This window comes from Hyperolius riggenbachi, chromosome 4 (assembly GCF_040937935.1).
Source record: "Hyperolius riggenbachi isolate aHypRig1 chromosome 4, aHypRig1.pri, whole genome shotgun sequence".
Taxonomy (NCBI): Eukaryota; Metazoa; Chordata; class Amphibia; order Anura; family Hyperoliidae; genus Hyperolius; species Hyperolius riggenbachi.
Window position 1 is genome coordinate 127906435 of NC_090649.1, and position 64492 is coordinate 127970926.

The 64492-nt window shown below is 42.9% G+C and overlaps 2 protein-coding genes across 3 annotated transcripts in view; one reads left to right on the plus strand and one right to left on the minus strand.

Annotated features, from left to right (window-relative positions):
- IWS1 (interacts with SUPT6H, CTD assembly factor 1) overlaps window positions 1-21850 on the plus strand; it is a 41786-nt gene extending 19936 nt beyond the window's left edge. Inside the window, exons 5-15 of one of the 2 annotated variants that reach the window (XM_068280591.1) lie at window positions 1174-1231; window positions 3188-3285; window positions 6117-6267; window positions 8771-8853; window positions 10466-10595; window positions 10713-10830; window positions 11922-12033; window positions 12241-12297; window positions 14841-14952; window positions 15162-15327; window positions 21414-21500. In XM_068280591.1, the coding sequence (XP_068136692.1) occupies window positions 1174-1231; window positions 3188-3285; window positions 6117-6267; window positions 8771-8853; window positions 10466-10595; window positions 10713-10830; window positions 11922-12033; window positions 12241-12297; window positions 14841-14952; window positions 15162-15290 (1048 nt within the window). In that variant the 3' untranslated portion in view covers window positions 15291-15327; window positions 21414-21500. Of the gene's footprint in view, window positions 1-1173; window positions 1232-3187; window positions 3286-6116; window positions 6268-8770; window positions 8854-10465; window positions 10596-10712; window positions 10831-11921; window positions 12034-12240; window positions 12298-14840; window positions 14953-15161; window positions 15328-21413 lie in introns of both variants that reach the window. The other variant, XM_068280592.1, reaches the window with a different exon arrangement.
- Window positions 21851-28797: 6947 nt separating this feature from the next.
- Window positions 28798-60728, minus strand: LOC137571459 (coagulation factor X-like). Its single transcript, XM_068280594.1, has 9 exons — window positions 60622-60728; window positions 54024-54100; window positions 53479-53633; window positions 47851-47875; window positions 42466-42579; window positions 38297-38431; window positions 36406-36905; window positions 35245-35362; window positions 28798-34348 (listed from the first exon to the last, which is right to left on the minus strand). Exons 2-9 carry the CDS (start codon window positions 54088-54090, stop codon window positions 33771-33773), a joined length of 1692 nt encoding a protein of 563 aa, XP_068136695.1. The 5' UTR covers window positions 54091-54100; window positions 60622-60728; the 3' UTR covers window positions 28798-33770.
- Between the last annotated feature and the right edge of the window lie 3764 nt (window positions 60729-64492).

Consider the following 64492-nt stretch of genomic DNA (forward strand, 5'->3'; position numbering starts at 1 on the left):
ATAGTTCAACAGAAAAGCTTTGTGACTCAGCCCCTTTGTTGTCTACAGTATTGCTACATATGCCTAATGTGCATGGAGCTATACTTACTATGTATAGCTTATGAAAGAGGAAAATATTAGCCCCAAAGAGAAAGGGTCAGATTCATAATAGTTCACTGGAATTAAAGTTGCCAGAAGCAGTCTGCTTCCATCTGCTGAATGAGAAGCCAGGATTCGTATTGGTTGCTGTGGGCAATTGCTCTGGTTTTTTTTCTTTGTTTCTTTCCACATAAATCCAACTCCCAGAGTCTTTTATTTTGCACAATTCATTGTTTTGTTTTGTTTTTTTGTTTTTGTTTGCCTTTTAACCATGCATTGCTAGATCTTAAAGTACATCGGAAGTGAGAGGGATATGGAGGCTGTCATATGTATTTCCTTTTAAATAATACCAGTTGCCTGGCAGTCCTGCTGATCTTTGGCTGCAGTAGTGTCTGATTCACCCACCTGAAGAAAAAAAAAAGCATGGAGCTAATCCAGTCAGACTTTAGCCAGAAACATCTGATCTGCATACTTGTTCAGGGTCTATAGCTAAAGTATTTGGGGCAGAGGATCAGCAGGACAGCCAGGCAATTTGCATTGTTTAAAAGGAAATAAAAATGTCAGCTTCCATATCCCTTTCAATGTAAGTGTGCTTTAAAAGCAGTCCTACCATTGTCATTTCATTTTAGGAATTGTGTATTATATGTAAAAATGAAAAATAGTTGAATTTTTTTTTTAAATGGAAGTTTTGAGACTAGATTGTCCCAAATACTCTGTATTTTACAATACAATACAATCCGTATAATCTTCAATAGCGACTGCACCAGTGGAGTTTGACGTGCAATGATCAACTCTGGAGTGCACATGGTACCTTGTCAGATAAGATATCAGGATCTGCACCGTCTAAAATCAATTTTATTTTAAAGCTCTTTAAAATCCATAACAAGCATCAGTAAGTATGAGCCGGCTCACACTTACTGATGCTTGTTATGGATTTTAAAGACCTTTAAAATAAAATAGATTTTAGACAGTGCAGATCCTGATATCTTATAATACAATACAATAACATTTCTATAGCGCTTTTCTCCTATAGCATTCAAAGCGTTTATATTTTCATACCTTGGGTAATTACAATTGTTCTTATTTTCTCTGTAGAAACCTAATTGCAGATATTTTTGGAGAATCTGGAGATGAAGAGGAGGAGGAGTTTACAGTAAGCCATCCTTGCTTGGGCCCTTATCAGTCAAAGTGCTGGGTGCTATCCTGTCCTTTTTTTTATTTTTTGTTTCTGTCTGATATAAACGCCTATATAACTCGCAACTAACACTATGCAGTAATTGTCCTGTGAGCAGCGTTTAGGGTTTTCGGGATAGAACTCCAAACCGATGGCGTAATTTAAATTTTTTGCAAACAAAAGTAATAGGCTTCAGGACAGTGCTCTCCACGTTAGGGCTATATGTCATTGTAAGCCAACTAACATCATAGTTGGATTACAATGTTTTATTAATGGTTTAAGTACTAGGTGATTAGCAGAAGAGCATCTTTGTTATACACCGTATCTATAACAACCGTACTGGTAAGAGAAGAAGCAGAAAAGAGAAAAACACTTAAAAGGAAAAAGCGGAAAAGAGAGAAGGAAAAATAACCAGTGCTAAATCTCTATCCTCTTTTATCCTCTCCTAACTTACAAAAAGAGTGTTTTAAGTTTGGTCATATAATTTCTTACTTTTTTTGTTTTTGTTTTCCTGTTTGCAGAGTAGTGCTTCTTTATAGTCTTCTTCAAAAAAAGCAAATTGCAAGGTAAATGTATACAGCTAGGGCCTCATTGCTAGTCCAGGTGCTTGGACATGCCTATATTGGGTATATAGCTATGCAGCAGTGTGGTTTTTAAAACCCATCTAAACCCAAAATTAAATAATGCAAATTCTAACAGCAATTGGTTGTATAGTGAATATAAACTAAGTATAGATGCAAACTGGTGTTCAAAATACCTGTTACGAGTTAAATGTTCTTGCCAATGCATCTATATATCTAGCTTTCTGTAGCTTTCAGGAGTGACCATGTGACTCAGAGGGGAATAGAGGTGAGATTACATTTCCTAGCATTACAGTAGAGAAAAAGTGATTAAAGTGTACTGGAGGCGGCATGATAGAAAAAAAAATTATACGTACCTGGGGCTTCCTCCAGCCCTCTTCGGCCTGATCGCTCCCTTGCCGCCATCTTCTATAAGAACTTCCATAAGTTGGGACGGTGGGCGCACGTGCAGTGCTCAGGCACAGAAAGCTCCCAGCCACGGGTGAGTGTGGCAGAACCACTCATGTACAGTAAGCCCCGACTGGCCGAACTTACAGGACTCCTTATGGAGGATCCAGAAGGTGGAGGACGGCGGCGAGGGATGGATCAGGTTGAAGGGGGCTGGAGGAAGCACCATGTATAATTTTTTTTTTCCCTCTATCGTGCCATCTCAGGTCCCCTTTAAGGATGGTAGTAAAGGGTAGAGACAAGGGTGGGCCATGGAAATAGTTTCTATATTTGTTTCTCTAGCTACACAGTTTAACCTCCCAAGCGTTCTGGACGAGCTGTGCTTGTCCAGAGACGCTAGAGGGCACCGCTCAGGCCCCCCTGGCCGATTTTGATAATTTTTTTTTTCAAACACGCAGCTAGCACTCTGCTAGCCGCGTGTTTGCCCCGATCGTCGCCGCCGATCCGCCGCTACCCGACGCGAAAGAGGGCCCTTCTTCCCCCCCCCGCAGACCCCGTGCACAGCCTGGCGGCGCTTTGGGGTTTATCGGGAGTCCCAGTGACGTCACGTCGATGATCGTTCGTCGCCATGGCGACGGGATTTCCTTATGGGTGTGATCGCCGGCGGCAATCAGAAGGGTGGGAGGGAGAGAGGAGGAAGGGGAGAATCCTGTAGCTAGCGCTAGGCTAGCTACATGATAGGAAAAAAAAATCGGGTGAAAAAAAAAAAACCCTCATGCGGCCGCGGGAATTGAAACGCCCAGCAGGTCAATGCTCACCTCGTTCATGTAATGTAGGGGGTCTGTATGGATAGATATACAGCTACAGGAAAGCATGTGTTCTTTCAGAATTAAGTACTTCAGTTTGGGTTTAGTAAGGCTTTAAATAGGGTACACATTGAACAAATTGTCATATCTTTCGTTTCCAGGGTTTTAACCAAGAAGATCTGGAAGGGGAGAAGGTAGTTGCAAAACAACAAGTAGAAGCGGATTCAGACTCTGATGTTGACATGAAATCTAGTAAAATGTAAGGAATGAATATAGACTGGTACAGAATGCTAAATATATTATTGGAAAGCTTGCTGGTGAAGTAAAATATATTAACCACTTGAGGACCACGTTGTTAAACCCCCAACCCCCCAGTGACCAGGACATTTTTACAGAAATAGGCCACTGCAGCTTTAAGGCCTCGCTGCAGGGCCGTACAACTCGGCACACAAGTGATTCCCCCCCCCTCCCCCTTTTCTCCCCACCCACAGAGCTTTCTGTTGGTGGGGTCAGATCACTCCCAGGTGTGTTTATTTTTTATAAATATTTTTATTAAATTTCACTTTTTTAAATTTATTTTAATACTCCTCCCTCCGTCTGCCTATCACAGCGATCGGCTTCAGCCTATCACTGCAGATCGCTTCTGTGTCCCCCAGGGGGACAGCCGTGTCACATGGCTGTCCCCAGTACAGTGCTGCCTTAGATCGCAGAGCTGTACTGACTTATTAGACAGAGGTTTTTCCGTCTTACAGTCTGTGAGCAGCGATTGGCGCTGGGAGGGTGAAGGCGGAGCAGAGCTCCATCATCAGAGCGGGGATGCGCGCTCCCCTGCAATCCCCATTCCAGGCCATTCCGCCAATCGGTGTGGAGTGGCCCTGGAGCTGCCGCTGCATTCACACTAATTGGCGTGGAGTGGTCGGTAAGTAGTTAAAGTATGGGGTATTTTTTTTTTTTTTAAATGTTTCAGTTTAAGCTTTCCATAGAAATTTTCTGTTCAAGGCTCAGAAGAAATCTTATAACAAATAGCTAAGTTTATTCACCAGTCACCTGATAAGCAGAAGCCCTAAACTTATAAAGTCACCTTAGTGACCATCTAAATGGCAGGTGACCATCTCACCTTTTCTGACTGATTTGGTGGTATCTGGCACTTCTTCCATTTTCCATGACTGTTTCTGTTAATCTGCACAGTCAATACTATTAATGCTGTATACAACCCTCTGTTTCTTTTCTCTAAGCCATACTTGTCAAACAATGGTCTGCTGACCAGGGAAGCTGTATTGGAGGTGAAGACCTTGATCACCAGGGAAGCCATATGGGGGGAGAGTAACACACTAGACACCGGGGAACTTTATAGGGGAGAAAGGGGGAAACTAGCCATTAGGGAATTTTATAAGGGAGGTGACCACTAGACATTGAGGTTGGCCCGCGACTTGGTCCCAGTGTTCAGTTTCGGCCCACTTTGTATTGAAGTTTCTCACCCCTGCTCTAAGCAAATCCTACAAAAGCTAAAATCAGTCTAAATTGAAATTCTAGGCATATACTATACAATGTGTATACAATCTTACTAACCTTTGTAGACCATAAGGGCCTTTTTTTCCCCTGCACGTGCCATTGCGAACTGCGTTTGCCAATCGCAAAACACAGTGAATCGTGGTTTCTACTAGTATGATGTAATTCCATTGCGGCGCTTGCTGGATTCTTTGAGCAATTGTGATTCTGTCTCATACAGTACAATTGAATGGGGCATGGCAAATGCACCCAAAAAAAATTGCTTATGCCCTGTAACAACGATTACATTATTACTGTGTTTTGTGATTATGTATTTAGTGGAAAAAGGCCCTGATACTAGTAGACTGCATGTAACTTGGATATTTTGTTGAGGTAGGCCCTTCCATTACATAAGTGTGCTAAGGTTGAAGATTGATTGCACCTTCAGATTGTATAGCCTACAGTCTGCATTATATATGGTAAGCGATCAGTATCTGATATTGATAATTTTACTACCTTGCCACATTGACTCACTTGATATTAGATCAGATCTCTCAGCAGAAGTCTTGATACAACATAACTGCTTTCTGCTGTACACACCTGTGGAGCATCGTTCTGGTGCAGCTCCAGTCCATAGTCCTCTCCAGTTCGCTCAGTCAATGTTCAATTGAAAGGACTTTTTGTTTGTTTGTTTTTTTAATACATTTTTGTTTAATTTGATGTGGTGTTTGAATCTACTAACTATTCTATGTAAAAAGTCTTTATTATCTGGACACTGATACTGGTCTGTGGAAATGGCCAGTATTGCTGTAAGATAAAATATATATATATATATATATATACATACATACATACATACATACATACATACATACATACATACATACATACATACATACATACATACATACATACATACATACATACATACATACTATATATTTTGTATTCTACAAGCTTCTTGAATGCCAGGTCCTTCTCTCAGATCTGTGGGCATAACAACCCATGTATAAAACTGAACGGAGAAACTACATTTACTGTTTCATTGCAGCATCTTTGAAACCAGGTTTACCAAGTACAGACTGTGTTCCAGCAGACAGATGGCCATAGACATGATACTGTAGTCTGTATTTGGAGGGCCAGCAAGCTCCTACAGCTAGTGTAGTATTTGCAGACTGTGGTATAAGGTGTATAACCAAAGTGAATATAGAACTGTGGGGAAGATCGGTGGGTGGGGTCATAAGTAGACATCTGGAAGCCCAAAGCTGTGCACACCACCGATTCATACAACTGCTCTTTCTATAGTTTTGGGCAGGACTCAAGATTCTGCACATCAGTGGGCACAAAAGGTATTTTCTTTTTTCTTAGTGAATCTTTCCTATCTTCAGTGTAGTGAATTTGAAATCCTTTGGTGTTTAAATCTTATTAATAAACTGAAATGTGGCTATAAACGTAGTTGCCTTATGGAATTGGCTCTATATTGACTAAGAAGTATTCCGTGACAATTTAGGGCGATGTAAGTAATGCTTTATACTGTGAGAGAGCCTATACTGCCTTGTAAGAGCCTTGTCATCTATAGAGAAGTATTTTTTATTTCCTAAGGTCTGACTTCAAGTCTGACTTTGAGCTGATGTTGGAGAGGAAGAAGAACATGAGCGGTAAACGGCGGAGGAACCGGGACGGAGGCACGTTTATAAGCGACGCAGACGATGTTGTGAATGCCATGATCATAAAAATGAATGAGGCTGCAGAGGTGGGTCAACTTTTCAAACTCATTTTGCTCACTTCAGGGAGTCTTGAAAGGAAGTCTAGGAGTTTCTGATCTTTAGAAAACACAGCAATTGCAATTATCATCTATAACCCGACCCACTAACCATGTGTTAGGCTAAAAGGTTATACAGGAAGGAAACACTTATGGCCATGACATCACACTGTGGGAGGAGTTTGATACCAATATTATCCTGGGTTAAAGTTCCTCTTTAAAGAGACACTGAAGCGAAAAAAAAATATGATATAATTAATTGGTTGTGTACTATGAATAATTATAAATATTCTCATACTTTTATTTTCAGGTATATAGTGTTTTTTCTAACATTGCATTATTCTATAATATGTGCAGATTACACAACACTCAGCATTCAAAATGAGTCTTTCAGAGCAGTCTGTGAAGTAATGACCTCTCCTCTAGCAGAGAAAAAGTAAACAGTTCACTTACAGTTGAGATAATAAAAGTCAGATAACAGCCCTCTCCACGACTAACTTAGTTGGAGAGCTTAATGGCTTGTTTGCATAGAGATAACTGGAGTTTCTCAACTCTTCCTGTACTGGAAACAATTAGACTGATGTGTGTGATCTTAATGTTTTATTTCTTAAGGCCCATACACACGTCGGATTTCCGCAAACGATGGGTCGTTTGAACGTTCCGTCGTTCGCCCGCTAAATCGGGCGTGTGTACAGACTATCGTTCGTTTGATAAGAGTGAGTTTGAGCGATCCGCCGGGCGGATTGCTCAAACTCACTCTTATCAAACGAACGATAGTCTGTACAAGCGCCCGATTTAGCGGATGAACGACGGGACGTTCAAACGACCCGTCGTTCGTGGAAATCCGACGTGTGTATGGGCCTTTAGCTGTACTACACATACAAATCATATCATAATTTTTTTTTCGCTTCAGTGTCTCTTTAAGTGGAATATCAGCTACCTTCAATTGGTGCCTAGCTCTGGCAACTTTTGAGACCAAATGACAACTTGTGATTTAGTCACATGAGGGGGATTAGACAGGCTAAACTCTCTTAGGGCTCATTCACACTAGTCAGTGAGTTGAAATGCATGAATAAAAAAACTCATAAATGGGTGTGAATGGGTTTGTGAGTTGCTGTGCATTTCCATGAGTTTTAACTTTTGACGAGGTGAAATGCGCTGCCCAGCAACTCATTTTTGTAGTGTGAATGATAAAAGGAGTCTATGGACTTTCATGTTCCCATGTAAAACGCACACTGTGCAGTGATTTAAACTCACTGCAACTCGCATAGTGTGAATGAGCCCTAAATATATACAGCAGGGGTCTCGAACTCAATTTACCTGGGGGCCGCAGGAGGCAAAGTCAGGATGAGGCTGGGCCGCATAAGGAATTTCACAATCGCGGCGCATCGCCGCCTGTGCCCGCCCCTCTCACTCTTCCTTCACAGAAAGGGGCGGGGAGAGGCGGCGATCCGTGCGGCGATTGACGTCAGGAGGGGCAGAGCTGAAGCTGAAAGCTCTGCCCCTTCCAGGAAATGCCGGCGGATTGCCCCCCGGGCGATTTGGGGGCTCTGCAGCCCTTGTTTAGCAGCAGGGATGCGGCAGATTACTTGGGAGCACTGAAGTGAACTATAAGGAAGCTTTTGCCGGCGAGGGCCACAAAATATTGTATCGAGGGCCGCAAATGGCCCGCGGGCCGCAAGTTTGAGACCCCTGATATACAGGGTGCATGTCTCTACGCTTTTCTTCTGTCCTATGCAAGAGTTCAGGTCCACTTGAATTGAGATTGATATTCTCCACAGTTGGTTCACCTATTTTATATCGGGTCCACCAGTGTACACACCACTACTAGATTCAGAGACAGTTATTTATTTTGTGTGCTAGCAGACTAGGCTTTTATTCTGAATATATTGATAGCACTGGTGGAAGGTGTTTATCTTGCAAGTCTGTCTAGCAGAGAGAGACTGAATTCAGAAGTGACCAGAAAAAGCTCAGAGACGTGTGAATGCTGTTCTCTGGAATTAAGAATGCTACTTATATTTTTATTTGGTGACACAAGCCGCGTACACACACTAGATAGACTGTTCCCATCAGCATGATCTTTGTGTCTAGCAGGTCTTCTGTGGCACGATGCGTCAACCAGAGATCCAGAGGTCTATGTCATCTTAGCTGAGCCACCTTACCCCTTTTCACTCAGAGCCGCTCCCATCATCCCTCCTCCACTCTCTATTGCAACAAAACCAACCACTAGTCTGTAGGACCATTTGTACAGCACTTTATCCCAAACTGTCACCCAAGGGACCAAGTCCAGATCCCTGCTGGAGTCAGTAATTGTGCACATACACACCTTTAGAAAGCTTGTGGGGTCACTGCTGTTTTGTCCTCATTAGACATCCTGACTAGTTAGAGTTTCCTAATGCCCATAAAATGCCAGTTCAAGTCAGGGACCTATTGTAATATGTTTTTTATATACACAAGTTTAATACAAGATGTGTTTCACTGATTGTATTTTTAGGAGGACAGAAACCTTAACACCAACAAGAAGCCTGCACTGAAGAAACTAACCCTACTTCCCACTGTAGTCATGCACCTGAAAAAGTAAGGGCTAAGTCAGATTTCACAATTGATTTTAAACTGTACAATAGCTTTTCCTATCATTTTTTTCTAGCAATTTATAAAACATACACAAATGTTGATGTTTACAAATATGGATTGGCTTTAACAAAGATGCCAGAAAGGTACAATTATTCCTTACATAGACATTGGGCATGATTCACAGAGCTTTTTCGCCTGTTTTCCTCTTTTCTATGTTACTTTTTTAGGCTTCTTTCACAGTAGGAAGTTGCGTTTTGATGTGAAATTTAAAGTCACAACGCAAATTACAATGCAATGCCCCCAAAAAAGTCACAACGCAACTTTATGCCCCGTTATCGTCGCATACAGTAGAACATACAGGCAATGAAACGTATGCTTCTAAGTAATTACTGAGCATGTGCAAACAGTCCAACGCAGCTAATAACGTGTATAACGCACAGCATGCAGTACTTTCACTTAAAGAGACACTGAAGCGAAAAAAAAAAATGATATAGTGAATTGGTTGTGTACTATGAATAATTACTAGAAGATTAGCAGCAAAGAAAATATTGTCATATTTTTATTTTCAGGTACATAGTGTTTTTTCTAACATTGCATCATTCTATAATATGTGCAGATTACACAACACTCAGCATTCAAAATGAGTCTTTCAGAGCAGTCTGTGAAGTAATGACCTCTCCTCTAGCAGAGAAAAAGTAAACAGTTCACTTACAGTTGAGATAATAAAAGTCAGATAACAGCCTTCTCCACGACTAACTTAGTCGGAGAGCTTAATGGCTTGTTTGCATAGAGATAACAACTGGAGTTTCTCAACTCTTCCTGTACTGGAAACAATTAGACTGATGTATCTGATCTTAATGTTTTATTTCTTAGCTGTACTACACATACAAATCATAATATCATCATTTTTTTTTCGCTTCAGTGTCTCTTTAACGTGCAGCCTTGGTCACCAATGCAACGAGTGCACTGTGAATGGGGCATTGATTTTTCATTGCAGGGAGTTATTCTGCGTTAAATGTTGTTTTAACGCGCGACTTTAACGTCACACTGTGAAAGAGGCCTTAAGCTCCTAAAGAGCAAAAATATAATATAATTAAGGTGAGAAAAAAAATATTGAAGTGAAGATGATCAGGAACAACTTACTTTGAGTCATGATTTTGCTTGTAAATGTGCTGAAAGGTTATTTTTATCAATTAGGTGATAAATAAGCAATTTATGAGAAGTTTTGTGAATAGAGCCCATTCTCACATTGTTTAACTTCTTGTTCACCAGAATTAAGCATTGGAAATAGAAATAGTAAAACGGGACATAAACGCCATGTAACATCCGTACCCACACTTCCAAAATAAGGCACAGTATGTACAACTCATCCAAATCCATGGAGATTCGGATGCGTACTCTTATTGGAACAGGTGCCGGCATCTGTTTTGGAGACCGATGCCAGCACAAGTGAAAAGTGGGCCCTCACTAAATATGGGCACTTCCTGTTAAGATATCAAATAGTTTTTACCTGTGTATGCTTATTGTGGAGGTATTGGTTTTATAAAGTAGTCCAACTGTATAATATGCTATTTTCGCCCATTATTCTAATGGCCTGTATATCTCCATCCTTAAGGCAAGATCTGAAAGAGACCTTCATTGACAGTGGTGTTATGTCTGCTATAAAGGAGTGGCTCACACCCCTTCCTGACCGCAGCTTGCCAGCACTGAAGATCAGAGAGGAGCTGCTGAAGATCCTCCAAGAGGTGGGTTTGCTGAATATCGCTTATGTGCTGTATTATTCATGCCTGCTTTTTTTCTATATTGCTAAACCTGCAGTTCTCATTTCTATACTTGATTATGCATTTATTCTGTTCCTGCAGCTGCCCAGTGTAAGCCAGGAAACCTTAAAACACAGTGGCATTGGCAGAGCTGTTATGTATCTTTACAAACATCCCAAAGAGTCAAGACCAAACAAAGACGTTGCTGGAAAACTCATAAGTATGTATGTTATGTTGGATGTAAAATAATACTGTATATTACAGTTCAAGTCTATCTTCTTGAAAAAACTATTAGCTAGAGAATCAGACCTTTTAGGTCTCCTGCTATCACCCCCATAAGGTAAATAAAGCATATATTGTGTGTGGTGGTCATTAAAACTAGACAGATCTAAATGCCACAATTACTGTGATCAGGAGCTGCGCATAGCTTTGCGCTGCGGAGGGGAGTAATAATCTTGCAGCACATGGTGTCCTATCAGGTGGGGCAGTATGGCAAACTGTAAGTTTGACTTTATACTGAGGATTTATCAGGCACAGTTCTGACGTTTATCAAAAAGGGGCCTCAAGAAATAAGGTCCAGGGAGTAGAGGATTATTCTATAGTAATTTGTTCATCAGAATTTTGGGATATAATGGAAACCTTTTGAATAAACTATTACCAGTAAATTGCAATCTGGCAATACTGTCCTGTCTGTCACTGGAAATGCTTTAAATCTTTTTCGTATCACAAAAATCTGTATAGAAATAAAATAAGATAATGCAATTAATAGTCTGCGGCTTCTACCTGTGACTAATTGTAATCATTTCAATTTGTTCAACATTAAAACATTTTATTCCTGGACCATGTCAGTGCTTGGTAGAGCAACTGAAATCAAGCAGTCAGCTATGGGTGGCAAGTTTCTGTCAAAGGATCTTGGGGATAAGGTTGTGGACAGGCGAAAGTTAAGAAATGCATACAAAGAAAATTAAATGCTTTAATAGGAGCACAGTAATATCTATCATTAAGATGTGGAAAATGTTTGGTGTCTGTGCCATCAGTTATCTGATCCACAGTAGTATTAGTATAATGACCTCCAAGCTCTGCAACCTCTAGCAGCTTGGTGGCATGGAGCTTGACCAAGGTGCGGTGGCCAGAGAGGGGTGAAATCCTTTGATTCTGTTTTATAAATTATGTAAATTGGGGAAGATGGTCAAATTTCCATTTTAGTTTCCTGGAGATAACAGATCTGTGGCTATTTGGAGAACTCCTGGGAATATTTTGACATTCACATTCTGGAAAATCGTTGGTAACTAAATGACTTTATCCCTCCAGATGAATGGTCACGGCCTATCTTTGGGTTGACCTCCAATTATAAAGGGATGACCAGAGAGGAGAGAGAACAGAGAGATCTGGAGCAAATGCCCCAGCGCAGAAGAATGAGTAGGTAAATCGTCTCCTTTTTTCTGCTCTATACATACTATAGTTGTTTAGTTTACACTGACTGCTTTTTACAGCTACCCCCTGGAAACCTGCATACTGCAACTGCTTATTGGGGTGTTTTTTTTTTTTTTTTTTTGAGAAACAGAATATTTTTAAGGACCAACACTTATTTAGAGATATTTTCTTTATTTATATATTCATTTATTTGCAGTTCGGGTGGGCAGACGCCACGTAGAGACCTGGAAAAGGTGTTGACAGGAGAAGAGAAGTAAGTGCATGCTTTCCACAGAATGTTTTTCTATGCAATGCAATATCAGCCACTGACTGAGACGTGGATGGGTTGATAGTAATTTACTGTATTTATATAGCTCCAACATCTTCCGCAGAGCTTAACTGAAAATAAATAATTTTTTAGCGAGAAGCCAGTTAACTTTTCTATATGTTTTTGGGATGTGGGGGGAAACCGAGCGTGCCCTGAGGAAACCCACACAAACATGGGGAGAGCATATAAACTCCTTGCAGATAATGCCCTGTGATGCAGCGCTGCAAGGCGCGAGTGCTATCCTCTACGCCACCATGCTGCCATTTTAAGGTTATCACATATGAAAAATGTACTCTGATTAATCAATCCTGTGCAGTGATCTGCAGCAATCTCTTGCTACAGACTGACTGCACTGGATCTGTAAAGCAAACTCGTAAAGGGTAGAGTTGTGCAGCGGACCTGTGTTACCTTCTGAGTTTAGGACAATCCTGACATTTAAAATGATATATGGCTTTGTTGTTCGTTTGCAATAATGAATTAATCTCACCGATTAAAGTAAAGTGGGTAAAAACATTCAACTGAACACGGGGAGAATCGAAGAAATATGGACAGTTTAAACACATTACCTGTATATCACACCCACAGTCAGTTAGGAGAGTAAGGCTGGAGTCAGTGGTCAGTTGCAGAACGCATGCGCTGAGTGTGAACTGCACTGGAGAGTGGGCATAGACTTTAATACAAAGCCTGCATGCAGCGAGTTAGAATAACACGATCCATTAGCAAAGGGGTATAATCAGGCCCATAGAACTGTACGGGTGGTGAGTTTCCATGCAGAAATATTCTGCAAGGCAACGGATGCACTGTGATCTAGCCCTTATGGTGGAAATTGTCAAGCAGAACAAAAATGACAACTATGCCATTGCTTCTTGCCTACAGCTAATTGCTGCCAGCTTTACTCTTCAACAAAATTATTATTAATTTATAAAGCGCCAACAAATGCCGTGGTGCTGTACAAAGTAAGAAACAAACATGGGGTACATAGTATAGACAATGGTATACATCAATATACAGAATTAGTACAAAATACAGAATTGGTAATTACAGTGACAAAAGTAATACTATGAATAAAATGTTCTTCGTAAGTTTTGTAGTGTCCTTATTTTAGTCAAGTTTGGATGCAGAAAGATTTCAAAGCAGTTATAAACCAGAAGAGGGTGTATCAAAGAGGATACATTTGGCTTATTTTTTTATTTTTTTTTATTTTTTTTTTTTTAGAATAAAACAGTTACATGTTTAACTTCATAAATGACAAAAAAAAAAAGTCAAGAAATCATTTTAAAGAACACCTGTAACAGCAAAAAGTCCCCTGGGGGGTACTCGCCTCGGGAGGGGAAAGCCTCAGGGTCCCAATGAGGCTTCCCACGCTGTCCTCTTTCCCTCGGGGGTCTCACTGCAGCCCTCCAAACAGCGACGGTGTAAATATTTACCTTCCCGGCTCCTTCGCAGGTGCTGTGGCAGCTGTCGGCTCCGAAGTAGGCAGAAATACCCAATCACCATCGGGTCTGCTCTACTGCGCAGGCGCAAGTCTCCGGCGCCTGCACAGTAGAGCGGACCCGACTGATATCGTTATTTCCGCCTACTTCGGAGCCGAAAGCCGCAACAGCGCCCCCGCTGGAGCCTGCAAAGGTAAATATTGAACAGGCTATCGGGCGGCTGTTCGGAGGGCTGCAGCGAGACCCCCGTGGGACAGAGGACAGCGTGGGAAGCCTCATTGGGACCCTAAGGCTTACCCCTCCCGAGGTGAGTACCCCCCAGGGGAACTGTTTGATCTTACAGAGTCTCTTTTTACAGATTGAACCCTATATTTTCCAAGCTCTCTTGTGTCTAGGATTCTTTGTTTGTTAGTACTACTTGATTGTAAAAGAAAGGAAGAGGTGTGGGGGGGAGGGGGGGGGAGGCCTGCTGCTGCTGCTGCTGCTGCTGCTGCTGATGTAAATCTCCCAGCATGCACTCTGCTACGAAAATCTGGTGGTGGAATAGTAATTAACACGAGTAATGAACACGGCCCGGACTTGTGCAGCAGCACGATCAGCCATATACCGGCTGTATCTTGTGCCCAAGTCTGCCAGCGCCGATTCATCTCATACGCCTTTATAGTGGTTGAGTGAAATAACCAACTAGTGTCTGGGTAAAACCAACTTCTGCTGCCTGTTAATAAGTGTGAAATGTTAAAGCGGACCTAAACTCTTGTACAGCAGACAAGGAAAACCTATCGTTGCTGAGAAATCCACTCTGTTTGTCTTGAGAGAGATTACCCTGCTTAATTAGTCCTTATCAGCAAGTGTAAATCAGGGCTATCAGCTGTGTCGAGTAAATGCTGGAGGGTTTTTGTAGATTTCTGTAAGTTGTAATGAAGAAATGTTTGTTCTTAAAAGGTTATTATGCTGTATCTACAGTAGATAGGAAGTACCGTGTTTAGGTCTGCTTTAAGATCAATTTTGATGGGATTGAGTTTAGATCAGTTGTAACTACTCTCTTCTTTTTCTCAGGGCATTAAGGCCTGGTGACCCAGGTTTCTGTGCTCGGGCTCGTGTTCCGATGCCTTCAAACAAGGATTATGTGGTCCGACCCAAATGGAATGTGGACATGGAATCTTCTCGGGTAGGTTGATATAGGGACTGTTTTATGACTTTACACCTTTTTATGTCCTATAAAGATTCTAAACCCTCCTTTATTCTGTTCTCTGCTTTGGAATTGAATATCACTTGTGTATCTCTGAGGAAATCTCTTGCTACTGAACATTCTTTGCTCCTTTCCACCGCTCTTGCTTTCTCTGTTCTGTCTCTTGCTATGGTGGCATCCTGAGTCAGTTTGGAGGGGCGCGGAAAGGAATTACTCGTCTGGAGAAGCACAAAAGACGCTTTGCTGAACAGAAAAGGCTCACTAAAGCCATTCGTGCCGTAAAATTCAGCATAGAGGGGAACAGAATGCCCCTGTGATATCGGAGCTGAGAACCCCTTTGGGTCTCCATGAGAGGTATCCCCACTGAAACCCTCTGCTGGAGCGACAAGGCAGCGGGTGTGCTCTGCATGCACAATTAATTGGCTGCTCAAACCACTCCCACTAACATCACTGAATTGGGAGAACTAAAGCATTTGAACATTAGGGCTTACTGCACATGGCAACCAATCAGCTGTCACTTTTTGTTAGTTGAAAATTGGTAGTTTGATTCTGGTTCCTGTTGAAGCCGCTTAATTTAATTGACCACTATCCCAAAAAAATTGTAAAATTTTAAAATACATGTAAACACATACAAATAAGAAGTATGTTTCTTCCAGAGTAAAATTAGCTATACATTAATTTTTCTTCTATTTTGCTGTCATTTACAGTAGTTTGTAGAAATCTGACAGGTTTTTGACTAGTCCATCTCTTCATGGGGGATTCTTAGTAATTTTATTCTTTACAAGACCACTCCCTGGAAAGGATCTATACCAGGGGTCTCAAACTCAATTTACCTGGGGGGCCGCAGGAGGCAAATTCAGGATGAGGCTGGGCCGCATAAGGGATTTCACAAAAAAGTCAATCAGCAGATAACGCCCCCCCCCTGCACTGATTTTTATATCAAATTCACAAGGAAACAAACTATTTTGCCTATTTTACTGTTTAGTTCGCTTCAGTGCTCCCATTACAAGTAATCCGCCGTGTCACCGCCGCAAAACGAGGGCTGCAGAGCCCCCAAATCGTCCGGGGGGCAATCCGCCGGCATTTCCTGGAAGGAGGGGCAGAGCTACAGCTGGAAGCTCTGCCCCTCCTGACGTCAATCGCTGCACGGATCGCCGCCTCTCCCCGCCGCTCTCTGTGAAGGAAGAGGGAGGGGCGGGCAGAGCCGGCGATGCGCCGCGATTGACGTCAGGAGGGGCAGAGCTGAAGCTGAAAGCACTGCCCCTTCCAGAAAATGCTGGCGGATTGCCCCCCGGGCGATTTGGGGGCTCTGCCGCCCTCGTTTAGTGGCGGGGATGCGGCGGATTACTTGGGAGCACTGAAGTGAACTATAAGGAAGCTTTTGCCGGCGCAGGCCACAAAATATTGTATCGAGGGCCGCAAATGGGCCGCGAGTTTGAGACCCCTGATCTATACAAAGATGCAGACTGCCCTCCCTACCGGTTTGCACACTGTTCTACTGTTCTGACAATTGGACTGAGTAACTGCTGTTCACTAAGTTCTTTTGAACATAAAGAAAACCCTGAGAATCCCCCATGAGAGGATGGGCTAGTCCAAAACCTACTACTTACGTAAGTTACAGCAACATAGAAGAAAAATTATTTATAGCAAAAATTACTCTGGGAGAAATGGGTTTTCATGTATTTTCAATTTTTCAAACTAGTGGTCCTTTCACCTTTCCTTGCTGTAGTTCTCTGGTTAGTTTAAATGAAGCCATCAGCATTGGATTCATTTACTTTACTTTATCAGGTCTTGGCTTGTGTGTGTTGTCATTGAGCTGGTTTGTGGCTCAGTTTATGAATTTCTTGTGTCGGGGAAAAATAGTTCAACCTATCAAGCTTACAAAGCAGCTAGTAGTGTGCAGCCATTTCACTACTCTGGGTGATCTTGAAACTCGGGCTGTAGTCATTTTAATGCTTGATAGATATAGAGTCCTCCTCAAGAATTTACTTGGTGTGTCTCCGGACTGGGAGAATTGTTCACACTGCTATATTGACAGGGACAATGTGCCAAATGATCAATATTAGATTAAATCTCAGCAGAGACTTTCTCTAATCTCTCTCTCTCTCTCTCTCTCTCTCTCTCTCTCTCTCTCTCTCTCTCTCTCTCACTGCAGAGTTTTGCACTACTCATTGCAATACAAAGCTATGGAGCTTTGCTCTCATGCTGCTACTGCCCCTTACTGTCCCTCTGCCCACTTGATCTCCCGCAGAAAAGCATTTATTGAGGAGTGTTAAGCATTAGACAGAACTGGGTCAGAACCAAAATGCCTTAAGAAGAAAAAGTTTAGAAAGCTTGCAATTTACCATGCACAGCTAGTCGCTAAAGGTATTACCGGAACCCCAACCGACAGTCCTCATGACTGTCAGTTGGGGTTGGGGTTCTGGTAATACCTTTAACGACTAGCTGTGCATGGTAAATTTCAAGCTTTCTAAACTTTTTTCTTCTTAAGGCATTTTGGTTCTGACCCAGGTCTGTCTAATGCCTGAAGAAGAAAGTCGTTTAGAAAGCTTGCAATAAACCATGTACAGTTAGTCATTACAGGTATTACCGGAATCAGCGCTTGTTGGTTTGATGTTTACATTTCAGCCCTTGGCCAAGTGAATCCACCAGGCGCATTGCTCTTTGATGAGGATCGGGAGCAGTTGTCCATGCGCTGGATTCTTTATCAGACGTCCCGGCCAAGTTTAGTCTGGCATGTGTTAGTAGCTTTATGCCAGGTACACACCATACAATTTTTCTGGCAGATTTACCTGCCAGATCGATTATTTCCAACATGTCTGATCTGAATTTTGATCGATTTTTCCAGTCGATTTTCCTCTTCACTTCTATGAAACTCTATCGGAAAATCGATCGAAATTCAGATCGGACATGTTGGAAATAATGGATCTGGCAGGTAAATCTGCCAGAAAATTGTATGGTGTGTACTTTGCATTAGACTCTTAACCACTTGCTGACCGCACACTCATACCGTGCGGCGGCAAAGTGGTAGCTGGAGGACCAGCGACGCACATCTGCGTCGCCAGGTGCCTCCCTAATTAATCAGGAAAGGCTGCTCGCGCGAGCGGCCGTTTCCTGTTAGATCACGGAGCGGGTCTCAGACTAAATGTAAACGCAGGAGACATTTGTCTCTTTTGTTTACATTGAACGGCGCTGTTGCTACAGCAGCGCCGTAAGGCAGATCGGTGATCCCCGGCCAATCAGCGGCCAGGGATCACCTCCATGTGACAGAGGACAGCCTGTCACTGGCTGCACAGGACGGATAACGTCCTATGCAGCCCAGATCACCAGGGGGGACAGGGATGGGGGAATTTCGCCGCGGAGGGGGGCTTTGAGGTGCCGCCCCCCCCCCCCCCCCGCAACACCCAGGCAGGCAGGAGAGATCAGACCCCCCTGCACATCATCCCCATAGGGGGGAAAAGGGGGGGGGTGATCTGATCGCTCTGCCTGCAACCTGATCTGTGCTGGGGGCTGCAGAGCCCACCCAGCACAGATCATAAAAAACGGCGCTGGTCCTTAAAGGGGGGGGGGGGGGGCGGCGGGTAAAGGCTGGGTCCTCAAGTGGTTAAAACAAGCATAGATCTTAGGGTGGGGAAGCTCCTTTTATTTTATAGGTGTATAATCTGTTGAAAATATTACATGTGCCTTGCTTAACCACCTCCTGCACCTTTGGTGCAAATAGGGCATATATAAAAGTCCTGCTTTTCCACTAAAGTGCAGGTGAGCCATGGATTTTCAAACCGCGGCATAAAGTGACTTATGAGCCCGAGACCGCGATAACAATCTCTTTTGGGAAGAGTTGGTAAAATAACATGATAGGTTTTAAATTTTTCCCTCGCCTCCTGTTAGGTTGACTTTAGAAATGAAGGTCCTGGTAATCACTGGATCAGGAAGCTTTGCGTTGGTGTGGGGTTGTTATTCTTCCAACCTCACTCAGATAACTGGTTCATTAGCCTATAAGTTTGCCCATTAATTTATAGCACTGTGCTTACAAATAGCGGTGTTAATTTTTAGACCTACTCAAACTCCTGAGTCCAACACCATACAATGAGGATGGAAGAGAGCCTGGGAATATAGGTCAACTTAGCCTCTGGCAATATTCACAAGACTTACAATATCACCTTTTTTTTAGACTATTTCTTTCTTTGCTGACACTGCTTAAAGTGGATTTATCAAAATGAGTGTACAAGTGTAGCAGTAGCTCACATCATCCCGTCAGAATCCTTGATCGTGGCATCAGCTGCAATGTTTGCAGCATTTTTCCCGCAATCTACCTTGCAATGGTTTCTGCTTTTGCTAAATATGGGTATTGATAGTTGGTGCCCATAAAAATCTGGTAATTATCAAATCATATGAAAATTGGTGCCACAACAAGCATGCCCGATCAACCATTCAACTGATTTTGGGCAGGCAGGGAAATTTGGGGTCACTGTGGCCGATTGGGTGCATGGCAATAATGACGTGCAATATCGTCAAGGACTAACTCTACGGAACCACGGCCACTGTCCCTCCCAAATGTTATATGTGCCCATGCAGTAAAATACTTTACCTGTCACACCGTCTGCTAGAGTCTAAGTGTCCGTTGTACTTCTGCATTCGGGTCCCACGTGACTACTGGGATATAGCTTGTGTGACATCACACATTCCTCACGTGCTATAACGCTGGCAGTTATGTGGGGTGCCAATGCAGAAGTACTGCAGACAGGTAAAGTATTTTAAGGCCTAGGTTCTCACTGTGTGGTACGCGTACCCCGGGGTTACTTCTGATGGTTCCAGGGGGTACTCGGGCTTCATATACTTTAAATTTAGAGTTTTAGAAAATTATAAATCTTATTTAAACACCACCAAATTAGCATTTTAGCTAATTAAAAGCAATAGTAAATTCTTGAAAATAGTTAAGAACCAATTATCATGTACTAAAATTTAATTTAGATTTGTCAAGGGGTACTTGTGATGTTTACTATTCCAGGGGGTACTTGGTGAGTACAGGGTTTCAAAAGGGGTACATGCCAATAAAATGTTGAGAAACACTGTTTTAAGGCATCCACCAGATTAGATCAGAGAGATCTGTCTTTTAGTTGATCTAGCGATGTATGGGCACCTTTTAAAGAGACTCTGAAGTCTTCTCTTTTTTTTTTTTTTTTTTTTTTTTTTACTTATTTTGTTATAAAATTCTCTTCAGCATTAACTTCTAAGTGGAATCACTGCATCCCTGTGGCAGAGGAGTGGTTTATTTCTGAGAAGTAGTTCCAGTTCCAGGACTTGCAGGGTCTTTCTTCCTGGAAGAGGCAGAGCTTTGTGCTTTAGCTCTGCAATCTCTGCCAATCGCTGCCTCTCCATGCTCCTCTTTCTTTTTTCACTGAGAGGGGTGGGGAGAGGCAGAGATTGGTGAATATTGACTGCATAGGAAGCAGAGGTACTGCAAAAAGCTCTGCCTCCCCAGGGCAGCATAATCTGCAACCTGCAAAGTCGTGGAACTTTGCAGGTCTATTTCTCAGTAATAAACCACTCCTCTGCCACGGAGATGCGGCGATTCCACTTAGAAGTTAATGCTGGAGAGGATTTTATAACAAAATAAGGTAAAAAAAGAGACCTCAGAGTCCATACATACATACACTACTCCTGGTGGATCACTTGGGGCCAAGCGAAAGTAGATAACCTTGTTCTCCCCCACTTACCCCCCACCCTTCTTCCTTGTCAGGCGTCATTGATTGTATACAGCCTTTAATAAATCGAGTCCATCAGTTTGAGCTCTTTTTTTTTTTGCCTTGTGGAATTCAATGGGTGATGCATGTCGTAGAAGTCTTCATGCTGCACTCCATTGTATTCCAGCATTTTACCACACTTTGTGAATAATGGGCATTAATATAATGCTTTCTTAAAATGCGTACCCACATCCAATTTGAATTACTCAATTTTACCACCTTCATGTAGTATGAGAGATTACCTACACAATCTGTTCACAGAACTTGTTGGCCCTCACACTACATGGAAGTGGAAAAAAATGGGCAATTGAATGTGTGTATGCACCCTAAGCCTGGTACACAATCACTGACCAATCAATATCTGTTGAACCTCATACTACATGGAGGTGGTGCAATTGATCAGTGATTGGCCAGTCATAATGGGAGTGTTTTGCAGGCTTTAGTCTTAGCTTTGATAGATTCATACCTGGAGGAGTTGTGCACCTTCATGCAACATGCATGCATCTCAGGCTGCAGGGGTAACACCCTTATTTGCATGTTTGAGGATTTTCTGCATATGTTTTACCAGCGTTGGAGTTTGAATTGCTTGGAACTTTCATTAAAACCACCTTAAAGCAGGCTTTGCACAAATAGCCTTTAATATTCCCATGTATAGTTTGATCATTCAGTTACTTTTCCTTCTGTCCTGAACACTAGGGAGGCAACAAGAAGGGAGTGAGCCGATTGGACAAGCAGATGAGGAAGTTCACAGACATCCGTAAGAAGTTCCGCACTGCACATGCTGTGAAGATCAGCATAGAGGGAAACAAGATGCCATTGTGACAGCCTTTGTCCTCCTATGTCTGGATAGCGATGGGCCTCTCAATGAACACTTCTTCAGTCTTGTTACTGTCACTGAATTGGACTCCATGGAGCATTTTGCAATATTTTTAAAATGTTTTTGCCCCTCTCCCTGTAAATGTGTTCAATACCTCACAGGAGACCCGACTCCTCCTCCTGTTAATCCCCGTTCATGCGGAGAATTCTGGCTCTTGTTTTTGGGCCGTATTTAATGCTGTTTGTACAGATTAATTTTTTTTCTTCGTACCTCAGTGTCTGGATTTCGGACAATAAAATTCTATCTTGTTTTTTAACTCTTTGGTGGAACTGTTTGGTGTTTAGAAAGAATATGAAAATTCCTTCCTTTATTTTTTTTTATTTTGTGTCCATTGCATACAACTTATGTTTGCATTATTTATTAGAATTTTACTGACTGGGTTTACAAAATAGTTTCCATGTAAAAGAGATAGTTACTACTTTGCTGATGGAACAGCAAGTTTGCGAGCTGCCCAGACTCCTTTCCAATTCCCTCATCTCACCCACATAAGGTCAGTTTGCACCCGTCAGTGTCTCCCCCCCCCACCCCCCCATATAAGCACCGAACCTCACCCTGCCTCTTGTGCTGGTGAAAGATGGGCATGTTATATTTGGAAGTTAAAGCAAGCTGGATGTTCTTCTCTTATGTCCACCAGCAGTGGTGATGCATTTGCAAGCTGTACCCAGGGCATGGGGTCACAGTTGTGGAGCCCAAATAAGGGTTGTCTTGGGTAAAGTCCGGGTGTGCATGTCTCCACCCTGTCTGAGTTAGAATTCTCTTAGGGCTCGTTTCCACTTGTGCGGCGTGCGTCTCGCAGACGCACGCCGCACTGAGCGAGTGGGCGGGATCGCAGGCGAATCCCATGAGCCGTGCCATGCACGGCTATGGGATTCGCAGCCTCGGCAGCGAAAACTGCGGGGTATTCCGGGCGAATCGCTCCCGCGAGCGATTCCGCAGCGGTGCCGTCATCCCCTATGGCAGAGTTTCCCCGTGCGAATCATGTGCGGGGAAACTCTGCAGAATCGGCGGCGAAATCGCCGTAGTGGAAACGGGCCCTTAGTGTGGTACAGCTGGAATAAGAGGTGACCAGGTAGAATAAAACACTTTAAAAAGAAATACAATTGAGAATAACAAGGCGACTTACCTCAGAGATGATACTACTACAGTAATGGAAGACTTGAACATGTATTTGCACTATGAGACAGTGCAAATACATTTTCTTTCTTTTTTTTTTTTTTTTTTTTGTTAATTACAACTTTCATTTCTGAGGTAAGCCACCTGTGGATATTTTAAATTGTATTGCTTTTAAAGTGTTTCATTCTGCCTGGGCACCTCTTTCTCCTGTTGCGTTGTATACCCGCCCTTGGAGGGTGACTTCCCGACAGCACTTTTAGTAGGATCAATCCAGAGCTTTTATAGAGTGACTGACAAGCATAGTGAGACCTGCTGCTACTGAGTGGAGACTGTTATTCTCCTCAGGCATTATTGGTTGGTTGGTTGCCCTGCTTGCAGCCTCATTTTGTGAGTACCTCCTTCATATACATGTAACTCTATCTCATTACCCAAACAGGCTACACTGGTTGTTTGTGTTTGTTAAAGTTTAACTGCCTTTTATCTCAAGTCGTAATTTTAGTGTGGCGTTCTTTTTTCAACAGTAGCAGCCATGCATATTTTCACATTTAAACTCCTTGGGTACTGTTTGTCCAAATCATTTGGTTTGAAGGGCTTTCTTATGCTGGATACACACGATGCGTTCGTGCACGCGATTTCCCGCTCGATTCCCGTCGATTTGTTTATTTCCAACATGTCCGATTTGGATTTCAATGGATCGTTAGGTCGATTTGGCATACTTTGCATGCGAATCGACCTAACGATCCATCGAAATCCAAATCGGACATGTTGGAAATAAACGAATCGACGGGAATCGAGCGGGAAATCGAGTGCGCGAACGCACCGTGTGTACTCAGCATTACACCAGGCCGAGTCAGGAGAGATTAGCAGTCAATGCTGGAGTGCCTAGACTAGAGGAAAGTGCAGGGCAGATAGGATGCTGAAAGACTATGGCTTCAATTCATCAAAGGGGGTTCGATAACAAAATCCCAGTCCTTTAAAATACCGCATTCGGTATTTTACACTTCACTGTGCTAATTCATCAATATTTTCACATGTGTGGTAGAGGTTCGTTAAGTTAGCGAACTACTAGGCTTCAATTCATCAAAGGCTGTTCGATAACTGCAGAGTGGTGCAGAGCAGCTTGGAATGTCCCTGTGTTGTTACAAGCTGATTACAATAGAAGGCATCCAGACATCCCTTTAGATGTAAACATGTGTTATATTTACTGTTATTTATACTGCCTCTGCTGCTCTGAATCTGTCCATCAGTCTTTCTTAACATTTTACTTATTTGCCACAACGTAGATGAACTTCCTGGAGACATTACAAATGCCATGCTTGGTGATTTCACCACTTGCATCTTTGCATTTTCAAACAGGGAAGCCGAAGGGTATCTGGGGATATCTTTTGCCCGTTTTCTCTGCTCGGTCTCTCTGCTCACTGCCTGGGGGGGTCTGAAAGCTTGTGTGGAGAAGCCTGTGTGACCTATCAGCGGCACTTGCAGGAGAACAGGGGCTGTTTCTATTGGCTGCCTGCTCCTGTTAATCATGAAAACATTCACACAGAAGGCTTTCGAAGCCTGTTACGACAGGGGAGAGCTGGAGATAATCACCGAATGTGTTAGTGAATGTGGTAACCTTGATGAATTAACATTTACTGACATTTGCTGACATGTGTTGAGCACATGTCGGTAATTTATCTCATTGCTCTGTCATTTCAGCTTCTCATTCAGTAACAGCTTTGATGGATTAACATTTTCTAAAGTGCTCCGTTAAGTCAGCTGTTTTCAGCATTACCGAATGCAGTAATGCTTGATGAATTGAAGCCTATGCTTACAATATGGCTCATGAAGAAATAACATTCACCTTCTACTATGCATACCTCCAGGCACCACTCCTATTCACCACAAATCTTACTGGCTTTAAAGGACTATTGAAGTGAGAAGAATATGGAGGCAGCCATATTTATTTCCTTGTAAACCTTACCAGTTGCCTGGCAGCCCTGCTGGTCTGTTTGGCTGCAGTGGATCACACACCAGAAACCAGCATACAACTAACTTGTCAGATGATCTTTTCTGTCAGGAAGAGACTGGCTGATGCTCCTTAACTACCTCATGTAGTGGATGATGGGAGAAGGGCATGTAGTATGCACAGCTTTCTCTCCAGTAAAAACTGCTCTGTCTTCTCAGGAGAAATAGGGCTACAGGAGGCAGCTAGCAAGATGATCTTAGTAGTAGGATGGGGTGACTCCTCCTGTTGGATGATTCTTTTGCCTTTTAATTTTACCAAATGGCTGATTGTTAAAGTGAACCTCCTGACTAAAAATCTACACAGCAGCACTGAAAAGGCTTGGCGTTTCATAAACTGTTTCACAGCATCAGAACTTTTTTTTTCTTATCCAAGCCTCATTTTTTCCTACACAGAAGCTAAGCTCCACCCATTAAAGAAAACTGCCTGTGCATTTTTCCCCTGACACTGTGCAAAGCATGATCGAATTTCTGATGATGATCTCGTTGCCTAGCAACTGGGAGGGGTGATCAGGACACAGGACAGTTGGAACTGTCTCATGTCCCTCGTCTCCTCATTTCAACCAAAAAGATGGCTGACCTCATGGAATCACAAACATTTGCCTGTTCTTTTAACCACTTAACGACCGCCCACTGCACAGGGCGGTCGGAAAGTGGATGCCGCAAGGACCAGCTCATATGCAGAGGCGACGGTCCTTGTATGGGCATAGGCGGAGCGATCGCGTCATCCGTGACACGATCCTCCGCCGGGGATCGATGGCCGGGGATTTAGCCTCCAGCCCGCCAGCCAATTAGCAGCTCCGGTGGGCGGAGGAATACAGATATCCGGCATTTAAAGCGTATAAAGCACTTTGTTAGGTAAACAAAGTGCTTTATACATGCTTCCTCCTCGCCTCGTGGTCTCATTGTTCCAGAGACCACCAGCGAGGAGGAAGCAGTAGTGAGTATGCACCACACATTTCCCCCCCCCCCCCCCGATCGCCCACAGCACCCTTCAGACCCCCCCCCCCCTGCCCACCCCCCAGAACACTGTTTGCACCCAATCACCCATAAATCACTCCCTGTCACTATCTGTAAACGCTATTTTTTTTTTATGCCCTAAACTGCCCCCTGTTCCTTCCTGATCACCCCCCCCCCCCACACCCCTTTAGATTCTCCCCAGACCCCCCCTCCCCTGTGTACTGTATGCCTCTATCCCCCTGTAATAACCCACTGATCACCTGTCAATCACCCATCAATCACCCCCTGTCGCTGCCACCCATCAATCAGCCCCTAACCTGCCCCTTGCAGGCAATCTGATCACCCACCCACACCAATAGATCGCCCGCAGATCCGACATCAGATCACCTCCCAAGTGCAGTGTTTACATCTGTTCTCTACCCTAAACACCCACTAATTACCCATCAATCACCCCCTATCACTGTTACCCATCAGATTAGACCCTAATCTGCCCCTTGCAGGCACCCAATCACCCGCCCACATGCTCAGATTGCCCTCAGACCCCAGCCCTGATCACCTCGCCAGTGCATTGCTTGCATCTATTTGCCCCTCTAATCACACCTTGAGACACCCATCAATCACCTCCTGTCACCCCCTAGCACACCTACCCATCAGATCAGGCCCTAATTTGCCCCATGTGGGCTCCTGATCACGCGGCCAAACCCTCAGATCCCCCTCAGACCCCCTTCCGATCACCTCCCCAGTGCATTGATTGCATCTGTTTTCCTCTCTAACCACCCCCTGAGACACCCATCAATCACCTCCTGTCACCCACCCTAGCACTCCTATCCATCAGATCAGGCCCAATACAACCGGTCATCTAAAAGGCCACCCTGCTTATGACCGGTTCCACAAAATTCGCCCCCTCATAGACCACCTGTCATAAAAATTTGTAGATGCTTATACCCCTGAACAGTCAGTTTGAGACATTTGGTTTCCAGACTACTCACGGTTTTGGGCCTGTAAAATGCCAGGGCGGTATAGGAACTCCACAAGTGACCCCGTTTTAGAAAAAAGACACCCCAAGGTATTCTGTTAGGTGTATGACGAGTTCATAGAAGATTTTATTTTTTGTCAGTTAGCGGAAATTGATTTTTATTGGTTTTTTTCACAAAGTGTCATTTTTCACTAACTTGTGACAAAAAATGAAATCTTCTATGAACTCACCATACACCTAACGGAATACCTTGAGGTGTCTTCTTTCTAAAATGGGGTCACTTGTGGGGTTCCTATACTGCCCTGGCATTTTAGGGGCCCTAAACAGTGAGGAGTAGTCTTAAAACAAATGCCTCAAAATGACCTGTGAATAGGATGTTGGGCCCCTTAGCGCACCTAGGCTGCAAAAAAATGTCACACATGTGGTATCGCCGAGGAGAAGTAGTATGTGTTTTGGGGTGTATTTTTACACATACCCATGCTGGGTGGGAGAAATCTCTCTGTAAATGGACAATTGTGTGTAAAAAAAATCAAAAAATTGTCATTTACAGAGATTTCTCCCTCCCAGCATTAGTATGTGTAAAAATACACCCCAGAACACATTATACTACTTCTCCTGAGTACGGCGGTACCACATATGTGGCACTTTTTTACACCCTAAGTGCGCTAAGGGGCCCAAAGTCCAATGAGCACCTTTAGGCTTTACAGGGGTGCTTACAATTAGGCACCCTCCAAAATGCCAGGACAGTAAACACACCCCACAAATGACCCCATTTTGGAAAGTAGACACTTCAAGGTATTCAGAGAGGAGCATAGTGAGTCCGTGGCAGATTTCATTTTTTTTTTGGTCGCAAGTTAGCAGAAATGGAAACCTTTTTTCTTTTCTTTTTTGTCACAAAGTGTCATTTTCCGCTAACTTGTGACAAAAAATAAAATCTTCTATGAACTCACCATGCCTCTCAGTGAATACTTTGGGATGTCTTCTTTCCAAAATGGGGTCATTTGGGGGGTATTTATACTATCCTGGAATTCTAGCCCCTCATGAAACATGACAGGTGCTCAGAAAAGTCAGAGATGCTTCAAAATGGGAAAATTCACTTTTTGCACCATAGTTTGTAAACGCTATAACTTTTACCCAAACCAATAAATATAGGCTGAATGGGGTTTTTTTTATTAAAAACATTTTTCCACATTTTTCGTACTGCATGTATACAGAAATTTTACTTTATTTGAAAAATGGCAGCGCAGAAAGTTAAAAAAAATCCTTTTTTTTTTGACAAAATTCATGTCTCTTTTGATGAATATAATAAAAAGTAAAAATCGCAGCAGCAATCAAATAGCACCAAAAGAAAGCTTTATTAGTGACAAGAAAAGGAGCCAAAATTCATTTAGGTGGTAGGTTGTATGAGCGAGCAATAAACCGTGAAAGCTGCAGTGGTCTGAATGGGGGAAAAAAAGGCTCTGGTCCTTAAGGGGGGTAAAGCCCGCAGTCCTCAAGTGGTTAAAACAGGTAATACAATCTCTTACCCACCCTATCTATTTTAATTTACATAACTAATGTAACTTAATGACAGTATGTTTGATTAGGCTGGAGTTCCTCTTTAATGGTGTTATCTTTGTGAATTTACATTTATTGAAGTATTTATAGCACGTCGGTAATTTTACTTCTCTATGCGGTAACTGCCTTAAGCTGGCCACTAACGGTCCAATTTCTAGCGAAAAATCGTTCGAGCAATCAGAAATTCTGATCGGACGAAAAATCGTTCACTACGCCATCAACTAACCAATCATTGCTTCCTATCATGACTACCAAGAAAATCCAAATTTTCGTTCGACGAAAATTCATTCGGGCGACATTTTCTTCACTCGTTCATAATCGATTGTGTCCACCAATGGAGATTATTTACAACCAATCCGATCAGAATTTCTGATTGCTCGAACGATTTTTCGCTAGAAATTGGACCGTTAGTGGCCAGCGTTAGTGAATTGAAATTTGGCCAGATGTTCGGTAAACTCATGTTTTCTCCATTGCTGAATTGTTGCAGACTGATAAAAAGTCAACAATCTTTTCAGTTTCTGGTCAGACATAGTGGTAAATAACAATTGGGTGGCACAGGCGTGTGAACAACTGATGAACACAAAGCGACAATGTTCTTTGGAACCAGATGCAACAGGCACAGTACACATTTATTGCAGTTTGGAAGATTACAGTTGGGACATTGATTAAAAGGATAGTTCAGCCTTGTTATTGAGGGGATCTCGCCATCTGTTTTAGCCCAAATACAATAGAATGTACTGAAGAGTATTAAATCTAAAGGTGTCCACACACGTTACAATTTTTTTAAATGTCTTTTCAATTCAAGGGTTACAATAATCTGAACTATTTACCACACCCATGTTCAATTTTTCCCCAGTTATGAAAATTATACTTTACATCATTCAATTTTCATAAAAATTGATCAGAAAAATCCACCACTCCTAATCGACATATCAAATAAAACTGGGAAATCTAATCGGATTTCTTGCCTTCTTGCAATTTCACCTATATGCAGGTAGGGTAATTAGTGTCTTAGGTAGGTGGGGATTCCATGTAATCATGATGTATGCATCGCACCACAGCTGAACTGAAACAATACACAGCAATGGGACAGTTTCCATTGCGTGATGGTGGTGTGGAGCGAACCGAGAATCTACAACATGCTTCAGAGTCTCGCACATCTGCATCCGCTTCTCCTCCTATCAGGGGTGTCTCTAGCCATTTTGTCACTCCAGGCAAGAAAACCTGTGGTGCCCCCTGATGAAAATAATCGTAACGCAGCAATGTTTCACCATAAGATAAAAGTAATGCTGCAGTCTTTCACCATAAAATAATCATAACGCAGCAATGATTCACCATAAAATAATCGTAATGTGGCAATCTTTCACCATAAAATAATCATAATTTGGCCAGCGTTCACCATAACATAATCGTAATGTGGTCAGCGTTCACCATAAAATAATCGTAAGGTGGCAATCTTTCACCAGAAAATAATAGCAATGTGGCCAGCGTTCACCAGAAAATAATCGTAATGTGGCCAGTGTCCCTAACAAATCTGCTCACAGTGCCTGCCCAGCACAGCTTGCCCAGCCTTGCCCACCTACACCTAGTGACAGTCTGTCCAACTCACAACCCCCCTACTGAAATCTCAGGGCCAGCCAGGGGAGGGGGGCATATAATATCAAGAGGGCACGCCAGTCACTATGAGGGTCTTGCCTCTGCAGACTGTTTGCAGCATGTGTGTCACAGTCTCCTTCCCTCTGAGTCCTGCCCAGACCCACACAGCAGGCATGATACTATATGCCTGTATTATTCTATATCCAGCCTAGAGGAGCCACTGCCTGCCAAGTGTTACGGGGGGGGGGGGACTCATGGCCAGGGGGGGGGGGCTTCTAAAAGATTATCAAGAGCAGAGGGCACTCACTGTAAGGTGTTGCCTCTGCAGATAGTGGGCTTGATTCACAAAGCGGTGCTAACTGTTAGCACGCCTGTGAAAACCCCCTTAGCACGTCTAAACAAGCTTTTCGCGCATAAAACTTTACGCGCGCAAAACTTTATGCGCATAAAACTTTACGCGCGTACTGCACAGAGCGCAGGGCGCTCCGCGCGAAGTGCCTATTAAAGCCTATGGGACTTAGCGCGCGTAAAACTTTGCGCGCGCAAGGTTAGCGCGCGATCTGATTGAGAAATTCGGTGCTAACCTACTTAGCACCCTGGTTAGCGTGTCTAAAGACTTTAGACATGCTAAGTAGGTTAGCACCGCTTTGTGAATCAAGCCCAGTGTGTGTAGCGCAGCCAGTGGTGGCACTGGTCCCTGGTGCGTCACACAATCTCAGTCACACGTGTGACAGGCGGGGGGCGGAGTTAGGGGCAGCACCGCATGTATAAACAAACTAGCGTGCGGCCGCTCGCTCTGCACAGAGAGGGAGAGGGGGCAGACCAGTAGGCGGCAGCAGCGCACGTATAAGCTAACTAGCGTGCGGCTGCTTGCTCTGAAGGGAGAGGGGCGGACCAGTAGGCGGCACAGACTGAGCTGCCTGTCACAGCCGACCTGATAATGAAAAAAAATAAATAAACACACACACGGCGGCGAGAGATCTCCCACCCATGGCATTCTAGGCCAAAATTTATAGTTGCCTGGTGACAGATGGCTGTGACTCGAATTGGAGCGGAAGTAATGTGTAGCCGCATTGCTTCCCTTTGGCTCCCATTTGCTAGTGGAAACGGGCCCTAGCTGAGACACCAATTACCGCACCTGTGCATAGGTGAGATTGTCTGCAAAACATGCACTGTTGTGGAGTCACAAGGACAGGTTTGAGAAATATTGACCTAAGAGAAAAGGTGCATATGGGCCTAAATACAGTATGAAAAAAAAAAAAAAAGGTTGAGAAATGTATCAGGACTGCACTTCAATAAGGGCTTGTTCGCACTAGGGGCATTTTTGGCCTTTATTCAAGCACAGACAATTTTTAAAATCGCCCACAAAATGCTGGTGCAATGATTCTCTATGAGAAGGTTCACATCAGTGCAGTTCGTGCCAGGGCTGTGGAGTCGGTACAAAAATCCACCGACTCCTCAGTTTAGGATTCCTCCGACTCCTCTAATTTGCATATTACAATCTTGTTCATTGAAAGTATGTAACATGAAATGCATCCCTTAACTGCCAACGCTTAGGAATTTTAAAAGACAACTGAAGTGAGAGGGATATGGAGGCTGCTATATTTATTCCCTTTTAAGCAATACCAGTTACCTGGCTATTTGGCTGATCTTCTGCCTCTAATACTTCTAGTCATAGACTAAAACTAGTCCTTGGTAAGAGTACTTGTAGAATGTACAGACAGGAACAAAGAACATCTATCAGGCCCTAGGCCAGGGGTAGGCAACCCGCGGCTCCTTTTCACCTTTGCCGCGGCTCCTAGGACGCGGCTCCGGTAGTGTGCGTCAGTGGCTGCGGCGCGCGTGTGACGTGTGCTGCCGTTGGCCGGCAGCCTATCAGAGAGGCACCGGACCGGTGCAGTGCAGGGCTTCGGGCGGCCATTTTCCCGTAGCCCTGCAGTGTAATGCAGGCAGGACGTGACGTCAGGAAGGAAGAGGATCGTGGGAGTTGCGCGCCACAAGGAGGTAGGGACTAACGATTGTGCATATTGGGGCCATATCTGCTAACGATTGTGCATATTGGGCCATATCTGCTAACGATTGTGCATATTGGGGCCATATCTGCTAACGATTGTGCATATTGGGGTCAGATCTGCTAACGATTTGTGCATATTGGGGTCAGATCTGCTAACGATTTGTGCATATTGGGGTCATATCTGATCCTGTATATAGCATTAAGGTAAGAAACAATATATGCAGTGTTAGATTTGTTTTATAATGGTTTTGCGGCTCCCAGTTTTTTTTCTCTTTTCGGAAACGGGTCCAAGTGGCTCTTTATGTCTTAAAGGTTGCAGACCCCTGCCCTAGGCAATGTAACTGTGGGTACATGTAAGAGTGATGTGCAGGTACTCTGCAGTAGAATGAGGGGATTCTTTCTCTATTACACATTCTTCATGTACGATCTGAACCAGGTTTATGGGTGATAGACAACACCTCTGTGTTCAATGTGCACAACATTCTCAGTGGATTCCCTGCAGCTCTGTGGGATGCCCATATGGAGAGTATAGTACTACTGTGTAACTTAAAGTAAACCTGAGACAGATGAAAGTTTTATACGTACCTGGGTCTTCTGCTATGGGTCCAGGTACTTGAGCATGTCGGGCGTAGTGCGCATGCACACATTCCGCCACCAGGAACGTACTACACCTGCAAAGCACTATTGCGCAGGTGTAGAATGCTCCTTGCTGTAGGAGCGGCACGTGGGCTGACTGGCTGAATTTCCCGGACTCGTAGCAGAAGATCCAGGTGGTGGTGGAGGACAGCAATGGACTGATTGGCCTGAAGGGGACTGGAGGAAGCCCCTGGTATGTATAAAACTTTTCTTTGCATCCGTCTCAGGTACCCTTTAATTCGTAGTCACCGAACCAAATTTTAACATATCAAATTATTTGATTTCATGAGCAAAGGGAGTGGATACATTTGCATAAACCAGCATCAACGCATAATTATGTCCATCTAATTGACCATCTCTATTAGTGACACAGCTACACATCAGGCTTTATTCTTACAGCATAGATGATATTTAGTATATATGAGAATCATGTGTACACATCATATATACTGTACAGTCACAATCAGATATGTATATCTGACTTTAAAAATATGGGGACTGCAGCACAAGTAACTATTTTTGATTGGTTTATTTCATTTTTTGTGGACTAAGCACAGCTATTACTGTATATATAAATGATTTATGATGACTATTATCTGAGAAATAGAACATTATCATATTGTCTATTTTAATTACAGTTTAAATTCATTAGGAGTTGGAGTCGGTGCATTTTTTCCCGACTCCGACTCCAGGTACCCAAAATTGCTCCGACTCCACAGCCGTGCGTTCAGCAAAGCAGCACCTGTACCATTTTTGGGGCCTTTTTACTATAATGGAAGGTACAAGAAGAGCGATAAACGCTCACAAAACCGCTTTATGCAGCAACTGCATTTGCATTTTAGAGAATAAATGCATTGTATTTATTCTTTTCCGGTTCAAAGAGTTCACTTCCTGACTTGTCAGGGAGTGAATCTCAAAACCTCTGGAAAAGCACTTACAAAAACGCTTTTACCAGAAATGTAGCGTGCAGTGGAGTGCCGGTGGGGAGGGCACAAAAGCACAACGCTTGCATTTGTGTTTTTGATTTTACGTGTGAATGATGCCTCAAAGTAGATATGACTTGTTCAACAAGGCATTGACTTGTTTTTCTTTATTACATTTGAATATCTTTTCTATACAAGTCAAGTATTGAAGTGACATTGCCTTCACAAAACACAAGATATTTTTCACAGCTTAATAATTAATTAATTATTTTATACAGTTTTATTTTTTCCTCACATTGGTTTAATATATACATTTTTGCAGCCCCTTTTTGTTTTCTTTTCTTCATTCATGTATAAAACCTCTGCATATCAGACTTGAGCTGAGAATGGTGACAGTTCATAATGTGCTGGCAAGCGACTCATTGATTCCCTCTGTCTCAATAATGGTGTCCTTTATCCATGAAATGTAGTTGGACACTCTTGTGTATACCCCATACTTGCCTTCTGCTGCACAACCTTCCCCCCAGCTCACCACTCCTGTTAAGTACCATGTATTGCGGAATAACACAGCAAACGGACCACCACTGTCCCCTTTACAAGCGTCTTTGGCTTCAGAGGCGTAGCCAGCACAGAACATGTTCCCTGTTACTACGTTGCCTGTGGAAGCTATGCAGGCGTCCTGGCTGACGACAGGGAGGCGAACCTTCAGGAGAAAGCGACTGTACCGTCCTAGATATCGTGTTGCTCCCCAGCCACTCACTTGCCCCACCTCCCCCTCCTGAGTAAGCAAACGCCCAAGGTTAGGAGTAGGTAAGCAGATTGGGCGTGAATGTTCACTGTAGATAACTGGGCTACGCAGGTGGAGCAAGGCAATATCGTGGTCATAATGTTCTGCTATATAATATGGGTGGGAGAAAACTTGTAACACCGCAATCTTCTGCTCTTCCCGGTCTCGCAGGTGTTTGTCGAAATCTCCTGCAAATTAGGTGAAAGGAAAGAGACAGATATCAGAAAAGACTTATCTCTTCCCATCTTTGCCAAACCCTATCCAGCCATACAAATAAAATGATCTGAGAATGAGGCCTGAGGAGTTAGTGTATAGGGTGAATGGACCCTTAGGCCTTGTTCACACCTAAAATCGCAATTGCTGACGCGATTATTTTTAGCACTTCCTGGCGCTTACCTGCGTGTTGCGATTTTTTTTGTAAAGCGCTTTTCTAAGCACTTTTGCAGAGCGATTTGTTTTTTCACTTCCTGATGCAAGTCAGGAAGTAAACTCTTTGACCCTTTAAATACAATGTATTTATCCTTAAAAATGCTGGGAAAATCGCTATACAAAGTGCTTTTTCAAGCGTTTTGCAATTTCCCTATACCTTCCATTGAGGCAAATCGCCCCAAAAATGGTACAGGCAATGGCTTTGGTGAGCGGATCGGAATCGAACCACTCATATGTGAGCACTCTCATAAGGAATCATTGCACAATCGCTTTTAGGGCGATTTTGAAAATCGCCGGCGCTTAAAAACCAAAAGCACTCTTAGTATGAACAAGCCCTTAAAGTGAGAATATGATGGGAGCAGCCATTTTCAATGTATACATTGGGTATTGGAGTACTGGGGCCCTAGGTAAATAGGTTTAGCTTCACTGCCCCAGGACAAGTATGTGAGTGAGGGAGTGGCTGTGCTTCCATCTCTGGTGCTCTGTGTTTTATCAAGGTTTCTTTATGATTATTTTGGTATAATAGTGTAGAGACTAGATGGTGAGCCCCTCCGAGGGACAGTCAGTGATAAGACAATATACTCTGTACAGCGCTGCGTAATATGTCGGCGCTATATAAATACTTAAAGTAAATAAATAATCCATGACAACTCACCAGTAGTGATGTGGTGTGGGATAACGTCTTCAAAGCAATGGGCAGCTGAGACAACCCAGCGCTGGCTAATAAGACTTCCACCACAGAAATCTATCCCTCTATTTGTACGGATTGAAACCTGAAAGAATCAGAATAATAAACACCTGATGCAAAATTATAATATTAAATTAAAATAAAGTGCATAATACTGGGCCAGAGCACTTACACCTCAAAGTCTTTCTGCTGCTCTTTGTCTTCAGGATCTTTTTTGACTGTCTCATCAGTGGAATTGTTCCCCAGGAAGTGCATGTGACTGTGCATGAGCGCATTTGAACTAGGCATGGGCAAGTTTCTGATCACATATGCGCATTAAAAGGAAGTACTTGTGCATGAAAGGACGAAGAAGTGCATGAGTGCTTTCTTTCATTTGGCATTTGTGGTGCAAAACTCTCTCATGCCTTTTCAACTGCACAGTCAGGTGAAATTCAGAGACTTTGTGAACAATAAAAACCACAAAGAACTGGGATTGGGGGTACCATGAAAACAACAAGCAGCAACAAGATGTTCAGCAGTAAGTGCCTTGCCCCCTTAACTTTCAGGGAGCACAGAAAGGGCTAAAGCATCTCCTACAGAGAATTACACTCTGATGTAGCTCAATGAAGATGATTTAGGCCAGAAACCCACTAGGAGCGATTTCTAATCGCTAGCGATTTGGAAAAGCTCTTGCTAATGCAATGCTATGGGGATTTTTTGTAAAATCACATCGCTCAAGTGGGATCACACCCATAGCATTACATTAGCCAGAGCTTTCAAATCGCTCAGAAAAACGCTCCTAGTGGGTTTCTGGCCTTGCAGTATTTCTTTGTGTAATAAAAACGTTTTATTGTGCGCTATGCAAGAGTTTGGGGTTTGCTCTAAGGACAAATACAATTAGCTAATGACCATTAAAGAAAAAAATTACTTAGAGCGTAATCTTTACCACCAGGATGTGCAATAATTTGTATCATCCAATAAAAGAAAATCCCTGTCCGAGTTCACTTAATTGGTACAGTTTGATGGATTACATGCATTTACTGCAAAACTATGTAAGTACCTGGTCACACATGCAAATTAATTGAAAAATTATAACTGATTTGAAAGAAAAAATTGTACATATAGGCATTTGTTTGAAGGTAAACAGACCTGCCATGGACATTGGCCCAACTCACAGAGCATGCCGCCAACTATTCGGGCTTGATCATCTTCCACCAGGAGGCTTTCAACATGTCCTTTTCCGTCCATGGTGCTGTTTTTATGGGTCGTGTTTCCTGCTGATGCCGGCACTTTGAAAGCACCATGCTCACCACTCCTGTTGTAAGGCTGGCTGTTGTTACCTCTCACAGCAAATTGTTGAACAGATACATTTGCTGTCGATTGACCCCACACAGTTTCATTACTGTGTGAAAGATTAGTAGAGTCATTTGAACCTCCTGATGAAGGCCCGGGGGCAGTCAGAGCAGGTAGGGCACTAACAGTGACATGGGAGGAGTCATTTAAACTTTCTGGTGAAGGCTCGGGGTCAGTCAGAACAGGTAGGGCACTGGCAGTGACACTGGAGTCAACAGTGGTGCTTAACTCCAAATCCATCTCCAAATCCAATAAAGAACGTGATGAACTAGCTGTAAGTCCACAAGGAAACGAAACTGGAATTGAATTAGAAATACAAATTATAGTTTACTTCCCTGTTTTTGTTTTTTAAGCAAAGTGAATGTGCAACATGGTATGCGTTTAGCCTGTTTTCTTTAAACGTTTTAGGGCCCGTTTCCACTAGTGCGGTGCGAATCACCGGGATTCCACCGCTGCTGAAATCGCATGCGGATGCGATTCCGCGTGCGGTTTTTGCCGCGATTTCGCATGCGATTTCGCATAGGCAGGGTATATGCGAATTTAACCATGTCACTGCCTGGTTCAATTTGCATTAGTTTTCGTGCGAATTCGCACGCGAAATCGCGGCAAAAAACGCATGTGCGTTTTCCCTATTAAATACATAGCCTGCGAATCGCCTGCATTCCTCACGCAGGCGAATTCTGCAGGCCCTACCGTGCAGAAAAATCCTGCACAGAAAAACGCACCAAAAAACTGACAAGTGGAAACAGTCTCATCCACTTGTATTGGTTATGCGAATCCGCATGCAGACAACGCATGCGGATTCGCTCTAGTGGAAACGGGCCCATAATGTTTGAAACAATTATAGAGGAGCAGAAGAACACTTCCTTGGGATTCCTTTATATCTGTGTAAAAATCAAGTCATGATTCAGCTTTTGAGATGCATAACTTGGGACAGAAGTTAGGAAATGCAGGGTAGAAGGTATATGTGTAATGCAACGGCATTGCAAGTTAATGGGGCTTAGCACACTTACTGCATTGCGTCGGAAGTTTCCGAATCACCACCGAGTCGCTGCAAAGGCAACATCGCGTTACTGCCAGAAGCAATGCAAGTCAACGGGCGATGCATACCTTTTAAAAAGGTTAGCGGTAAAGTTGCTGACACATGCACAGAACGATGGGAATACAACGGGGATCCTAGTAAATCCCAGCGATGTACTTGCTGCCCAGCAGGGAGTACATCACTGAAGGCGCTATGCACTGTCGCTGCACTCTGACGCAGGGTCACTGCCCAGCAGGGAGTACATCACTGAAGGCGCTATGCATATGACCTTGTCGCTGCACTCTGACGCAGGGTCACTGCCCAGGAGGGAGTACATCACTGAAGGCACTATGTATATGACCTTGTCGCTGCACTCTGACGCAGGGTCACTGCCCAGGAGGGAGTACATCACTGAAGGCGCTATGCATATGACCTTGTCGCTGCACTCTGACGCAGGGTCACTGCCCAGGAGGGAGTACATCAAGGAAAGTGCTATGCATATGACCTTGTCGCTGCGCTCTGACACAGGGTCATAGGTTAGTAATTTTTGCAACGGGATGCAGCAGGGGCAGCGCATCTGCACCACAAAAATTAGATGTAAAACCAGCCTGAGGGCAAAAAGGTGGCAAAATGGGATATTTCATGTAAAGAAAATCTTTAGCTTACCAGTTTTGGCACATTTCTTGCCATTCTCCTCCAAGGTGTAGCCTTGTGCACAGGAGCAGATCACACTCAGTGACCGCGGGGTGTCTGTACAGTATTGCCAGCACCCTCCATTATTATACCAGCACTCCTGCCGCACTACAAAACACAAAGGCAGGACACAGACTACAGTAAATACCATCTGTTACACAGCACCAAGTTATCCCAGGCATTTGGATTACTATTAATGTAGTTTGCATAACATTTTTACTCTCTGCATTTCCTTATTGGTGTTCCATTGTCAGCTATGATGTAGAGAATCTAATAGCACTCAGTGAAGAAAAATATTTAACCACTTAACGACCGCCTAACGCCGATAGGCGTCGGCGGGTCGTTAGTGGTTTCCCATGGAAACTCCATTCGCACGCATAATGTAAACACGCGGGGAAGAATTCCCCGCTGTTTACATCATATGGCGCTGCTGCGCAGCAGCGCCGTAAAGGAGATCGGCGATCCCCGGCCTCTGATTGGCCGGGGATCGCCGCATTCTGATAGGCTGAAGCCTATACTACACGGCGCAGGAAAGCCCACAAGCCACGGGAGAGGTAGGGAAGTAGAGGGAGGGCGGAAATCGCTGCGGAGGGGGGCTTTGAGGAGCCCCCCCCCCGCTGAACCATAATAGCTGGCGGCGATCAGACCCCCCCTGCAGGACATCCCCCTAGTGGGGAAAAAAGGGGGGAAGTCTGGTCGCCCTGGCTCAATTACGATCTGTGCTGTCGGCTGTAGAGTCCACTCAGCACAGAAAGCTGAAAGTGAGCCCGGTCCTTAAGTGGTTAAAGTCTACCTAAACTGGCATATATGACGAGATAAACATGGATACATATAGTACCAGTTCTAATAAGAATTTGCAGTTTTTCTTTTTTTCCCCTCTCCATAGCAAAACTAGTGCTTTATATATAAAAATGAGCCAAGAAGGATGCAAGAGCTGGTCTCCTGAAAGCTTAATAGAAGCTAAAATACTTGTGACTGAGCCAACACTCCTGATAGGAGAACAGGGCCAAAACGCTCGAAAGTTAAGACGTACTGTAATGCTGGGAATACACAATGAGATTTTTCAGCAGATTTAATGTCTGATCGTTTTTCCAACTGTTTTTCAGATCAATTTCCATTCACTTTTATGAGAAATCAATCAGAAAAACAATGCAAAATCAGATCAGACATGTCGGAAAATCTCATGGTGTATTCCCAGCATAAGCCCTTAGTTTGAACATAAGCATATAAGACTCCAGGAATGCTATTTTAGTACCACACATACAGTACATTGACTTGCTTTAAAGAGTAACTGTTAGCCCAAAAAAAAATCAAATTTAAATCTCTATTGCAATGTGTTAAATAGTTTGTAAGGGAGCCAAAAAGGCAATGCTGAAGTTAAAAAGCAATCTAATTTTTTTACTGTGTAGCTATCATTCAGCCTTTTCTCCAAGCTCCTAAGGAGGACGCAAAGCCGCATAACAGATACTGCAGAGCATGCAGAGCATGCCCATGTCTGCCCGACCCCCCTCTCCCCCCCAGGACCAGGTGCCGATGTCTGCCCGACCCCCTCTCCCCCCCCCAGGACCAGGTGCCGATGTCTGTCCGCTCCCCCCCAACCCCCCCCCCCCCCAAGAGCCGATGTCTGTCCAACCCCCCAGGACCAGGTGCCGATATCTTCTCACCCCAAATAGCTGACACGGAGAGAGAGCGGGAGCGGAGTACATCTACACACTTCCAGCGCTGCCACCGCAGAGCAGCCGCCGCCGAGTCACATGTGAGAGAATCACGAGCAGGAGAGAGATGCACGGCGGCGGCTGCTCTGCGGTGGCGGCGCTGGAAGTGTGTAGATGTACTCTGCTCCTGCTCTCTCTCCGTGTCAGCTGTTTGGGGTGAGAAGATATCGGCACCTGGTCCTGGGGGGTCGGACAGATATCGGCTCTTTGGGGGGGGAGCGGACAGACATCGGCACCTGGTCCTGGGGGGGGGGGGGAGAGGGGGTCGGGCAGACATCGGCACCTGGTCCTGGGGGGGGAGGGGGGTCGGGCAGACATGGGCATGCTCTGCAGTATCTGTTATGCGGCTTTGTGTCCTCCTTAGGAGCTTGGAGAAAAGGCTGAATGATAGCCACACAGTAAAAAAATTAGATTGCTTTTTAACTTCAGCATTGCCTTTTTGGCTTCCTTACAAACTATTTAACACATTGCAATAGAGATTTAAATTAGATTTTTTGGGCTAACAGTTACTCTTTAAAGAGGAATTCCACTAATCATAGAATAATAGTTATTCATCAAGTTAAATTGGCTACTGTAATTCATTTTAAAACATTTTTTTCACTGAACATAACCTTTTGTGCCCCTAAAAAGTCAGTGTGGTTACCTACCAGGACATGTTTCTACACCTATAGCTGAGTTATCAAAGATAAGCAAGTTCGATTAAGGTATGTACACACCCTTGGGTAACATCGCTGGGCCAGCCAGTACAGACGCATGTCAGCTGTGTAACTGACAACATGTTCAGTTGCTATGTGGAGTGGCGGAGGGACTACAGAGCTGCATGTGCGTCACGCGGGGGCGGGGGATCGGTATGAACTATGAATTTGTTCATTAGTTGGGTGAGTTAATCTGCCTGGCTCACTCGTGTTGGGAGTCGGGAGCTGCAGTACACACGCTTGATTATTGGCTGCCTCACTTCAGTCAAGTGTGTGTATGAGCCTTTAGGCATTGTCTATTGTTCCCCAAGATGCTTGTTATCTTTGAATCTGTTGGTCGAGCTATCTTTGTCCAGTTCACAGCCATTAGTTGAAATGCTGACTAAAGAGAAACCGTAACCAAAGATTGAACTTCATCCCAATCAGTAGCTGATATCTCCTTTCCCATGATAAATATTTTACTTTTCTCAAAAGAGTCATCAGGGGGCTCCGTTTGGCTGATATTGTATTGAAACCCCTCTCACAGTGTGATGTCAGAACCATGGTGCTGACATCACACTGTGGGAGCCTTGTTGCATTGCAGGACATAGCTGTTTCCAACTGCCAAAAATTCAGAATCAGAATAAACTTTATTCCCCAGTTAGGAGAAGTGCTGGAATTATCTGTGGTAAACATGGCAAGTGCAACAGTCTGGGCCGGGCTGAAGCAGAGGCGAGAGAGGCTCCAGCCTCAGGGCGCAGTGTAGGAGGGGGCGCACAACTCACTCAGCTTTCATTCCCCTATTGTGTATAAAGCAGAGAGAAATAAGAAAAGGGGATACATGGCACAGTGACTGCAAGCCAGATAACTGGAGAGTAAGCTGTTGGGGGCCCTGGGGCACATCTTAGTCTGGGTTCAGTAATGTGATTATTTACAGATAGGCATGGGAGGCTGGGGGGTTGTGTAGGGGAGGACTGCTTAGGGAAGAAGGTGTTCTTGTGGCTGGAAGTTTTGGTTATGATGTTCCTGAGGGGAGCAGGTGGAAGAATCCCCTGCCAGGATGGGAGGAGTCATGCATTATCCTGTTGGCCGTGGACCAACGTCTTGATGCGTGGAGGTAGTCCAGAGGCGGCAGGGAAGGGAGTAACTTAGGTTTGAGCAAAGGAGAAGTAAGAAGGTTAGGGTTAGGCAAAACAGAGGAGACAGGCTAATGTTAGGCACAGAAGAGAAAGGAGACTAGGGTTAGATCACAGGTGTCGAACTACATGCCTGGAGGGCCAGTTCAATGCCAGTGTATCGGATGGACTGAGAAAGAGAGCAATGTGTTCTACCTGATGGACCACACCTTTCCTGATTCAGACTCATCAATTAATTTGAGCTGTGTCAAAAATGTGTGAGGACCTCGGTCCTCTCAGGACCGGTTTGACATCCCTGGGTTAGATACAGGAAAGTTTAGTGCTGGGCACGAGAAAGAGGGGAGAGGCTAGGCATAGAGCAGTGGAGGGAGGAGGGACAGGTAGGGTTCAGCATGTGGGAAGTTAGGAGTCAGGGTTAGGCACAGATTGGTGGGGGCAAGGTTCGGCACAGCATTGAAAAGCGTAAATATTGGCACCCTAAAAAATACTTTGTGTGCCAGTAGTGCAGAGAGGGGCAGCAATGCTGGCCAGGCTGGGCATACATGCATGGATGTGGTGTTTACACCTGATAGAAGAAGTGATGTTATATGTGTACAGTTGATGAATAGACCCCTTACCATTCTCACAGTGCCGGCCTGAGTAACGTGGTGGGCACAGACATGTATATGTGTAGTGGTACTGCTGGCAGATTCCTCCATGCTCACACGGGTTATCTTTACACGGACTTAGATCTATAAAGATGAAATAACACTCCATTCAACAACAACAACAAAAACATAATATATTGTAAATGCAGCCAAGCAACTCTGCAATGCCTGCATGGTCTTCAAATGCTCCTTTTCAATCATGATTATCTGTTGCACCATATATTATTGATAGAAAAGGCACCAGTGGCGTAGCTAAGGAGCTGTGGGCCCCGATGCAAGTTTTACAATGGGGCCCCCCCAAGCACTCTATACATAACAATGGATACGGCGCACCAAAACCTGCCATTGGCAACTACAGTGTCAGAGGTGCAAGAAGGGGATGGGGAACAGCGTGTTAATGATTATCACTATTCAAAGTATCTATAGAAGTGATTATTACCAGCACAGGCCCAATAGAGAGCTAATACTGTAGTTGAGGCATGGCCCTTCGGGGCCCCTCTGGCCCAAGGGCCCCGATGCGGTCGCAACCTCTGCAACCCCTATTGCTACGCCCCTGAAAGGCACTTTTTGATAGGCTGCATGTTTGTATGCTTGTGTTTTTTAATCATATTTTATAACTCAAGAATGTATAGTAAGCTTTTGTCAGATTAGCTGATACATTTATGAAACTCTAGTTGATTGGTCATGATTACTGTATACCGTATGTCCCTTCTGTTTTCTGACTAGTCTAAGGGCTGGTTGACACTCGGGCGCTTTTCAGCGCATTGCTGATCAATGTCAATGTATCCCTACGGGATCATTCTCACTGCAGCGTTTGCAATTTGCATACATTTCAAATGTGCTGCATGAAGCATTTTGGGGGCGATTGCAATGTGATTCTTGTTTTGTTGAACAGGAATCACAAACGCATTTGCGTTGGCAAAATTGTATACTTTTTTGATGCAAAATCGAGGTTGCAAGTGCAATTTGCGATTTACATTCTGAGTGTGAACCAGCCCTTAAGCAGGCCGGAGGCTACATTCACAGTGGGACATTGCGGAGCACTGCAATGATAATACTATGGGACGTTCACAGTGCGACTTTAGCGTCGCATTGTAATGTTAAACGTTATGGTAACGCACTGCTGCAGAGCATTACCTCTACACGCACATGTTACCAGGTACAGGAAAGCATACTGTTCATTTGCTTTACTGTACCTACTGTATGCGAAGGTAACGCAGCATTAATGTGCGTTACCACCTTTTTTTTTGCCTTATGTTGTAATGCTGCGTTGTGACTTTAACATTGCATTGCAATGCAACGTCACACTGTGAATAAGCCCTGACAAATCTGTCACCTAGTCAAACTGATCACATGACTCTTCATGCATTCAGCTACATACAGTGCTAGCAAGTCTTGTCAGGACAAGCCTTAATAACATGATATACCACGCCCTGCCTACAGTATAAAGAGGGGGAGAGCATGGGAAACCCAGCTAGTAATCCTGTCACTCAGTGACTGCAATTTCTGTTTGAAAAAATAGTATTAGGCAATGTTCACAGTGGTTCATTTCGTTGTAACTACCGCTTTGAAACACGGCTTGGCAGACAGCAATGCACCACATATGGGGATATGGGAATGTTGTGGTATAACGAGTTGCCGGCATCATTACCGCTAAACACGCACGTTAACAGTGTAAGTGAAGCATATTTTTCATTGACTTTATGCTTCACTGTACCCCACATACCGCGAGCATAACATGCATTGCCGCTGTCCTGATCCGTTACGCTCCCGATGTCACAGGGAAGTGAGCGTAGTTGTGTGGCACTCTCTCCGGCTTAGTCGGTAGGATGGATGTGCCCAGGCAGATCCAGCAGCACAACGGATCAACTGAGTATTTTAAGCTCTTTTTATTTAATTTTCATACAGCATAAAGAGCGTAAAATACTATTTGGATGGTGGTACCGGCTTCCTGATTCTGCTGTCACAGGGAAGGAAACGCAATGGCTACTGTGAACATAGACCTAAGGGCTCTTTTACACTGTAAAATATAACTGCATTTGCAATTTTACAATGCCATTTTACCACAATTACGTTTTGCAATTTTGTTCAGGCAGGGAAAATGCAACATGCAGGACATTTCTGATCATGAAAAAGTGCAGCGCAATATGTTAGTTTAACAGAGTACCTGCACCCCCTCCTCCTCCTTCTTCATGCTTATCAGCTGAAGAATTTGCAACATACTTTACAGATAAAATTACAAAAATCTGTAGTGTGTTTTCCACGCAGACATCAAACTCCATCTCCACTCCTCTTGTTGACTGCTCTCTTTCCAGTTTCTCTCCACTCTCTGAACTTTCGCTCTCTTCCCTTATCTCCAAATCCCATCTAACCACCTGTTCTTTGGATCCTATCCCATCACATCTCATTCCACAGCTATCCACATCCCTCATCCCTGCCCTAACATCGCTTGTTAACCTATCCCTCTCCACTGGAATTTTTCCATCCTCACTCAAGAGGGCTGTTGTAACACCACTACTGAAAAAACCATCTCTAGACCCCACCGAACTTGCTAACTACCGCCCAGTGTCACTTCTTCCATTTGCATCTAAATTACTTGAACGCCACATCCATGCAGAACTAAGTCAGTATTTATCTGCAAATTCCTTGCTCGATCAGTTCCAATCTGGCTTCCGGCCAAACCACTCCACAGAAACAGCCCTCACCAAAGTAGCTAATGATCTCCTCACAGCTAAATCCAAAGGCTATTATTCCATACTCATCCTTCTAGATCTGTCATCAGCATTCAACACTGTCAACCACACTCTACTCCTGCAGATCCTTTCATCTATAGGAATAAAGGACCTCTCTCTCTCCTGGATATCATCCTACCTCTCTGGAAGGTCTTTCACTGTTTCTTATTCAGATCAGGCCTCCTCTTCACATCCTCTGTCTGTAGGGGTACCTCAAGGCTCTGTCCTCGGTCCCCTCCTCTTCTCCATCTACATGCACGGTCTTGGTAACTTAATCAGCTCATTTGGTTTCCAATACCACCTATATGCAGACGATACACAACTGTACCTCTCGGCCCCAGACCTTAACTCCCTCCTCACACGGGTTCCTGACTGCCTGTCCGCTATCTCCTCTTTCATGTCCTCTCGCTTCTTAACACTTAATATGAATAAAACTGAACTAATAGTCTTTCCACCATCCCTGTCCACCCCTTTGCCTGATATTACAATAAATGTTAACAACACGTCTATAACATCAATTCCCAAAACACAGTGCTTGGGGGTAATATTTGATTCTTCTCTCTCATTTACTCCTCACATTAACTCCCTAACCAGCTCCTGCCATTTCCAACTGAAAAACATAGCACGTATCCGACCTTTTCTCTCCCATGACACAACCAAAATGTTAGTACATGCTCTTATTATATCTCGATTGGACTATTGCAATATATTGCTTGGTGGACTTCCAACTAACCGACTAACACCGCTCAATTCTGTACTGAACTCTGCTGCTCGACTCATTCATCTCTCCTCTCGCTCTTCCTCTGCTGACCCTCTCTGTCAAGCTCTTCACTGGCTACCAATTAATGAGAGGATTCAGTTCAAACTCTTAACCATAACCTACAAAGCTCTCCACAATCTCTCTCCCCTGTACATCTCCTCATTAGTCTCCAGTTACCAACCCAACCGCAATCTCAGATCTGCACACGAGCTTCTTCTATCCTCTCCTACAATTACCTCCTCACATTCACGTGTACAAGACTTCTCACGTTCCTCACCCCTCCTCTGGAATGCCCTTCCACAACACATCCGCCACTCTCCCACCTTCGAAATCTTTAAACGTTCCCTCAAAACCCACCTTTTCCGACAAGCATATTCTCTAGCTTAGGCCATGCACCCACTAAATAACCTAATTACGCACTGCCTGTACATATACTGTATACTTCCCCCACCTCTTGTTTCCACCCCATTCCTTTAGATTGTAAGCTCGCAAGGGCAGGGCTCTCACCCTTTTGTGTCATGGAATGTTATTAATTCAATTGCTTGCACTCTGTTAGAAATGTATACATTTTAGTCATCATGTTAAATCAAGTTGTAATCAGCAGTGCTGTATCTTGTATCAGTGTTCATATTTCATGTATATCATTGTCTGTATCATTATGTATCCCTTGTTTGTTTTCTTACATTGTACAGCGCCACGGAATATGTTGGCGCTTTATAAATAAATAAATAATAATAATAATATTTTTTGTTTTAAACTGTGTGCTGCATTTTGCCAATCGCATGCACAAACGCAATCAGTGAAAAAGAGCCCTAAAGAGACACACAAAAATATGTAAAGAAGTAAAGTAATTTTTTAGTGACTGAGGATGAGCAAAATAAGTTTTTAAGTCTGTCTGAAGTACACTTACACTTTAAAGGGAAATGAAAGTGTACTAAAGTACTGGCTATCCCAAGTTATTGCTGTAATGTTTACAGTGACACTGATGACAATTTGAACGAAAATAGTAATGGTTAATTGTGACAGCTATCAGCACAAGGTGCCAGATGTGACAAGCACTTAACCATATTGCAGTTGGCATTTGTGAAAATACAAAAACTGCTGCATTTTAGCATTCACAGCGTTTTTTCACTTGAGAGTTATTGAGTTTTGTTGACTTCAAAAATAAAATTTGAATGCATTTAATTGGATATTATAAATAGTGCAAAAATAAACTGCAGTATGTACAGTAGCGTGGAGAGGTTAATTTATATAGTGGTGATGATTGCTGCTTTATAAATATGTTCCCTAAATATTATTAAAAAATGACCTTTCCATTTTAATTTGAAGCCAGCTATTATTTTGCAAAATTGCATCAGAAAGACAAATTGTAACGGTTTTTGCAGTCATGGTGACAAAAAATGGGTGTGCAGAGGGCTCCCAAACTGGTCCCCAGGGGCGTATCTAAGGAGCTGTGGGCAAGTTTTACAATAGGGTCCCCCAAGCACTCTATACATAATAAACCTGCCAATGGCAACTACCGTGTCAGAGGTGCAAGAATGGAATGGTTAGCAGTTTGTTAATGATTACAACTATTCAAAGTAACTAAAGAAGTTATTATTATGAGCACAGGACCAATAGAGAGCAAATAGTGCAGTAGAGGTAGGGCCCCTGGGGGCCCCGATGAGGTCACAACCTCTGCACCCCCTATTGCTACGCCCCTGCTGGTTCCATTGAGCAGGAAATACGATGTTAGCCCCTGCAGGTATCATTCTTTGGTCTGCTTAGGTTTTGCTTCTGTGCACGATGCCTAGATACCTTGCTTCTTTTACAGAAACCGAAGAAGATACATTTCTTCTATTCAAACGTGACATTTTCACTTACCTTTATAATGATACCAAAACTCTGTCTGGAAAAGAAAAGAGTAGTTCTAACATTACATTCTATAAATAAAAATATACAAAGTGTACTGCTTACTTTATTGAACCGTACTTCAGCCTCTCATTAATTGTTTCACAGCTATGTTTTTCAACATCATTCCAGTGTGTACTCCTTTATGGTGTTTACTAAGTCTTTATCGACTATTGTGGGTGACAGAACCTCAAACACCTGTAACATAGCAACATAGTTAAAGGGGCACTACAGCGAACAACTGTAAAATTTAAAATATGTGCAAACATATACAAATAAGCAGTACATTTTTTTTCAGAGAAAAATGAGCCATAAATTACTTTTCTCTCATGTTGCTTTCAGTTACAGTAGGTTGTAGAAATCTGACAGCAGTGACAGGTTTTGGGCTAGTCCATTTCTTTATAGGGGATTCTCAGGGATATATTTATTTTCAGGGAATATCTTTATAAAGAATAAAAGCCTTGCTGAGAATCCCCTATGAAGAGATGGACTAGTCCAAAACCTGTCACTTCTGTCAGATTTCTACAACCTACTGTAAGTGACAGCATTATAGGAGAAAAGTAATGTATGGCTCATTTTACTCTGGAAAAATGTACTTCTTATTTGTTTATGTTTGCACATATTTTACATTTTAAAATTTTTCGCCATAGTGCCCCTTTAATTTTTGGTTGAAAAAAAAGATCCATCCAGTTGGTTGAACCAGAACGGAAAAAGAAAAAAAAACACAATCCTGAACCCGCACATATCCCAGATGATCCACGGGTAGGCAAAAAACGTACAAGGCCTGGGCCAATTAGCCTTAATGGGGAAAAATTCCTTCCCGACTCCAGGTAATCCCTGGATCAACACGGCCAGGAATTACCTAGTAATTATAGCAGTGGATGCCCTTCAATGCAAATAAATCATCCAAGCCCTCTTTAAATGCAGAGTGTACCGTAGCTACTTGCTCAGGTAAGATATTCCAGATTTTAACTTTTCAGTCACCTTTTTTCCACGCTTAATGAGCCGAGTGTGTCCAACCATTGTTGGTTATTAAGATTTTCCATCCTTCTGATTAATTTAGTTGCCCGTCTTTGAACCTGTTCTAGAAGGTCAATTTCCTTTCTATAGTGTGGTGGCCAAAACTGTATTCCATACTCCAGATGTGACCTCACAAGTGATTTATAGAAAGGGAGTAGTATACTAGCATCTCAAGATTTTATTTCCCATTTTATGCATCCCAGAAATGTGTTAGGATACTTAAAGTACACCTGAACTGAGAGGGATACAGTGGCTGCAATATTTATTTCCTTTTACAGGGATAAGTTCTTGTCCTGACCTCTGCCTATCACCATCAAATTTGTATTGTCCCCTACCCATTCCTACTCATTATTTCTCTGTACCACTCTGTTTCCACCCCATCCCCATCAATTTTCTGTCTGTCGCTGTGACACTGTCCACTTTTCTATACTTCAACTTATCTTAATTTACTTTTTATCTATACTCTACCAGTGCCAGTAAAAGTTTCTATCCACCTCCACCCAGTCTCAACCCATGGTAATAATAGTACATCGGGGCTGCCTTCAGAAATTAGTGGGCCCCATACCAGCAAACTTACTGGGCCCCCCCTCACTCTCCTCTGCCCACCCTACCAAGAAAAAGCAGTGTTTCCCCATAAAAGACACATGATGTCAGTGCTATATAAATATATTATAATAACATAGTAGGACATTAGGTTATGACTATGCTAGGGATTAGATTGTGAGCTCCTCTGAGGATGGTCAGTGATGTGACTATGTACTCTGTAAAGCGCTGCAGAAAAAACACAGTTTGTGTACTTGAGTGTGGAATTTCTAATCTCCGAAGCTGAAACAGTTAGTTTTTCCTATTCAATGCACACCGCTGGAGCCTGGAAACAGTTAAATGTATGTCACTCATCAGGGAGGGCGGGCCCCAGTCACTGCAGGGGCCCCATACTCCTGTAATGGGTGGTACCCCCCTGAAGGCGGCCCTGGTGGACATTGTCACTAAAATTGTGGTTGGGGAAAAATAATCAGCATACCTTAAAAGTACAAGATCCATGGGTTAGATTAATAATCTTTACAGTCCTTTGATAGCAGATATAAGCATTAACAAGTGTAACACAAAGTGCCCATCATGAATTATGTACATAGCATTAATCACACAACGTATACGTTGTATGTATATGTACAAAAATGCATTACTGATTGACTTGTTTAGTGCACTGAACAGTCAAGCTAGCCACACACATTGCATGTACAATGTATATAACACAAGTTACGCACTTTGCATAATGCCAGCTAATCTAGATTAAGCATTTCAGCCAGCGGGTATTTTTCACCTTATGGACGAGAGGAATTTTCCCAATTTCAGCACTCCTCCCTTTCATTCCACAATAACTTTATGACTACTTATCACAAAGAAATGATCTATACCTTGTTTTTTCCACCACCAATTGTTAAGATTTTTTTTATTCCAAATGCATTTTAATGGGAATAGTTAAGGAAAAAATGGAAAAAAATCATTATTTCACAGTTTTTGGCCATTATAGTTTTAAAATACCACATGCTACCGTAATTAAAATCCACACATTTTATTTGCCTATTTGTCACAGTTATTGCAATGTTAAAATTATATCCCTAGTATAATGTATGGTGACAATATTTTATTTGGAAATAAAGGTACATTTTTTTCAGTTTTACATCCATCGCTAATTTTTAGCCCATACATTTATAATAATTTGCCCTCTTGACATACATATTAATTTTTTTTTTAATCCCTAAAGTCAGTAGGTGTAATTTTACTACTTGGCCACAAGATGTCTGAGCAAATCCTATGTAGCGTACAAGTACGCTACATAGGAAACAATGTGTTGCTACATTGTAACTAGGGAAGTGACACAGGCTTTAATGGAAGCCTTCATCACGGGTGGCCTGCCAACGTGACTAGCATGTCCTGCGGCTGTAGCAGCTGCCACTGCAGACGTGAGGCTCACGTCCGCGTGGCATAAATGGTTAGTGGAATCTACCCCAAGGTCAAATGCTGGTCATCCTTGAGATGTTTCTGCAGCTTAATTGGAGTCCACCTGTGGTAAATTCAGTTGATGATTGGACATGATTTTCGAAAGGCACACGCCTGTCTACATAAGGTCCCACAGTTGATAGTTCATGGATACCCCAAACCTTTATTTCATGTACACTTCTATGATACATGGCAAGAATACTGTCACCCCTATCCCCATGCGCACATACAGTGGGTTGCAAAAGTATTTGGCCCCCTTGAAGTTTTCCACATTTTGTCATATTACTGCCACAAACATGAATCAATTTTATTGGAATTCCACATGAAAGACCAATACAAAGTGGTGTACACATGAGAAGTGGAACAAAAATCATACATGATTCCAAACATTTTTTACAAATAAATAACTACAAAGTGGTGTGTGCATAATTATTCGGCCCCCTTTGATCTGAGTGCAGTCAGTTGCCTATAGACATTACCTGATGAGTGCTAATGACTAAATAGAGTGCGCCTGTGTGTAATCTAATGTCAGTGCAAATACAGCTGCTCTGTGAGGGCCTCAGAGGTTGTCTACGAGAATATTGGGAGCAACAACACCATGAAGTCCAAAGAACACACAAGACAGGTCAGGGATCAAGTTATTGAGAAATTTAAAACAGGCTTAGGCTACAAAAAGATTTACAAACCCTTGAACATCCCACGGAGCACTGTTCAAGTGATCATTCAAAATTGGAAGGAGTATGGCACAACTGTACACCTACCAAGACAAGGCCATCCACCTAAACTTACAGGCCGAACAAGGAGAGCGCTGATCAGAAATGCAGTCAAGAGGCCCATGGTGACTCTGGACGAGATGCAGAGATCTACAGCTCAGGTGGGAGACTCTGTTCACAGGACAACTATTAGTCATGCACTGTACAAAGTTGGCCTTTATGGAAGAGTGGCAAGAAGAAAGGCATTGTTAACAGAAAGCATAAGAAGTCCCGTTTGCAGTTTGCCACAAGCCATGTGGGGGGACACAGCAAAAAGTTCCATTTTGGTCTCATCTGACCAGGGCACCTTCTTCCACATGAAGAAGGTGCTCTGGTCAGATGAGACCAAAATGGAACTTTTTCGCCAAAATGCAAAACGCTATGTGTGGCAGAAAACTAACACTGCACATCACTCTGAACACACCATCCCCACTGTCAAATATGGTGGTGGCAGCATCATGCTCGGGGGGTGCATCTCTTCAGCAGGGACAGGGAAGCTGGTCAGAGTTGATGGGAAGATGGAGGGAGCCAAATACAGGGCAATCTTGGAAGAAAACCTCTTGGAGACTGCAAAAGACTTGAGACTGGGGCGGAGGGTTAACCTTCCAGCAGGACAATGACCCTAAACATAAAGCCAGGGCAACAATGGAATGGTTTAACCACTTGCCGACCGCACACTCATACCGTGCGGCGGCAAAGTGGTAGCTGGAGGACCAGCGACGCAGATCTGCGTCGCCAGGTGCCTCCCTAATTAATCAGGAAAGGCCACTCGTGCGAGCGGCCATTTCCTGTTAGATCACAGAGCAGGTCGCGGCTCGCAGACTAAATGTAAACGCAGGAGACGCATGTCTCCTTTGTTTACATTGAACGGCGCAAGGCAGATCGGCGATCCCCGGGCAATCAGCGGCCGGGGATCGCCGCCATGTGACAGGGGACATCCTGTCACAGGCTGCACAGGACGGATAGCGTCCTGTGCAGCGCGGATCACGAGGGGGGAGAGGTAGGAGAGGGAGGGGGGTATTTTGCATCAGAGGGGGGCTTTGAGGTGCCCCCCCCCCCAACATGCCTGCTGACCAGAGCGATCAGACCCCCCCTGCACATCATCCCCATAGGGGGGAAAAAAGGGGGGCGATCTGATTGCTCTGCATGCCACCTGATCTGTGCTGGGGGCTGCAGAGCCCACCCAGCACAGATCACAAAAAACAGAGCTGGTCCTTAAGGGGGGGGGGGGGGTAAAGGCTGGGTCCTCAAGTGGTTAAAACAAAACATATCTATGTGTTAGAATGGCCCAGTCAAAGTCCAGATCTAAATCCAATCGAGAATCTGTGGCAAGATCTGAAAACTGCTGTTCACAAACGCTGTCCATCTAATCTGACTGAGCTGGAGCTGTTTTGCAAAGAAGAATGGGCAAGGATTTCAGTCTCTAGATGTGCAAAGCTGGTAGAGACATACCCTAAAAGACTGACAGCTGTAATTGCAGCAAAAGGTGGTTCTACAAAGTATTGACTCAGGGGGCCGAATAATTACGCACACCTCACTTTGCAGTTATTTATTTGTAAAAAATGTTTGGAATGATGTATGATTTTCGATCCACTTCTCATATGTACACCACTTTGTATTGGTCTTTCACGTGGAATTCCAATAAAATTGATGCATGTTTGTGGCAGTAATGTGACAAAATGTGGAAAACTTCAAGGGGGCCGAATACTTTTGCAACCCACTGTATATCCTTGAGTTCTGGGAAAGTTGAGGTGGAAACAGACAGATGGATTTGAGTTGAAATAAGGGAACATTACGTGAATCAGAGATGCTTTGGAGCTATGCTTACTGTCTTCTCCTGGGATTTGAAGATTTCCCGTGCCTCCTCTTGAGAACATGTCTCCTCATAGCATTCCCGTTCAAGGTTTCCCGGAAGAATCTCCTCTAGAAAATGATTGGCTCGCTTCCTCAGCACGTGATGTGCCTTTTCTTTCTCTACAAATACTAGAAGTTTCAAAGACAAATGCGTCATAGGCTGGCCCTTCACTCAACAATACAGTATACAGTGGGGTGCGAAAGTTTTGGCAACATTGTTAATTATGATTTTCCTGTATAAATCGTTGGTTGTTACGATAAAAAATGTCAGTTAAATATATCATATAGGAGACACACACAGTGTATTTGAGAAGTGAAATGAAGTTTATTGGATTTACAGAAAGTGTGCAATAATTGTTTAAACAAAATTAGGCAGGTGCATAAATTTAATTGATTCCAAAACCTTTAGAACTAATTATTGGAACTCAAATTGGCTTGGTAAGCTCAGTGACCCCTGACCTACATACACAGGTGAATCCAATATAGACATAAAAAGTGTTGTGTATCATTTAGTCATACCTTTGTAACATGACGAGTTAATCAGCAGGAAAAGAGTAACATAAAGAATATGGCTCAGTAGTTTCATGTTTTTCTGGCTGTAAAATTAGAATGTTAGGAACAGAACATTAATATTACTGGGCACAAAAAGAGGATATACAGTATGAACATACAGTTATATTACTTGATACAGTATGAGGAGGTATGACAATACATTTATATTACTTGGCACATTATTAGGAGGTATTAAAATACATGCTTATTACTTTGTACAGTGTTGGGAGGTATGAAAGTACAATTTTATTACTTGCCACAGTATGGGGAGATATGACAGTACATTTATATTAGTTGCCACAGTCATAGGAGTTGTGACAATTCAGTTGTATTACTTAACACAGTATGGGAATATTGATAAATACATTTATATTACTTGGTACAGTAGGAGGAGGGGTGACAATACAATTATATTACTTGCCACAGTAGGAGGAGGGGTGACAATACAATTATATTACTTGGTACAGTAGGAGGAGGGGTGACAATACAATTATATTACTTGGTACAGTAGGAGGAGGGGTGACAATACAATTATATTACTTGCCACAGTAGGAGGAGGGGTGACAATACAATTATATTACTTGGTACAGTAGGAGGAGGGGTGACAATACAATTATATTACTTGGTACAGTAGGAGGAGGGGTGACAATACAATTATATTACTTGCCACAGTAGGAGGAGGTGTGACCATACAGTTGTATTACTTAACACAGTATGTGGATATTGGTCAATACATTTATATTATTTGCCACAGTAGGAGGAGGGGTGACAATACAATTATATTACTTGCCACAGTAGGAGGAGGGGTGACCATACAGTTGTATTACTTAACACAGTATGGGGAGATAGGACAATACAATTATATTACTAGGAACAGTATGAATAGATATGACAGTACAATTATATTACTTGGTTCAGTATGAGGAGGTGTGCAAATACATGTATATTACTTGGTACAGCAGGAGGAGGTATGACAATACATTTGTATTACCATGCTTGGCACAATATGGGGAGATATGACAATACAATTATATTACTAGGCAAAGTATGGTGATATATGACAATAGATTTATATTACTTGTCACATAGGAGGAGGGGTGACAATAGGGGTGTAACTAGAGGGGGGCAGACCCTGCAATTGCAGGGGGCCCAGAGCTGTGGGGGGCCCCAACTACTAACCTTCCCTTCCTCTGATACAGGGGACTATGGCCACACTTGTGTTATGACCCTTGTGAGATGGGGCCCCAGGCTGTGAAGGGCACAAAGGGGAGGCAAGAGAAGGGTGTGATTATTTGAGGAGCCCCATCAAAGTTTTGCTGGGAGCCTCATGAATTGCAGTTACGCCACTGGGTGACAATAGTTATATTACTTGCCACAGTATGGAGAGATATGACAATACATTTATATTACTTGGCACAGTATGAGGAGGTGTGACAATACATGCATATTGCATGCTACAGTAGGAGGAGGTATGACAATATAATTACCGGTATATTACTAGGCATAGTATGGGGATATATGACAACACATTTATATTACTTGGCACAGTATGAGGAGGTGTGACAATACATGCATATTGCATGCTACAGTTGGGAGAGGTATGACAATACAGTTGTATCACTTGGCGCAGTATGAGGATATATGACAATATACAGTAATTACCGGTATATTACTAGGCATAGTATGGGGATATATGACAACGCATTTATATTACTTGGCACAGTATGAGGAGGTGTGACAATACATGCATATTGCATGCTACAGTTGGGAGAGGTATGACAATACAGTTGTATCACTTGGCGCAGTATGAGGATATATGACAATATACAGTAATTACCGGTATATTACTAGGCATAGTATGGGGATATATGAGAATACATTTATATTACTTGGCACAGTATGGGGAGGTGTGACAATACATGCATATTGCATGCTACAGTAGGAGGAGGTATGACAATACAGTTGTATTACTTGGCGCAGTATGAGGATATATGACAATACTATTACTGGTATATTACTAGGCGTAGTATGGGGATATATGACAATACATTTATATTACTTGGCACAATAGAAGGAGGGGTGATAATACAATTATATTACTTGGTACAGTATGGGGAGGTGTGACAATATATTTTTAATTGGCAGAGTAGGAGGAGGCATGACAATATATTTATATTGGATTGGAGATCGTAGTGGTGCGGGGAGCCTGTTAATGCCCCATACACTCCTGCCTGACTACGGTAATGGTAGTCTGGCCGACTTGGGGAGTCCTATTCCCTAAAGGTGTTTTCTGGTGGAAATGTTCTAAGAGTAAAAGCACTGACTGTATTAAAAGAGGTGTGATAATACATTTATATTACTTGGCACAGTATGAAGAGGTGTGATAATACATTTATATTACTTGGCACAGTATGAAGAGGTGTGATAATACATTTATATTACTTGGCACAGTATGAAGAGGTGTGATAATACATTTATATTACTTGGCACAGTATGAAGAGGTGTGATAATACATTTATATTACTTGGCACAGTATGAAGAGGTGTGATAATACATTTATATTACTTGGCACAGTATGAAGAGGTGTGATAATACATTTATATTACTTGGCAGAGTATGCAGAGGTGTAATAATACATTTATATTACTTCACACAGTAGAAGGGGATGTGACAATACATTTATATTACTTGGCACAGCTGGAGGAGGTGTGACAATAAATTTATATTACTTGGCACCGGATGGGGAGGTGTGACAATACATTTATATTACATGGCACAGCAGGGGCTTGATTCACAAAGCTGTGATAAATGTTCGCGCGTGAACGGGGAAAGTTAATGCGTGCAAACCTGTACGTGCGTTAACCCGCGCGATGAGCTTATCACAGCCATTATAGCATGTATCACAGCTTTGTGAATCAAACCCAAGGTGTGGGGACATGGCAGGAAATACTGAACATGAAGTTCAGACCTTTGAGAAAGGGGGTGGGGGGGGGGGGGGGGGTAATTAATGGCTGTGTGCCAATGGTTTAATCCAAAATCGAGTGTGCAGTATGGTATACGAATTGATAACTGTGACCAATCAGCTTGGCAAATTGGATCATAATTGATCTGTGTGTGCCTAGCTTATGTCTCTCTAAACCACAGCAGTGAGTTATAAAATGCCTCTTTCCAGTAGTGCTGCCTAGTGTGCTGTGTTATGGTCGATATCCCGCCAATTTGTGTTGATGTAGGGTAGAGCAGTAAATCATTGGAAGACCAGTCAGAATGTAATTGCTGTCTGAATTAAGAATGTGTTGCAGAGATTTCCTGTCACTTTCACAGCTTGGTGACATCTGTCAGTGAGACAGCAGCACATCTGAGCATCGTCTACGTCCTGCAGCCTGCAAAGAAAAGTTCACAGTAGTAAAGCTTGGTACACACTTTTAATTATGATTGGCCGATCACTGACCAATTTTACTACGTCCATGTGGTATGAGGGTTTATCTGCACAATCTGTTCATAGTATTTAATGCCTGTTGACTCTCATACTGCATGGAGGTGGTAAAATCGGTCAATGACTGGCAAGTCATAATTGAAAGTGTGTACCGGTCTTAAAGGTGCATTCACACATCCAATTTTGATTGGCCAATTTTACCACTTACAAGTAGTGTGATAGCTTCCCTACACAATCTGTTCATAGTATTCAAAATTTGTTGTCCCTTTTACTACATGGAAGTGGTAAAATTGCCCAAATGATTGACCAATTAAAATTGGGTGTGTGTACCAGGCTTAAAGAGACACTGAAGCGAAAAAAATATATGATATAATGAATTGGCTGTGTAGTATGGATAATTACTAGAAGATTAGTAGCAAAGAAAATATTCTTATATTTTTATTTTCAGTTATATATTGTTTTTTTCTAACATTGCATCATTCTCTAATATGTGCAGTTTACACAACACTCAGCATTCAATGTCTTTACAGAGCAGGCTGTGAACTATTGACCTGTCCTCTGGCAGAGAAAAAGAATATTGTTGTCTGACAACTCAGATAACAATCTTCAGAACTCAGAGCTCTCTGTGACTTTGAAAGTCGTAGAACTCAATGGCTTTTTTGCATAGATAACAACTGGAGTCTCTTAATTCTTCCTGTACTGGAAACAACATTAGACTTATGTCTCTGCTCCTGATGTTTTATTTCTGAGCTGTACTACACATACAAATCATTTTATCATATTTTTTTTCGCTTCAGTGCGTCTTTAAAGACACACGCACTACAGAAGCCAACGACGGGTCCGTCAGACCCTCCCGCTGGACGGACTTTCAGCAGACAGTAGTGCGGACTGATAAGACTGTTCCTGAACGATCCGTTGAGCGGAGTCTGATGGACCCGTCGTTGGCTTCTGTAGTGTGTGTGTGTACGCACCTTAAAGGTACTTTCACACTGACACATTGGCCCTGATCCAATTAACGTTTGTCCAGAGTTTTCTCCTGGAGATAATTTTCATCTTATCCAAAGAATAACTTAACACTCAGCAATTGAAAAAGTACTAAAAAGTAGGCAAAAAAGTAATATCAAACTTATTATGAGGTCTTTTCTTACATGGTGGGTGCTTTAAAGGTATTTTATTGGTGAGGTTTAAAAGTTAATAGGATATGGGCCTAATATGTAACCCAGTACAATGGTCCATAGCTAGGCTAAGCCTGCATGGGAGAAGGTAGGACAAAGAAAAAAATGCTTACCCAATTCCTCTTTTGGCAATTATTTAGCGAATACTAATACTGTTTCTCTCTTTAGAATAACTTTTAAAGGACAACTATTGCAAAAATAGTAGGCAGTTATAATCTGACAGAACCGACATGTTTTTGGCCAGTCCATCTCCTCATGGGGGATTATCAGGGTTTTCTTTGTTTTCAACAGCATTTCCTGAACAGTACTGTAGTTGCAAAGTCAAACTGACAAAATAGCATGCAAGTGAGTAGGGAGGCTGGCTGGTATCTTACTATTACAGCACCTAAACTGCTGTTCAGGAAATGCTGTTTAAAACAAAGAAAATCCTGAGAATCCCCAATGAGGAGATGGACAGGCCCAAAACCTGTCATTTCTGCCAGATTTTAACTGCCTACCTTTTTCGCAATAGTGGTCCTTTAAGCATTTTACAATTACATAGTTACATAGTTACTTGGGTTGAAAAAAGACATATGTACATCGAGTTAAACCAGAGAACAAAGTACAACTCCAGCCTGCTCCCTCATATATCCCTGTTGATCCAGAGGAAGGCGAAAAACCCTTACAAGGCGTGGTCCAATTAGCCCCAAAAGGGAAAAATTCCTTCCCGACTCCAGATGGCAATCAGATATAATCCCTGGATCAACATCATTGGGCATTCCTAGTAATTGTAGCCATGGATGTCTTTCAACGCAAGGAAAGCATCTAAACCCCCTTTAAATGCAGGTATCGAATTTGTAATAGTACACAAAAGTAGGCAAAAAAGTACTATCAAAATTATTTTGAGTATTGCTTGCTGGCAGTTTAAAAAGAATTTTATGACAAGGTGTGAAATTATCATCAGGGAGAAAACTAAGGAGAAAAAGTGAATTGCATACGGGCCCTTGCTTTTAAATACAGGAAGCTGTTAGCTAAAACATAGTGTAGTGTGGAGGGTTAATTTAGTATACTTATTGCAGCATAAAATAGTCACACCCCCACCATCACTTCCTGTGAGGTGTATCATTGCTGAATGGTCTGAGCCCAGGCTATAAACAGTTATTGGATGTACCGTAATTAGTTATTGGCAGTAAGCATCCAAAGTGGCCAGTCAGTCTGTCCCCAGCAGATTTGGTCAGTACAGGCAAGCGATTGCTACCAATCCAATACTTTCCAGGTAACTATCAGTTATGCTAAAATCTAAGTATTGTGAAAAAGCAGCAAACATCAAGCAGTAACAGCATACAAAATAAGCAGCCCCTAACACCATGAGAACAATACTGAAGAACAGAGGCCCTAGATTTACCTATATTTTCAATGTATCACAATAACCAATTGGAAATTGCCTTGCAAGGATGTAGCTGAACTTTTATTTAATGCTGTAAATTGCTGCAGCCATTAGCATTGTGTTCAGTAGCCTTTTAAGTAAGCCCCAAATGGCTCATTTACCCAATTTATATTACACGTCAAGTCACATCCACTCAACAAATCCACAAACCACTGTTGGCATTGTGATGCAGCCCCAGTTAATAATAATGCATCGGCTGGTCCCTCACAGTGCACCTAAATACTGCAGACAAGACAATTTATGTTACCTCACATGACATCTTTATGGTGTGAGCTGCACTGTAGACTTTAGAAAAGGTAAGCTAGCAGTGCTCTGGAGGCGGGGCCGAGGCTGTCGCGCAGAGCTCAGCATTGCTTGGAGTGTGGATAAGCCCTAAAATTATTCCAGCTTGGACTGAGAACATTACAATTTTTATAGTTAACAGCATTCTTTCTCATTGTCTAAATTAAATGTTCCAGTGGCAGCAAAACACAGTGACTTTGGCTCCTTTTCTCATCGGCTCCTCGAGAACAGAATTTATAGATCACATACCTTGGTGGGAGTGCTGTGAAGTGTTATGAGGTAGATTCTTTAGTCGGTCACTCAGTATGCCTGAAAAGGTAACCCTTTTAGCTGTGCACTGTCAATGGACAGCACAGCCGAGGTCTGCATGTCACCCATAGTTAATCATCATCTCAAACAAATATTGACGGGGGCAAAAATCAAACATGTGACGCTGATCAGGATGTCAATGAGGGGGAGGACACTGAGAAGTCAGTAATGTGATGATACAAAATGGCAATTGCTGCTAGCGAGTTGCAAAAGAAAAAAAAAATCAGTTCAATGCTGTTGCACAAAAAAAAAATGAATCAATGTAAAGGGAAAAAAAATACACCCTTCAAAATCCTTTGGAAGCCACACTAGTTTGTTTCACAGTTACAATAACAGGTCCTCCTTCACTGGTACAGAAGAGAAAGACACAACACACCCCACTTTGGGGCACTTACCACACAGGATGGGCCCTAATGGTTCTACGGTCAGCGTGGGACAGTCTGCTGCTAGGGGCTGGAGAAAGCCCCAGGTGAGTAAAGCGTTTTTTTTTGTTTGTTTTGCCTGATGATTCCTTTAAGCATTAAGACCACAGCTGTTTCACTGCATCCCCAATGGCAGAACAATGTATTTATGCCCCCTAAATCCCGGGCGCAATATTCAGCGGATCGCAAATTCCTCTTCCTGGTAGAAGCAGAGCTGTTTGCAGTAGCTCTGCCTCTAATCCAGTCAATCTCCACCAGTCTCCGCTCTCTCCCCACCCCTCCCCCTCTCAGGCTTCTTTCACAGAGAGATGTCTGGGAGAGGCAGCGATTATCGCAGATTGATGTGAATGGAGGCAGAGCTACAGCACAAAGCTCTGCCTCCCCCGGGCAGCAAAATCTACAAACTGGGATTTCGGGGTATAAATACAGCGTTCTGCCGCAGGGATAAAGTGAAACAGCTGTGGTCTTAATGCTTAAGAGTACTACAAGATTAAAAAAGGAAATTATTATGCCTTCAGACTCTCTTTAAAGGGAACCTGCTGATCTATTTGGCTGCAGTAGTGGCTGAATCACACACCTGAAACAAGCATGCAGCTAATCCAGTCTGACTTCAGTCAGAGCTCCTGATCTGCATGCTTGTTGAGGGGCTGTGGCTGAAAGTATTAGAGACACAGGAAAAGCAGGAGAGTCAGGCAACTGGTATTATTTTAAAAGGAAAAATCCATATCCTTCTCAGTTTAGGTTCCCTTTAATATGTTGAATGCTCTGTATTGACCTTCTTGTTGAGCTGATGACCAATCTCCCTCACGCTACTACTTCGTATGTTTTATGGCAACTGATTTATAGTTTTGTTTATTCTCTTTTTACAAATAAGAGCTAGCCATTGTATTTATTTGTATGTTTGTATATAGCTGCTGATTGTACTGATGGTTGTCTGATGTAGGATTCTTCTTTTCACAATAAACTTGGTTGCTTAAAAAAAAAATTATATGCAAGGTGGACAAATACTAGACAATTTTATTTTATTTTATATCCTTTAAATTCAATCAGTTACATTTGAGTTTTCTATACAGACGATTGTTGGTTTGTTTTTGGTTTAATCACCTTTAGGCAGTAGTAAGTAAACAGTCAGTTATTAATGGTGATGTGCTAGAAGCAGGAAATGGGCAAATGTAGTGCCGTTGACAAAGTCTAGTGTGATTTGCCTTCTTAAAACAGAAGGAACCTGCCATAATTCAGCTTTAAGTGAACATCTGTTGCTACCCACAATGCTACACTACTAAATATGCAAATTATATCTGTATGCACCTGAAGCCAGGCTTACATTCAGAAGCACTGGTGTATAGCACACCTATAGCTTTAAAATTTTACTGAGCCACATCAACTCCACATGTAGACAGCCTGTTTCGGACTATTGGTCTTCTTCAGTGCATGGCAGGGATTGATATGGCTCTATGGGATAGGGCTTGGACCAGTACAACAGAGTAACCAAGCAGCTCGGGGTAACGCAAACCACTAGGAAAGTATAGGGGACTAAAAGAGACCGAAAAGCCCTCCTACTAAAAAGCAATGCTTGACTTTGTCAAGTTTTGACAAAGTCGAAATTGTGATAGTTAGATGGATCAAAGTATCTCCAAAACGGATGTTGTTGTGGGGTGTAACAAGTATGCACCAGTTAGTACCTATCAAAAGTGGTCCAAGAAGGACTATAAACGGGCAAGGGCGTGCAAGGCTCACGGCTGAGTATGGGGAACAAAGGCTGGTCTGATCACACGGGGGAATACTGTAGCACAAATTGTAAAGAACATAAGGGAGAGGTGTCAGAGAATGCATTGTATTGTGCATATGCTTGTAAAGCTAAAGACGGGTCAGATTGCCCATGTTAATACATTTCCACAGTGTCATTTTTAGGCACAGGCCTTGGGTGATACTTGCAGGAAGCGGCACATTCTAAGCACATTGTGCTTTATGGAATTTGTATACAAAACTACAGTACTGGTTTCATTAAAGTGCACCTGTTGTGAAAAAAGTGACCCAAATTGGTACTTACCCAGGTAGAGAGAAGCCTCTGGATAATTAACTGGCTTCCTCGATCCTCTTCACTTTGCTGTTACCCCCTGAAGCATGTCAACAAGGGCGTTTTCTGCCAAACCCAAGTGGCAGGCATGGGTCATCTTGACATCTTGAGCCCGCACTGTGCGGTTATGTTTGTTCATGTACAGGAGTGCAGCAGCAAGCTTCGGGGTCTCGACACTGAAACAGCGAGGTGGAACGGGGGCGGGATAACTTCTGGAAAATCCAGAGGCTTCCTTCTACTGACATAAGTATCTAATTGTTTTCCAAATGAACACACAGGTTTGAGAAAGGTATGGACTGCAGGTATGGTCAACACCTAAATGGGCACTGCTTATTAGCAAAAACAAAAGAGGCCTGAATAACAATGATATGAGATGTGCTATCAATGTGCCAATTAAGCTATCATGGTTTTAGATTTGGTCTGCATTAATTATTGCAACTCTTCTTGATTTCCAAGACAGCATTCTGACCTGTACTGTAATGACCCGGACTGTACATAAACTTTGTAAATGGCCACATATCCCACATAACTGTTATAGGAAGGGTGTGTTATGTGGGTTGAGTGAATTTGGGCGAGTTTGGGCATGCGAGGAGTGTGGCCTGGTAATAGTTCTCCTTTATAGACTTAGGTCTCTTTTCCACAGGCAGTTGATAGGCAGTGAAATGCCTCTCAAACCCTCAAAACTGCTTGCTGCTGCCTGGTAACTGCTCACTGCTGTCTGGTAACTGCTAGCTGAGCACACCGTTCACCTGCCTGTGGAAATGAGCCCTTATTCTGTGAAACAAAGTTTATATATATATATATATATATATATATATATATATATATATATATATATAACCTTAAAGAAAACCTGAACTGAAAATTAAAAGACAAAATAAACATACACAAGTCATACTTACCTCCCGTGTAGTCTACTTATCAATCTCTTTCTCCTCTCCTGCATCCTGTTTGCCCACTGTGATCAATGGAATTCTCCGTCCTCCATTTTGAAAATGGCTATTACCCCATAACAGCTTCCTGGTCAGCACACTGTTAAACTGTAACATTGCCCAGTTGAGCCATACGGAAAACATGGACACATCAGTTCTCCTCTCAACTGTAACTGTCAGCAACTGATATATAACTGACAGCAACTGATATATTTCAGTTCTGACAAAATGTCACAACTGGAAGGGATCACTGTAAGAAGAAAATGGTGAGCTTCTGAGAGGAACTGATGGCAAGGTAACTATGTAATGTTCATTTGAAGTTACCTCATGTGTTTATTTTAAATATTTTTACTCAGTACAGGTTCTCTTTAACAACCTTA

What these genes read in the sequence shown, in the direction of transcription:
- LOC137571459 (XM_068280594.1), bottom strand. Translation starts at nt 54,090, where the DNA reads ATGAAACTACTGAGCCATATTCTTTATGTTACTCTTTTCCTGCTGATT. An exon ending in TCAAATCCCAGGAGAAGACA is followed by an intron (nt 47,876 to 53,478) that starts GTAAGCATAGCT and finishes TTTCTTTTCCAG; the next exon opens with ACAGAGTTTTGGTATCATTA. An exon ending in AGGCCGGCACTGTGAGAATG is followed by an intron (nt 38,432 to 42,465) that starts GTAAGGGGTCTA and finishes TGTGTTTTGTAG; the next exon opens with TGCGGCAGGAGTGCTGGTAT.